The sequence below is a fragment of the Chenopodium quinoa genome, unplaced genomic scaffold (genome assembly GCF_001683475.1).
Source record: "Chenopodium quinoa cultivar QQ74 unplaced genomic scaffold, ASM168347v1, whole genome shotgun sequence".
Lineage (NCBI taxonomy): Eukaryota > Viridiplantae > Streptophyta > Magnoliopsida > Caryophyllales > Amaranthaceae > Chenopodium > Chenopodium quinoa.
Genome location: NW_018745068.1, coordinates 1,476,071 through 1,548,159, shown reverse-complemented (window position 1 = coordinate 1,548,159; position 72,089 = coordinate 1,476,071). Strand labels below are relative to the sequence as shown.

Here is a 72,089-nt window from a genome sequence, read left to right as displayed (position 1 = left end):
GTCTTAATTACATGGTTCATCAACCGTATCCAAACAGATGGCCATTGCACAAAACTACCTTTTGCTGCCTAGAGTGTAGTGAACTCATCCTCCTCCACGGGCACAGGTATTAAGATCTCCTCGAACCCGGGAACCACAGAATGGATCCCGACAGAATAATGCTCAGACAGAAGAGGTCGAAGATGGACCGTACCTTGTTCGGCCGGTTGTGCACTACCATAGGCAACAACATTCAAAGGTCCATCATATGATTCGCCCGGGTGAAGAAGTTCACAACGGGTCTCTTCCTGCACCAATTACGAAGATACTTCATTTACATATTCATAACTAAGTATCTTAGGTGTAATATAGGAGTTAATTCAAGCATTGAGCTGAAATCATGAAAAATGGGCAAGTTAGAACTCATTTAGGCCATTTTGAACCGTAAATACTCTAAATGAACCTAAAACTTGTGAAATTGCTTTTTTTATGTTGTTTCAAGCCATAAATATTCATAACTAAGTATCTTAGGTGTAATATAGGAGTTAATTCAAGCATTGAGCTGAAATCATGAAAATGGGCAAGTTAGAACTCATTTAGGCCATTTTGAACCGTAAACACTTTAAATGAACCTAAAACTTGTGAAATTGCTTTTTTAATGTTTTTTCAAGCCATAAATATTCATAACTAAGTATCTTAGGTGTAATATAGGAGTTAATTCAAGCATTGAGCTGAAATCATGAAAATGGGCAAGTTAGAACTCATTTAGGCCATTTTGAACCGTAAACACTTTAAATGAACCTAAAACTTGTGAAATTGCTTTTTTAATGTTGTTTCAAGCCATAAATATTAATAACTAAGTATCTTAGGTGTAATATAGGAGTTAATTCAAGCATTGAGCTGAAATCATGAAAAATGGGCAAGTTAGAACTCATTTTGGCCATTTTAAACCGTAAACACTTTAAATGAACCTAAAACTTGTGAAATTTCTTTTTTATGTTGTTTCAAGCCATAAATATTCATAACTAAGTATCTTAGGTGTAATATAGGAGTTAATTCAAGCATTGAGCTAAAATCATGAAAAATGGGCTAGTTAGAACTCATTTTGGCCATTTTGAACCGTAAACACTTTAAATGAACCTAAAACTTGTGAAATTGCTTTTTTTATGTTGTTTCAAGCCATAAATATTCATAACTAAGTATCTTAGGTGTAATATAGGAGTTAATTCAAGCATTGAGCTAAAATCATGAAAAATGGGCAAGTTAGAACTCATTTTGGCCATTTTGAACCGTAAACCTATAAAAACGCAAAAAGAAAAAACAAATTAAAAGTTAGTAAGTATGTATGAGAAATGGATAATAAATACAAATAGGGACATATGATTAAAGAGAACGAGAAAATGGTAAGTAAGTAGATATAGGTAAGTAAGTAGTTAACAATCAATGAACTCCCAACATACAAGTGCCTTTGATGCTTAAATGTTTGAAAAAACCTCCCTGCGCACACCACTAGAAACATCCCCAACATACTTCTTAAACTCTTTAACCAACTTTAAAAAACCAAGCACCCCAATTAGCACAAACTCAAAGATTTTATATTTAGCATTCAATTGAGCTTTTACTTTTAAATTGAATTAGTTTACTTTAAAGAGATTTGTATCTTTTTTTTATATTTTTTTTTTGGGTAAATAAGAAAAATTTATTACCAAACGAAAACAGTTACAAGAATACAAAAACCTGTAACCGCTAAACTACACAAGTCCTTCGGGCAAACAACCACCCAATCAAAACCAACCTTGTAAAAAAACAAAACCAAAACCCGAGACTAACTATACACAACCAAACACCAAAACAAACAAGAAAAAATAAAACAAAAACACCAAGGCTAAAACAAGCCCAAGCTATACATCAAGAAACCAAAAAAAAACAGAGTAGCTGAAACAACAGCTCCCACCTGACAGCACACAGGATCAGCCAGCCTCAAAAGAACAACACAACCAGCACCACAAAACCTCAGAGCAGAGCCACTTCCAGAGCACCACCTGACAGCAAGCCAACCAGCTACAGACCTACACAAACCAAAGCAAGCTCAGCAACAGGTTGCAGATACAGACCTGCACTGAGCAGGCACACTGACAGCCAGCACCATAACAGAATGCAGCATCAGTTCAGAGAAAGCAGCCTGAACAGGCAGCAGAAACAGAAGCACAGAGCACAGGGCAGAACTTATTTGAGAAGCTGCAATACAACAGGAGCACAGACCACAGGGCTCTAACATTGCCCAAACCCGGCTTCACCCAACAGTTATGAGAAGGGAATCCCTCTCCACCAGCCTTACTCCCCACTGCCCCCTTATACTTACTCCCCACTGCCCCCTTTATGCCCCCTTATACATGCATATCTCTCCACCAGCCTTACTCCCCACTGCCCCCTATTTTTTTTCACAATCAACAACACAACCAGCAACTAAATTGTAAAGCAAATATTCTTTGTAATTGTATGTCATGAATAATGGGTTTCGAACAAGTACCTGAAATGGCGCCTTAGACCAACCGTGAGAGTTAGAAGAATGTTGTTGTACGTGGAAGGGGGGCAATGCGCGTCTATATTGACAAACCTAGATTACAGGAACTAATAATTACTAAATTGTAAATCAAAACCACCAAAAACTCGAAGGAGTTCATCAGTTGTAAAACCTAATTGCTACGAACTTACCTTAATTAGGTTGAAGCTGTTTCAATGGAGGGAGTTTGGACATAGGTACGACGCGAGTGTTGTCTTCAACAGAGGTGAGAAAGCTGCAGCACTTCAATGGAGGAACAAAGAGGGGAGTTGAATGAAGAAGGGAGGAGGGAAACGCAATTTGGCAGAACGTTTTTTTTTTTTTTTTTTGCAATTGAATGAATGAAGACGTTGATGAACAGTGAGAGTAGGGAACCAAAACCCGCAATTTTTTTTAAAATTTAGCAACGGTTAACCGTTGCCAAACCTTTACCTTTTATTTTTTTTATTTTTTTATTTAAAAAACGCAGTTGGCAACGGTTAACCGTTGCCAATGTTAATCAATTTTTTTTTTTTAAAAAAAAAAAAATTGGCAATGGTTAACCGTTGTCAACTCTGATATTTAAAATGGCGCTCACTTAAGTTGGCAACGGTTTTCATGAACCGTTGCCATAGGGGGGTTGCCTATTTCTTTTTTTCTACTAGTGCCAACTCATTATCAGCTATATTTTTTACTTTCTGAAATCGACAACTAATCTTTGCGTTGTACTTGCTCAACCAATCCATTCCCAAAATGACTTCAAAGTCACTCAACCCAAACTCAATGAGATATGATAGAAACACTTTTCCTTCGATTTCTAAAGGTACATCTTTAAAGGTCTTGTTACACTTTAATACCCCACCCGTAGGAATAACTATAGGCAAATCTACCTCATCTACGGTTTTCAAACAGTTTGATAGTTTTGAAACAATGGCCTTTGAAATGGAAGAAAAAGTTGCACCAGAATCAAACAAGACGTTAACAGGAATAGAGTTAATAGAAAAGGTACCAGTGATGACATCTTTCGTGGAATCAGCCTTATGCCTACTCATTACATTCAACTTTCCTGCAGCTCCACTCTTCACCTGATTACCCCCATTATTATTGTTGTTGCCTTTCGCTCCATTCTGCTATGCCCCCTTATTTCCTGAATAGTTGTTGATTCCTTGAAAGTTTCTCTGAGCCCCTCCTTGATTATTGCCCTATTTGTTTCGATTGGGATCCTTGGAGAAACATTCATACTCCTTATGTCCTAACTTGTTGTAAGCAGGACAGGTAACCAAATTTCCATCACAATCCCTACCAGGGTGGTTATTCTTGCACCTTTTGCAAAAGTAGCGCCTTACATCCTTGTTATTTCCCTGTTTAGAGTTCTTAGCTTCACATTAAAGTTTTGTCCTCCGTGACGATTGTTACCTTGGAAATTATTGTTGTTGTTGAAATTGTTGTTATTATGGTGGTACTTTTGTTTCTTGAAATTGTTCTAGCTACCTTGCGGGTTTCTAGAGTTCAGTCCCACCTCTTTTCTCTTTTCTTTCCCTTCTATCTCAGCTAGCTCTTTCTTTTTCTTCAACTCCAATGTATAAAGGTGTGCAGCTCTCCCATACACTTCATCCAAGGTTTCAAATACTTGCCCACACAGCTTTAACTGCAAATCAGTAGTTAGTCCACTTTCAAACTTCCTAGCCTTAGACTTTTCAGTAGATATAGACTCTGTAACGAACCTAGACAGTCCAATAAACTTGAACGCATATTGTAATACCCCGTATTTTTATATGTATTTTTAACTTAAATAAGTATTTCTTAAATTACTTAAATAATTCGAAATGAATTGTTTATGGTGTTTCATTAATTTAAAAAGAATTATTTTAATTAAAAGTTTATTTTTAATTATTTAACAATCTTGAAAATATTTTATTTCATGATTTGAAAACTTTGGGGCATATTACTTTATAAAAGGAAATTTTAAAGTCAACGAGTTTTTAAGGAAAGTCAAAGTACTAGTTTGAATAGGAAAGAGATCATTAAGGGTGAAAAAGGAATTTTTAAGTCTAGGAGGGTTTTAGAAAGGTAGTATAAATACCCATCACATGGGCAAATGAAACTTTGTCCAAGGTGAAGAATACCCAAAGGTAACTCTCTTTCTCTCTCCTCTTATTTTCTCTCTTTTTCTCTTAATTTTTCCCCTTCCCCTTTATTTTATTTTTGGCATCACCACCCACACACACCCCACCAACGCCGGCCATCACCACGACTGCCCACCGGCCCGCGGCCACCACAACCAGCACTCGCCAGCAACAGCGGCCACCAGACAGGCGCGGCAGTAGCCTGGCCTTGTGTTCGTGGATGTGCGGTGTTTGAACAAAAAAAAAAAATATTCTTCTTTTTGATTTTTTATTAAATCCACCCTTAATTTAATTATTGTTTTTGGGTTTTGTGATGATTTTTATGATGTTTGATAATAAGTATTTTGTATATAAATTTTCAAATTTGGTTTTGAATTAAAAAGCCCCAAATTATAAACCCTAGGTTTCTAAGTTTATGTATATTGATGGAAATTGTTTATGGATGATTTAAATTATTGAAATAAGTATTTTAAAACATAATTACAACAATTTTAGATGATTTAATAAAGCTAGAATTTATATATAAGCTATAATTATGTTTCTTGAAAGGATTTTTAATTACCCATTAATTGGGAATAAAAGTAAGGGTTTTAAATTAAATTTTGACTTGTTTTAGAGGGTTTATAAGTGATTTAAAGAGTGTATATATTGCTGGAAATTTGTGTGGAATAAGTATTAATTCCTCTTTGTAATTTTGGTTTGTAGGAGGTTTTCAAGTGAGTGATTTTATTTAGTCGTGGCGATTTTGAGATCGTATTCAAGGTACGTTCGCGTACTTGGTAATTATTTGAATATGTAGAAGCATGATAGACTTTGATAAATTAATTCCAAGTAGTATTATGATAGGTATTGGTTGGAATTTGTTGTATGATTGAAGTTGGTTAATGATTTGGGATGTATAAATTATTTATGATGAATTGGTGATTGGAATTAATATGTCGGCATGTTGATTATGAACCACACTTTTATTATTGGCATGTTAGAAGGCATGTTTAATTAAACTAAATGTTTAATTTGGTTTGGAATATGAAAAGGAAATTTTTATTATGGTTCATATAATTTTTATTGATGCTATAAGCATGAGGAAGGAGCTATTTAAGTGTCTATGTACACGAGGATTAAATTATATTTTTGGTAGCTAAGTGCACTTAAGGTGTTATAAACACCGAGGTAGTTTATAAAGGATTCAACATTTAAATTTATGTGGTCACTAATTATTCAAGAATTTAAATTGGTATGTTTGAGAGCTTGAATGAATTTTAATGTTTGATTGTGTTATGGTTTAAGAGTAATCACCAAGTATAATAATATGTAAACAACGTAAAGTGAAAGAGATTAAGCACCAAAACTCTTGGAACGTATATACCTTGAGTATGAACATATAGGGGGAGTTATGCGACTTTATATTTGACCATAACTACTACTGGGAGTACAGGACGCTGTATATTCCTTTTTTATTACGCGCTGGAATTCCACCACTTTCGAGTGGTTTCTTTTATACTGGCACGGTTAGCTCCCTGTTAGAACCCGTTATTGGGGCAGGTTAGGGAGAAATCGTTCAATGCGTAATCAAATTAAATGGACATTGGTATTTGTCTAGTTAATTGTTGGATGTCTTGTATGCTTGTTTACAAGTGCAACAAGGTAAGTTGTGTGATGATAGGATGAAAGCATGTTAGTGTGTTTTTATTACGCTTATGTACTCAGCATTGCTGATTGTGTGTTGTATGTTTGTTTGGACTTGTCTTTACCTTCTACGACGGCCCATTTCTAATGGCGAGTAATGGGGACAAGTAGAGAGAAGTTTTTCAAGTGATGAAGCATTTTCATGATGGGCATGAGTGAAGAGCGAATCATGCTTAGTTTCCATAGGAATATGATGTGTTTTATTTGCTTTGAATATTATTATGCTCATGAGACTAACGTAAAGGTTTTCAGTATTGTTTGGTTTTAAAGGCCTACAATGGTTCCAAGATGTAGGTTTGACTTTGTTTGACTTTACTTTCGTTTGGTTTGACTTTTTAAGTTGACTTGTTTTGAATGGTTTTAAAAGATAGTCTTCCGCTGTGTGTCTTTGATAATTGCCTTAGCCGTTTTCAAGGTGGCGGTAATATCTTAGATTTTCCTTTTTCAAATTTTAAAAGGACAAAACAGGTATTTTAAAGGAAAGGAATTTCTAGGGTGTTACACATATTCCCCATTGCAAGGTTAGAATATTCCTCAGCTTTTTGTTTCTGTAAGAAGCTAGGGTAAAACTTGTCCCTAACCTTCTCCTGAAACATAGTCTAGTTGAATTCAGGTAGTGCCTTAATGGTAGCTTCATTTTGCTGCCACCAAAGGTCAGCTTCACCCCTGAGGTGATAGGTAGCACAACCTACTTTTGAAGTTTCTGGACACCCTACTGCCCCAAACAATTTCTTAAACTCCCTCAATCAGTTTTCTAGTATAGTTGGATCAGGCTCTCCTTGATAGGTTGGTGGCTTACTCTGCGCCACCTTCTTAAATAACTTTTCCTGAGCATCTACATTATTGGTTGAGTTCCTTGCTAATTGTTGGGCAACAGCTGCCAACTGCCTCACAACTTCAGTTAGCTCTCCTCTGTCGTTGTTGTTACCACTCCCTTCTGCCATCTTTCTTCGCCTGAATTAAAACAAAGGGTGTCTTTATTAAAATATGGTCTTGGCAAGCTCTCAAGTTAGACACCCATCTAACTAATTAATACCCTTGAAGCATACACATTAAATTTTAAGCTAACAAATTGGGATTACAAAAGTAAAAATCCCAAATTTTGCAACTTTGTCAACCAAATATTGATTTCTAACTAACCACACATTTAATAAAGCATCACATTAATAAATAAAAAATAATTTCCATGGATTCCCAGAGTTTAGAAATGAATTATTGGAATATTTGTGAGTAAGAAATGGCTTCTTGGAGTAGTGATACGAAATGAATGATTTGGGAACGAAATGAATGATTTGTCAATAAAATGAATTAATTGACAAGGAAATAAATGAAATTTTATTGCTAAGTAAGAAAATGAATGGAATATTGAAATAAAATGAGTTTAAATAACTTATGCAGCTACATAAGTTTACTGACTCACTGTGGACATGCCACTTATTGCTTTACTGAAACTGGAATAATTAAAATACGGAAATGAATCTAATAATCCTAAAGGAAATGAAACTACAAAAATCTAGTCCTTTCTAACATTATCCTTGTTGTCAGTAGATTGTTTGTAGCTTCTAGGATCAATTCAGGGTCATCTTCTTCCTTCATTAGTTCAGGTGACTCTGGTTCTTGCTCTACTTGGACAAACTCTTCATCTTCCTCAACGTCAGATGAAATGTCAATTATAATTGGAGTTAGAGGTGGATTTGGATTTGGAATCTCCATAATGGAACTATCAACAGTATGCTTACTCTCATCCATCATCTCTCCGTCTTCCTGCCCTCCATTTGTCCTTGGTTAATTATCCTGAGTAGGAGAAGAACTTCCTGACTGATGACTAGTGGAAGGGGAATTATTTCCTGCCAGATTAACATAGTAGTAATTGGGATATGGAATGTGTAAGTGCTGGCAATGATCTTTCTCAACTCTAACGAGGTAAGAAATCAAGTATCTGTAGTCAGGGTACCACTGTCCATAGAAATTTTTGTATTTAGAGTAGTTTGGGATGTCCTCTGGTAAATAGAAATCAGAAAATTTTGCTTTGACAGCAAGATATGGGGGTTCATTTGGAAGACAGTGAATAATCATAGCAGAAACACGATCAGGAAGATCATAGTGCTTGTCTCCTAAGACATTGCTCATGTGGGAACAATAGAATTGGATTTTCATGACATAGTCAAATGGATGTTCATTGTTTTTCTTATTAAAGTACCAATTTGGGAATGTTTGCTAGGAAGAATCGGCATCCTGTAAAGGAAAAGGTTTAGAAAAGAATTCCCTTCCCAAAGAAAATAAAATAATACAGTTCTTGCATGAATTAGGTTCAATGTTCAATCAAACAATTTCACTATTTCTAATCATATAATCACATGCTTTCAATTAATCAATCCACATGATCAAGCATCACAACCCAAAATATTAATGCATACAAGAACATAATTATTTCTAACTTATATGCCCCAAACTCTTTCCTACCTAAGCTCACCAATCATGCTTTTAAAAGCTTTTAACACATAATACTTACCTCAATCTTTGCTTTCCTGCAAAATGAACAAACTAAAAATATTTTTGACTCCTCTTTTAAAATTAATTTTCGAAAATAAGCCCCGAAAAAGGCCAAAATAGTCGGCCAATCATAACAAAAATTCGAACACCCTAAAGTAAAAAAAAAAAAAAAAAAAAAAAAAAAAAATCGGATTTTCTAAAAAAAATAAAAAAATTTCAACCCTTTAAAAAAAATAATGAATAAATTTTCCGGTTTCCAAAAATTAAAAAAAGTGAGAATAACCCTCTTTTAAAATAATTTAATTAAATAAGCACTTGACCAAGTTTAAAACAAAATACTTCCAAACACGTTTTTGGCTTTAGTGGTAATAAAAATCTCAACCAAAGCTCCCAGATACTGTAGGGTTTCGTAGTGACCCTCACTACGCGGAAAGAAAACCCCCCAAGACCCGCCCCGATAACTAAAGCAATTAAAGCATGCAAAACATAATTAACACATAATTAAAAGAAGAAGGGATAAAGAATTATACCCTAGACGCGTGCTTCGCTCGCTAATAGAGCTCTTACTTTAACCTCGCAAATGCAAGGCCTCCGACGGTTCGTACCCTCGAACCCAACCCGATCCTCCTAAGCCCCGAAGGTTAGTCGGGACCCGGACAAAATATAAACTTTGGAGTTTTACGAACTTAAGGTATTCTCAACAATGGAGATGCCTATATAGTTCCACTCAAGTGTGTCCTTCCCAAATGCCAAAGCCTTGGTATTTATAGGGAAATGAACCCTTGGATTTCATTCTCCAACCAATGTGGGAGAATGAGAAAATGTAGTAATTTATTTAATTCTAAATAATTAATCAAAGCAATCACAATGCAACAAGTGTCAAGGGGAGAGAGAGAGTTAGGTGAAGACCAAAACCAATGGGGGGGACCATAGCCTTGCTCCCCAAGGCTTTGCCCCATGCATTGGTCCCCACCTCTCACAAACCGGCACCAAGCAAGGCTGCTGGGCTGGCTGCCAGCTAGAACGCTAGCTAGCACTGCCAGCCAGCATGCATCAACCCCAGCCAGCACATGCTCGCTGCATGCTGCTGTGGTGGGTGATGCCTTCGCTGCTGCTGCTTACTAGGCGCTGGGCGCTGCTAGCGAGCTTCCGCTGCCCAGCCAACGCATATGCACACGCACACGCATAGCCATGCTAGCTGGTGCATGGTGCTGCTGCCTGCCCCTTCTCGCACACACTCGCATAGCCAACATGCGTGCTGCTAGCGAGCCACGCATGCTGGGCATTGCCTCGCCAGCCACGCGCACAAGCATGCGACGCTTGGTGATGTGCTAGTGATGCTGCGATGCCATGCATGCACACGCACACACGCATAAGCCTAGCCATGCGATAGGTTGTGCTGTGTGCTGCGATGGTGCGACAGCCCTAGGCACACACACACGCACACACACGCAAGTGCCTAGCACTGCAATGGTGTTGTGCTTGTGCGATGGGCTGCGATAGTGATGCTATGCCATGCGAAGGCTGCGATGGCATCTAGGCACCCAAGCACGCATGTTGCGGTGGTGCTGTGCCATGCGAAAGGCACGCACACACGCAAGCATGCTGCTGCGATGGGCTGCCTTGTGCGCTTATCACACATGGCGCGCCTAGCACACACATGATGCGCCTAGCACTTCACATGGCTAGCCAATGTGATTCTACGGCTATGCTCGTACTTGTTGCTTGTGATTTTGCGACGCTCGGTCTCGACACCCTAGGCTCGATATCCGACATATGTGTTTGTAAAACTCCGACGACTCATTGAATCCTTCGGATTGATATGTCATCTCGGATCGGTTGTTCGATTGGGTTCGACCCAAAGGGTTCAGTTAAGATTAAGCTGTAATATTAATTGCACCTTAATATTACTGATCGGAAGCGGCCTCCACCTAGGCATTCCGATCACTTGACCTTACTGAAGAATTAGCTCTGTAATAATTCTGAACCCTCTATCAGAATAATACACTTGTTGGAAGTACACCATTCCTTTCAATCTCCCACTTGTCCTTCCGGACAAGTGTGCATACAGTGTATAGCCCATTTCCTATGTCGCTTAATGTCTCTTCGTGAACTATAAGGTAAGATTCGTCGTCATCCTTATTACGTTCATAAGTGTTTCTCGATCTCCGAGTTCAACTGTCAATAAGCAAATGATTTCTAAAATCCATCTGAGCACGACCATGCATTTGTAAACAACAAAGACATGTTCCCTATTGTTAATAGGGGGACATTCCTAGTCTTGTACTGTAAGTTTCTCTTACTAAGAGGACCTAATCTCCCGAGTGTGGCCGTTATGATCCCCAGTTACGGCAGACGTTAGGCAACATCAAAGAGACTAGTACTCAAACAAGAAAACTTCACAATACTCATGGTCTAGGAAACAAGTTCCGATGCTATAATGGGAAATGTACTTATGAAAATTTTGAATCTCTTAAAGTACTCTCATAGGTCTATCCGGTGCAGTTCCAAACTAGCACCTGTGCAAATGATTTATGACTACTATGTCCTTGCAGCACAAGAAACGGTGCTGTAAATCATACTACACACTAATCTCCAGTGGTTATTAATCGTCCATCAGTTAAATTACCTTGATTAGGGATAACTTTCGATTTAAACATTCAATTTTCACTTAACAGGCGTTTCTTTATCCAAGACATGGTCTTGATACCCTGTTTTGAATATTTCCATAAATAGAATGGACTCATTATTTAATTCTAAACCACAATTAAATAGCAATGGAGTGAATAGTAATTTTGCATAAGAATTAATTACTTCATAAATGAATGGTTTTAATACAGTGTCTTACATTAAAACGACCAGTTTAATTAAAACACATGTACAGGGAATTTCAAAGCCAATCTCCAACGTGCTTGATTCCCATTGCCTGAACGTGCTTGTTGTGTTTCACTTGAGGCAGATCGAGGTTCAGTCAAAGGATCGGCCACATTATCATCCGTTTTGATCTTACAAATTCTGATTTCACCTTCGGATTTCCATTCCCTTATCATGTGAAATCGCCTTTGGACATGTTTGACCTTCTGGTGCTCTCTTGGCTCTCTAGAGCGATAGCTCCATTGTTGTCACAGTAGAGATCTATCGGACCCTTGATGGAGGGTACAACACCAAGTTCACTGATGAACTTGCGAATCTAAACAGCATCCTTGGCAGCTTCTAAAGTAGCCAAGTGTTCAGCTTCAGTTATAGAATCTGCAGTGGTGCTTTGCTTGGCACTCTTCCAACTAAACGCTTCTCCATTTAGGCAAAATATGTACCCTAACTGTGACTTGAAGTCGTCTCTGTCAGTCTAGAAGCTAGCGTCGGTGTAACCTTCAACAACCAGGTCTTTGTGGCCACCATAAACCAGGAATTTATCCTTGTTCCTTTTCAGGAACTTCAGGATATTCTTGGTCGCAGTCCAATGCGCCTCTCCTGGGTTTAATTGGTATCGGCTCGTAGCATTTAAGGCATACGATACATCTGGCCTGGTACATATCATGGCATACATGATCGACTCAATTAGCGAAGCATATGGAATCTGATCCATTTTCTCTCGCTCAATAGGTGTCTGTGGACACTGTTTCTTGCTGAGAGTTACGCCATGGGACATGGGTAGATGCCCTCTTTTGGCATTCTCCATGTTGAATCGTGCCAGTACTTTATCAATGTAAGTACTCTGGCTCAATCCAATCATCCTCTTAGATCTATCCCTATAGATCTTGATGCCCAATAACCTAAGTCCTTCATTGAAAAGCACTTTCCCAACAAGCCCTTTACGGACTCTAGTAATTTTGTGTTGTTTCCAATGAGCAGTATGTCATCGACATACAAGACTAAGAATGCGATGTCACTCCCACTGACCTTCTTGTAGACACAAGACTCATCTGGATTCTTGATAAAACAAAACTTGCTGATGGCTTCATCAAATCGGAGATTCCAACTTCTGCTTGCCTGCTTCAGTCCATAAATGGACTTCTTAAGCTTGCATACCTTTCCAGCGTTGCTTGGATCAACAAAACCTTCTGGCTGTGTCATATACACAGTTTCTTCCAAAATCCCATTTAGGAAGGCGGTTTTGACATCCATCTGCCATATTTCATAATCGTAATATGCAGCAATCGCTAGGATAATCCGGACAGACTTTAGCATTGCAACTAGTGAAAAAGTTTCATCATAGTCAATCCCGTGGATTTGTCTATAACCTTTCGCCACCAGTCTAGCTTTGTATATTGATACATTTCCATCTTTGTTTTTCTTCAGTTTGAAGATCCATTTGCAACCAATGGGTGTGTAACCCTCGGGCAAATTCACCAAGTCCCAAACTTGATTTTCAGACATGGTGTCCATCTCGAATTTCATGGCCTCTTGCCATTTAGCAGAGTCGGGGCTCGTCATAGCTTTTTTGTACGTTGCTGGCTCATCACCATCCATAACTAGGATGTCCTGATCATCGGTTAAGACAATACCAAGGTATTTGTCTGGTTGAGATCTTTGTCGTTGCGACCTACGAAGGGTAATGGGTTGAGCGTTTACATTGTCTGTTTGATTCTGACCAATTTTCTCAGTTGCTTCCAAAGCACTTAGATTGTCAGTTTTATCAGGTTGACATTGTTACTCGTCCTCTCGAACTTCATCAAGTTCGATTTTCCTCCCACTTGTCATTTTGGAAAGGTGTTCCTTCTCCCAAAAGACACCATCACGAGCAACAAACACTTTGTTCTCGGATTTATTGTAGAAGTAATACCCTTTGGTTTCTTTTGGGTATCCCATAAAGAAACACTTGTCTGATTTGGGGTGAAGTTTATCCGAAATTAATCGTTTGACATATGCTTCGCATCCCCAAATCTTGAGAAAAGACAAACTAGGAGGTTTCTTAGTCCATAATTCATATGGAGTCTTTTCAACAGCTTTTGACGGAGCTCGGTTCAGTGTTAGTGCTGCGGTTTGTAGCGCATGTCCCCAAAAAGAGATAGGAAGTTCACTAAGACCCATCATAGATCGAACCATGTCTAACAAGGTTCGATTCCTCCGTTCCATTGAGGAGTTCCAGGAGGTGTCAACTCTGAAAGAATACCATTTTCTTTCAAGTGATCATCGAATTCATGTATCAAATATTCGCCACCTCGATCCGATCGAAGTGCTTTAATTTTCTTGCCAAGTTGATTCTCAACTTCTTTCTTAAATTCTTTGAATTTCTCAAAGGATTCAAATTATTCGACATTAGGTAGACATAGCCATATCTACTAAAATCGTCGGTGAAGGTGATGAAATATCGGTAACCTTGTCTTGCGGGTGTACTCATTGGTCCACATACATCCGTGTGTATTAGACCTAATAAGTCACTAGCCCTTTCTCCCAACTTGGAGAACGGCTGTTTTATCATCTTGCCTAATAGACATCCTTCGCAATTTTTAAAAGACTCCAAGTCGAATGAGTCAAGAACACCTTCTTGTAGAAGTTTCTTGATGCATTTGATGTTAATATGGCCAAGACGACAATGCCACGAGTACGTTTGATTCGACTCGATGGTCTTAGCCCTTTTGGCGGTATCATCAATGTTATAAACTTGTTTGTAAGAGAAAGCACATAAAGACCATTTTCTGAATATGCCTTACCATACAAAACATTATCGAAATAAAATGAACAACTATTGTTCTTAATTCGAAATTCAAAACCTTTGGCGTCCAACGCCGAAATTGAAATAATGTTTTTGGTAACTCTAGGAACATGATAACAATTGTCAAGTTCTAAAATAAGCCCAGAGGGCAAAGACAAATTGAGAGTTCCAACGGAGACGGCAGACATCCTTGCTCCATTGCTGACCCGAAGCTCGACCTCTCCCTTCTCTAGCCTCCTATTTATCCTTAGTCCCTGAGCATTGGAACAAAGGTGTGAGCCACATCCGGTATCTAATACCCATGATGTTTTGCTAGCAAAGTTTAAGTTTATAACAAAAATACCTGATGAAGAAGCAACAGTGTCGTTCTTCTTATCTTCCTTGAATTTGAGGCAGTCCCGTTTCTAATGTCCCTTTTTCTTGCAGTAGAAACATTCGGAATCGGATTTGGAAGAGGCTACCTTTTTGTCCTTGCTGCGCTTGGCAGTGTTTGACTTAGGCGAAAAATTCTTCTTTTTCCCTTTAAAGCTCTTCTTCTTGCCCGTGCGCTTAAATGGCTTGCCCTTTCTCACCATGAGCATATAATGTTTTCCCTCATCCTTGAGGGTTTTCTCGGCTTGCTTCAACATACCATGAAGCTCGGTGAGAGTTTTCTCCATGTTGTGCATATTATAGTTCATTTTGAACTGATCATAGCCTTTATGCAGCGAGTGGAGAATGATGTCAATTGCCATCTCGGTTGAATACCCAGCATCTAGCCTTTCCATGTTCTCAAATAATCCAATCATTTTAAGGTCCGGAGACATAGTGGCCAACATGATGCATTTGACATCCCGATTGGCACTTTGTCATCGGTTAAGGGCAGCCTGAGTAACCTCATTAGGAGCGTCGGGCATTTCCTCATTAAAGACGTATTCCTTTTGTTCTTGCATTAGTACAATGCGCAGATTTCTTTGCCAATCAAGAAAGTTTGGCCCGCTCAACTTCTCCCTGTCGAGAATTGAGCGTAAAGAGAATTGGTTGTTGTTTGAGTTACTTGCAAACATTGTTCTACAATTGAAAGAATTTGAAATGAAAAACCATTCATATAATCAATAAGTTTGAAATTTAAAAGCGTTCATGCAAATTTTCAATCTTATTGAGCATTTTATCCACGCATTAATAATATTGTCCCTTTTGGGCGAGAATAAAATAATGCCGAGATCCCAAAAATCAAAAAGTGATTAAGCATGCTTTGGCTTGTCTTAACACTAGATATTTTAGGGTAAGCAATCCAATTGCTTATAGCTCTAATTTATTCTCGGTTTGATAAAACGTCGCATCTAATGCATTCTTGACATTTTTCTCTTTTGCCACGACAACTAAGGACTCCTTACGGATATCGTTGAGCTTAACCAAGATAACTTGTATACCTAGTATACCTTACGTTCCTAAGGAAGTAGTGACACCTCGCTTTGGCGTAGCCCATCACATACGCGCATTAGTTCGGTAAGTGTTGTTCTTGGAATGGCAAATTTTAGCTCAATATTTTAAGGGACCTTGGGTTTCTATGTTGGTTGATTTAAGTGAACTTAACTAATCATCGCAACATTTGAAATCCTAGACATGCATCTAACATTCATATATATATATATATATATATATATAACAACAATATATATAAGGCATAAATTGATGCATTTGGCAACTAGCATGACCCCTTGAAATCTTCAAATCTTCAAGGGCCTTCATCTTGGCTCGTCTTCATCGAAACGCCGTCTTGAGACATCTTGGCCAAAATAAAATAACTAGCTACTACGACTAAGATTAATCTAAAGTACAAAAATACTTAACGGTTCGCAAACCGTATTTAGATTTACAAAAGTACATAACGGAATGCAGTCCGTATTTTCTATCCTAGTCGGGTCCCACTAGTTGCCATTTTTCTCAAAACCTGTTTTGAAACAATCTTTCATTCACCCATTCACTATTTGTGAATGGCCTATGCATTTTACGAGATAAAACAAGTAAACACGCAAAACTAGTAACTAACTTAGGTGGTAAATCCGATTAACGCGCCTAATTAAAACTAGTCAAAGTTGTTTAATAAATTATGCATTACTAAGGTGCAATTTGTCCACGTAATTAGCTAAGCTCCCACTAAATTCCGCATCCAACTTAATTAATCCAATTAATTAAGCCGGTTAACCCAAATTTGTCATAGTATAAATTTTGCAAAAGCCGGAAAAATCGAGGTCTAACCTCGTTAAAATAACTACATAAATATTTTAAAACGGCAAAATTTTCGCAAAATACATAGCTCGAAATTAAGTAAAACAGCCCACACAATTCCTAGTGGGTTGCGCACCATGGCTGCTAGGCAGCCCATAGGGTGGCTTGGTGCGTGGTGCTAGCATGCAGCGCCTAGCGTAGCATGCCACGCTGCTAGCACCAGCTGCCTGCCTTGCATGCTACGCATGCTGGCACCTGCCAGCAAGTGGCGGGCTTGCTGCCATGCTGCCCAGCAATTAAAGCAATTAAAGCATGCAAAACATAATTAACACATAATAAAAAGAAGAAGGGATAAAGAATTATACCCTAGACGCGTGCTTCGCTCGCTAATAGAGCTCTTACTTTAACCTCGCAAATGCAAGGCCTCCGACGGTTCGTACCCTCGAACCCAACCCGATCGTCCTAAGCCCCGAAGGTTAGTCGGGACCCGGAAAAAATATAAACTTTGGAGTTTTACGAACTTAAGGTATTCTCAACAATGGAGATGCCTATATAGTTCCACTCAAGTGTGTCCTTCCCAAATGCCAAAGCCTTGGTATTTATAGGGAAATGAACCCTTGGATTTCATTCTCCAACCAATGTGGGAGAATGAGAAAATGTAGTAATTTATTTAATTCTAAATAATTAATCAAAGCAATCACAATGCAACAAGTGTCAAGGGGAAAGAGAGAGTTAGGTGAAGACCAAAACCAATGGGGGGGACCATAGCCTTGCTCCCCAAGGCTTTGCCCCATGCATTGGTCCCCACCTCTCACAAACCGGCACCAAGCAAGGCTGCTGGGCTGGCTGCCAGCTAGCACGCTAGCTAGCACTGCCAGCCATCATGCATCAACCCCAGCCAGCACATGCTCGCTGCATGCTGCTGTGGTGGGTGATGCCTTCGCTGCTGCTGATTGCTAGGCGCTAGGCGCTGCTAGCGAGCTGCCGCTGCCCAGCCAACGCATATGCACACGCACACGCATAGCCATGCTAGCTGGTGCGTGGTGCTGTTGTCTGCCCCTTCTCGCACACACTCGCATAGCCAGCATGCATGCTGCTAGCGAGCCACGCATGTTGGGCATTGCCTCGCCAGCCACGCGCACAAGCATGCGATGCTTGGTGCTGTGCTAGCGATGATGCGATGCCATACATGCACACGCACACACGCATAGGCCTAGCCATGCGATAGGCTGTGCTGTGTGCTGCGATGGTGCGACAGCCCTAGGCACACACACACGCACACACACGCAAGTGCCTAGCACTGCGATGGTGATGTGCTTGTGCGATGGGCTGCGATAGTGATGCTATCTGCGATGGCATCTAGGCACCCAAGCACGCATGATGCGGTGGTGCTGTGCCATGCGAAGGCACGCAAGCATGCTGCTGCGATGGGCTGCCTTGTGCGCCTAGCACACATGGCGCGTCTAGCACACATGGCGTGCCTAGGCTCGCGATGAGCTAGCCTAGCCTAGCACTTCACATGGCTAGGCCAATAGGATGCTACGGCTATGCTCGTACTTGTTGCTTGTGATTTTGCGACGCTCGGTCTCGATGCCCTAGGCTCGATATCCGACGTCTGTGTTCGTAAAACTCAGATGACTCATTGAGTCCTTCAGATTGATTCGTCGTCTCGGATCGGTTGTTCGATTGGGTTCGACCCGAAGGGTTCAGTTAAGATTAAGCTGTAATATTCATTGTACCTTAATATTACTAATCGGAAGCGGCCTCCACCTAGGCATTTTGATCACTAGACCTTACTAAAGAATTAGCTCTGTAATAATTCTGAACCCTCTATCAGAATAATACACTTTTTGGAAGGACACCATTCGTTTCAGATACCACTTTGTAACACTCTAGAAATTCCTTTCCTTTAAAATACCTGTTTTGCCCTTTTTAAAATACGAAATAGGAAAATCAAGGATATTACCGCCACCGCGAAAACGGCTAAAACAATTATCAGAGACACACAGCGGAAGACTATCTTTAAAACCATTCCTAACAAGTCAACTTAAAAAGTCAAACCAAAAGAAAGTAAAGTCAAACAAAATCAACCTACAACTCGAACCATTGTAGGCCCTTAAAACCAAGCAATACTGAAAACATCTACGTTAGTCTCATGAGCATAATAAAATAAATAATATTCAAAGCAAATAAAACACATCATATTCCTATGGAAACTAAGCATGATTCGCTCTTCACTCATGCCCATCATGAAAATGCTTCATCACCTAAAAACTTCTCTCTACTTGTCCCCGCTATCCGCCATTAGAAATGGGTCGTCGTAGGGACAAGGTAAAGACAAGGCCAAACAAACATACAACACACAATCAGAAATGTTGAGAACATAAGCGTAATAAAACACATTATCATGCTTTCATCCTATCATCACAGAACTTACCTTGTTGCACCTGTGTACAAGCATACAACGTACATGTAATCCCCCGTATTTTTAAATATTTTATAAATGAAATTTTATAATATTTATAATATTTATTTGTATTTTTCCATAATTTAATTTTCAAATATTAATTTGGGTCAAAAATTATTTTAGGCTAAATTATTTTATGAAGCTATATATATCCTACAATCCATTGTTATAAAAACAAAGCCTAACCCATTTGTTTATTTAATTGGCCCCTTATTTTCATGAGGCCCAATTTTACCCTACAATTCTCTCCTATAAATGCCCCATGAATCCCCAAATTTTCCCCCACACAAAAAAGGTTAGTCTTATTTTCTTCCTCCCTCTTGTTTTCTCTTCTTTTGTTAATTCAACCCAAGTTTAAATCTTTATCAATTTTTGTTATTTAATTTTTATTATTATAGTTTGATTATGTATATGAATTATAAAAGACAATAAATTTATAAGTTTTATTATGTTTAAATTATGCATCAAACTTGATTTTCATGGTTTTAGGGCTTAAAAACGTGTTGCTAAAGTTATTCAATTTAAGCATGATTATATTGTGATTCTACTATGATTATGATGATGTTTAATTCAAAAGCAAGTTTTCAATTTTTCGTAGTTAATTTATGATTGTCGTTCTTAATTTCTCTTAATCACGTTTTAATCACGTTTTGACTCTGACTCGTCTGATTTTTGCAAAAAAAATAGTGTTTTTCGTGTGTAAATGACGTTTTAATCAAAACTCATTACCTTTGGTAGTGTTCACCACCCTCTCGTGGCCAAATTCAGCCTCTAAATATGGTTTTCGGCAGTTTTTGATTTTTAACGAAGGTTTAATGTTTGAAATAAATTTTCAGATTTTTTATAAACCTTTAAACTTGCTGTAATTTTATGAATAAGTATGTATTTTAATGTTTTTATGTAGGAAATTTTAAGAATAATATATAAGCTTCAAATTCTAGCAAAAAGGAAGGTTTTAAAGTGTTGTTTAATTGAATTTTGAAAGTTTAATTGAGTTTTTATGAAACTAATTGAATTCTAATTATATATTTCAAGTTTAGATTGTTGTATTCATACATTCTACTATTAAATTAAATTTTCAGATTTTTAATCTTGGTTTTAAAGGTTTTAAATCATGGTTTTATGATGGATTTTTAAGTTTTTAACATACTAACCTACTATATAATGATTATTTCAAGTAGAGATGTTTATGAGGTTGTTTTATAATCTTAAACTAAATTTTCAGATTATAATCCTTACTTTAAAGTTGCTGGAATTTTATGTTATAAGCTATATTTTCATGATTTTAACATATAAACTTATACTTGAACTATTGAATTATTAACTTTGACTATTGTGAGTAATTTAAAAGCATTATTTCAATGGTTTAAGGGGTTTCAAAGTAAGTTAATATTGCTGTAAATTATATTGCTTGGGTATTGATTGAATTATTATTGTTTGGTTTAGGAGAGGGCTTTGTAGAAGGCGATTTTTAGTTCTGTAAGTGGCCAACCAACTCGTGTACTCAAGGTACGTACAAGGATACGAAAACCTTGACTTTAGAAGCATGTTTAAGGACTTGGAAAACCTTAGAATCATGTTAGGAAACTTGTAGATTGGTTGGAATTGTTTGGTAGTGAGTTTGATTGATGATCAATGTGATGATTGGTTTGATTCATGTATGAGAAATGCGTATTGATTTTTCTTGTGAGTGTTATTTATGCAATAACTTGCATGATGAGCTAAGAGGCTAAGGTACATAAATATGTGGAATGAATTATCTTATTACTCGTTCATATCTATGAATTGGAATGGGTAAAGGGAGAATTAAAGTCTTACAAGACGAGGTTGAGGATTGAGGTGTCCTATGCACTTAAGGTGTTTATACACCTAGGTAGTTAAAGGATTCAATACTAAATATTGTTTGTCACTAATAAATCAAGAATTGAATTGGAAATTTGAATTGTTTGAATGATGGACGTATGATTGGTTGTATTGTTTTGCATTTGAGTCATCACCAAGTTTAAACTGGTAAATCACGTAAAGTGCAAGAAGGATGAGCAATAAAACTCTGAATTTGTGCACATCTAGAGTATTGACAAACAAGGGTTGGGGTACACGGGGTATTAGCCGTGTACTTTCTAGAGGTCGTCTGATCTACGAGTCTCTTGTTTACAAATGTTTTTCTAAATTATAAGGAGTTAGATGAGATCTCATACTAGCTATGGTCACGGAGTCGCGCCCGCCTGCCATTGGATGTTTATTAATGTTTTTGAAAGGAGGCATAGGGTTTTCTTTTATTAATGTTCCGAAATGGAGCATAGGGGGACAACCTGGTCTATTGCTTAATCCAATCAATGAATGAAATGAATTGTTTATTATTAATTTGTGCAGTCTTAGTAATGTTAACAAACCATTGAGTCATGTGTTCGAGTCAATGATTATATTGTGTGTGTACGGATTGATTTTTAGTAACATGCTAGGGCTCTTTGCTATATTTCGTAGCTTGTATGTACTCAGCGTTGCTGATTGCGTGCTTTTGTGTGTCTTTTCTTGGTCATGGCCTTCACCTATCAATGACCCTGTAATGATCCAATTTTTACACTTGTAATATTGGGGAGCAGATTAATCACAGGTCTTACCTGATCAGAACTTGCATCAAGGTGATGGGATTTTGAGTGGAGTGTTGGTTAATCTCATAGTTTATTACATTTCATAAGTTTGGATTTAATTAAACTTTGGTTTGATTTATTTACTACTTTTATTGGGTTTTGAATAAGGGCCTTATGGTTCCAACTTGTAAGACTAAATTTGGTTTTGATTTTTGGTTTTGAAACTTATTGATAGCTGAGTTAGTTTTTCCGCTGCTAAATTCTGAACTAGCCTTAACGTTTGAACACGTGGCGGTAGCACGTCAGTAATTCTCTTGCAAATTGTTAAAGGAATTTACAGGTTTTTAAAGAGAGAATTATTGGGGTGTTATAGTACAACACAACCACACAACAAATAACTAGTCTAATTATTTAGCTTGATTACGCATCGAACGGGTTTCCCCCTAACCTCCCCCAATAAAGGGGTTCTAACACGGGAGCTAACCATGCCAGTATAAAAGAACCACTCGTAATGGGCGGAATTCTTGCACATAATAAAAAGGAATATACAGCGTCCTGTACTCCCATTAGAAGTTATGGTCAAATATAAAGTCGCATAACTCCCTTCATATGTTCATACTCAAGGTATATACGTTCCAAGAGTGTTGGTGCATAATTTCTTTCACTTTACGTTATTTACATATTTATTATACTTGGTGATGACTCTCAAACCATAACACAATCAAACATTATAATTCATTCATGCAATCAAACATACCAATTTAATTCTTGAATAATTAGTGACCACATAAATTTAATGTTGAATCCTTTTTAAACTACCTCGGTGTCAAAGACACCTTAAACGCAAAATGCGCCACAAATCCTATCCCTCGGTGTTAAAAACACCTTAAGTGCACCTAGACACCAAAATATAATTTAATCCTTGATGAGTCTATTATATATATATATATATATATATATATATATATATATATATATATATATATATATATATATATTTATTCCCCGTCCCAAGGTCATATTTGAGCTCTGCGGAGCTATTTTTATTACTAATATACGCTTTCTAGTGTTTTTGTAGAGTTGGTATTATTTTGTAGAAATTTGCAGATTTATGATAATCCCCGAGCTTATTAAGCCACTACAAAGATATTGGAGTCAGAAATTTATGATCGTATTTTTAAAGCCCAAGACCAAGTTAATGAAATTTAGTTCGGTGATTAAGGGCTCGATATGTGAAGATGTCCAAGATTTCATAAGTTATTGTTACGGACCAAACACATAAAGAAGTTTGGGCTAGAAAACTCCATAAGCCCAAGTCGAAGACCTGCGAAGCGTGGTAATTGAATGGGCTCAATCTCCTTGGGTCCTACTCCAGTTGACCGAATTAGTGGCTTGGCTCCAAATTCACGCATCAAATATTCTTAAGGATTGGTTTTGGCTTTTGGGGGGAGGAGTTTGAGTAGGAATAGGAGTTGACTTTTAATAAATTCCTTCTCTTTTCCTATATAGGGGGAGTGGTAGTACGTAGGTTCAGGGGGGTAGTTAGCTTTGTTTTAGCCTTAGTTTTAGCTTTGTTCTTTTATTAGCTTTAATTTAGTTTCGTTAGTTGATAGTTAAATTCTTTAATATTTATATTTTATTGTTTCACTTTAGTTTTATTATTATTGTTATGTTTAATTTAACTGCTTTGATTAATTTAAATTCAATTATGTGTGAGTAGTTTATTTCTAGGGTTTTTGGGGATCCATGAATAATATGAAGGGGTAATTTATTATTGTTGATTATTGATGATTGATTAATTTCTTACTGATTGATTTAATGCTATGCAATTAGATTTGGCCTAATTGTATGAGTTATGCAATATTGATTCGAGATTCTAGAGATGAGAATTGATGTTTAGGATTAGTTTCAATAGGCATGTTAATCTATAGATGGTTAGGTCAAGATTCGAGAGATGCGATTTAATACCGGTAGATTAATTATGTGATTATAATACGTAGCGAAAGCCCTTTTTAATATGATTAATTTATGCATTGATGATTGATTGTAATTTTTACCCTGGAGTATTATTTATTGGTGAACCTATACCCAAGACCTTTTATTATTAATTATTCCTTTATCTAATTTGCTTAGTTTAATTGTTAGTTTAATTCCCACAATACAAATTGGTTACTTGATAATTTAGATTATAATAATTAATTAGGAGTAAAAGAATATTGTTTACCTGTGGATTCGACCCTACTTCCCTATCTATATTAGTTAGTGGTTTTACGAATTACTTTTGATTAGGTGATACGACTTTAGCCTGTTAAAATTTGGCGCCGTTGCCGGGAAAACAGTTTTATTTTTATTTCTAGTTGTTATTCGAGTCTAGATTATTTTCTTTTTTTCAATTTTTTTTATGAGTTGAAAATATCCATGCTTACGCCACTACAAGAATTATATTCTTTTTATGCAGAACCTGACTACTGTTGTTGTCAATATCGTCTTTGTCATGAAAATCCTGAATGCCCTTATAGTGAGTTTTTCGTGCGTGCTCCGGATGATTTTAGAGTCTTTTCATTTACATATGATCATATTCAGAAACGATTGGTTGCAAATGAAAGTTACTGGAAGGCTCTTGATGAAAAAGTCTATGGACACTATAATAGTATGAATGTGATTGAGGAAGAAGAACCATCGGTTATAGAATTTAAGGTTGAAAAATATTAGTTGTAGAAACGGTGGTTGAAAATTCCTTTGTTAATGATGAGGTTATTCATGAGGGTAAAATATTCAAGTCATTATTGGATGATAAAGACAAAGACTACCTCCATGTTCGTTCTATAAATTCTAAATTTTTAGCGGAGGAAGTAGAAGGTTGTGGTATATTTTCATCTCTTCCTTTTGATTTTTACTATTACCTTGAGTTTTCTTTATGTGTTCTAATTTTTTCTATGTAAAGATAAGTGTGCTTGCAAATTAAGCCCTATCTAGTGCTTAATGAAATGTTTGCAGGAGCGTTTGATAAGTTACTCAAGGCGTTGAATTCTTCCGAGTGAGGAGGGATGGAGTACGGTCGAGCGGGACCTTGATAAACTAGCGCTTTGCGGGAGGCAACCCGTATTTTATTGTTTTTTATTTTAGTCTTTTCTTTTTTTTGTGTTTTCGTTTGTTTTATTTTAGAGAGATAAGGAGAGCATATCTTATGCTTGTGGGAGTTTCTATATGTGTAGGTTTGGATCTAGAAGTCTGATTTAAAAGGAGAAGAAAGCTGGATTGTATTCGGGTTCGCTCGGGCAGAGCTCGCCCGATCGGGCGCACGTACGGATCAGCAAAACTGCTCAACTTCGACAGGCCGTAACTTTTGCGTTTTTTAACGGAATTTTGCGTGTGACCTATCGTTGGAAAGCTCTCAAGTAAACTTTCCAACCCGATTGGAAGCACTGCATTATCATTTATAAATCAAAATTTATGATCAGAATAGTGCACATGACTCAATTTTTATCTTTTTCCCAGTAACACTTTGTTTCATTCTTGCCCAAATTTGTTCCAAAGAGATGCATTGCAATCCTCGAGGCTTTGGTGACATTGATGTAGTGATTATGATGAGTAGTAGTCACCTTGACTACTAGCTTCCCTTTAAGACATTGAGGACATTGTCTGATTTTGGCTTGGGGGAGATTTTTGGATTGAGGTATCTTTCTTTTCTCTCTCTTTATGTTTTTCATGTGTTTAGTTTAGTTTTATTGCTTTCATAGTATAGATTTTATTTCTTTCATAGGTTAGATTTTAATGCTTTTAAAAATATAAAAAAAATACAAAAATACGATCCAATGAATAATAAATCATGCTTCCCTATGATGATGAGTATATGATGATGAGTATTGTGGATAGGTTAGTCATGATTTGATGTTTGATTGCTTTGATGTCTTAACAAGAGTCAATTTTGCCCAACTACTTGTGAATATAGTGCTTGACTAGTTGATTTGGTTAGGAATGTGTGTTAGTTTCTGGTATGTCAATGAAGTTGAGTATTGGTTTATAACTTTGAGTAATGTTTGTATGACTCATTATTATGCACATTGAGGAGGACGAAGGCATTTGTTCTCTTAGGTAGCCTTTAGACGATTTTAGATACATTTGTTCCCCTCTTGCTACCCATGTTGTTGCTTGTGCCCTTTTATTGTTTATTTAGCCACACTACAAGCCTATTTAAGCCCCATTGGTTACTAGTCCTAAGCTTGGCTTGGGGGAGCTATTAGTGAGTGAGGTGAGGGAGTTGTAGTGTGCACATAATTTGCACAATGTGGGTGGATTTGAGAAGTTATTTATTTGTTCTTATTTTTGTGGATTGGAAAAAATTGAGAAATTGTTGTTCAAAGTTGAAAAAAATTCCAATGTGAGATGAAAAGGAAAAAAAGAGCAAAAGAAAAAAATTGTTTCAATGATCAAGTGTTTTAATTGAAGGTTGCTAAAAAAAAGGGGAAAAAATCAAATTCAAAATAAAAAAAGAGTTTAAAGTTTGTTTGTTCACTCAAGTTCTATAATGTTATGTTTTATGAGTGAAATTGTAAGTGTTGGGAATTTTTAATATAATTGGATGTTTGGTGAATTTTTGGTAGAGTTTAGTTGTGTTGGAGATGATTTGGTCATTATTTAATTTTGACCTTGGATTTATTTATTAGGATTTTGGCTCCCTTAAGCATGGCTTTACTCTCACATTTTCCCAAATATTTCCTACCATTTACCTAAGCCTTACATTACAAGCTTGAAGACCTTCTGACCTTTGTGCATAGAGTTGTATGGATGTGAAATTAGTTGTTTTTCAATGCAAAGAATGATTTGACATATTCCGAGTCGACTAATAGGTTGAGTGTTTGTCTTTTAAACACACGTGTGAGTTTGGGAGGGCATTGTTCACATTAAAGGGGTCGGTTGGAGAGCGATCGGATTCATTTTATATCCGCCACATAAAAAGAGTGAAGAGTGCGTGAGCACTAGTCTTGAATTCCATATACACTTGTGGTTTGCTTTATTTGACAATTGTTAGGGAGGATGAGTAGTTGGATGGATTTGATTGGTTGACTTTGATGCATATTTGTTAGATTTGCCTTGAATTGGTTATGCTTGGTTTTAATTGATTTTTGGGGTGAAGTTTTGATTTATTTATTCATTGCTTTGCTTAGGGACAAGCAAAGGTTTTGTTTAGGGTAAAAATTACCCATGACGAATGGACCAATTCGGACCTACCACGTGTCCACCACGTGGGCCAATCAGCGTCCGCCACTTGTCACCCTAAGAGGTCCAACATGGACTAATCAGGCCACGCCACGTGGCCTCCCATATGCCAAATAGGCAAAATGGCCACCAAGGCCCAAAGTCCGAGAGAAGCCCAATTTGTCCTGGTTAACCTAAACCTAGGATTGACACGCTTCTCAAGATTATAAATACTTAATTAATCCTCATTAAAGGGGATTCAGCAACTGATGACTCTCACCTAGAGAAGTCTAAACACATTGATCACTCCTCCCCTAGAGGAACCAGATCTCCCACCTTTACTTTCCGCATTTATTACTCCTCAAACAAGTACTAACTTGACCGTTGGAGGCGGAGCTCCCACCTCAAGGAGTCTCCGTTGTTTTGCAGGTACAGGCGTCCGGTTCCAGTCTCGGAATTGTAACTCTCCCGCAGAACATCAGAAAACCCCGAAACAGGTTTAGCTTGAGGGAGTTTGATGAGTCTATTTATATACATATTTTTATTCCCCGTCCCACGGTCATATTTGTGCTTATTTGAGCTCTGCGGAACTATTTTTATTACTAATATACGCTTTCTAGTGTTTTTATAGAGTTGGTATTATTTTTTAGGAATTTGCAGATTTATGATAATTCACGAGCTTATTAAGCCACTACAAAGATATTGGAGTCGGAACGTATTTTATGATCGCATTTTTAAAGCCCAAGACCGAGTTAATGAAATTTAGTTCGATGATTGAGGCTCGATATGTGAAGATGTCCAAGATTTCATAAGTTATTGTTACGGACCAAACACATAAAGAAGTTTGGGCTAGAAAACTCCATAAGCCCAAGTCGAAGACCTGCGAAGCGTGGTAATTGAATGGGCTCAATCTCCTTGGGTCCTACTCCAGTTGACCGAATTAGTGGCTTGGCTCCAAATTCACGCATCAAATATTCTTAAGGATTGGTTTTGGCTTTTGGGGGGAGGAGTTTGAGTAGGAATAGGAGTTGACTTTTAATAAATTCCTTCTCTTTTCCTATATAGGGGGAGTGGTAGTACGTAGGTTCAGGGGGGTAGTTAGCTTTGTTTTAGCCTTAGTTTTAGTTTTGTTCTTTTATTAGCTTTAATTTAGTTTCGTTAGTTGATAGTTAAATTCTTTAATATTTATATTTTATTGTTTCACTTTAATTTTATTATTATTGTTATGTTTAATATAACTGCTTTGATTAATTTAAATTCAATTATGTGTGAGTAGTTTATTTCTAGGGTTTTTGGGGATCCATGAATAATATGAAGGGGTAATTTATTATTGTTGATTATTGATGATTGATTAATTTCCTATTGATTGATTTAATGCTGTGCAATTAGATTTGGCCAGGTTTAATTGTATGAGTTATGCAATATTGATTCGAGATTCGAGAGATGAGAATTGATGTTTAGGCTTAGTTTCAATAGGCATGTTAATCTATAAATGGTTAGGTCAAGATTCGAGAGATGCGATTTAATACCGATAGATTAATTATGTGATTATAATACGTAGCGAAAGCCCTTTATAATCTGATTAATTTATGCATTGATGATTGATTGTAATTTTTACCCTGGAGTATTATTTATTGGTGAACCTATACCCAAGACCTTTTATTATTAATTATTCCTTTATTTAATTTGCTTAGTTTAATTGTTAGTTTAATTCCCACAATACAAATTGGTTACTTGATAATTTAGATTATAATAATTAATTAGGAGTAAAAGAACATTGTTTCCCTGTGGATTCGACCCTACTTCCCTATCTATATTAGTTAGTGGTTTTACGAATTACTTTTGATTAGGTGATACGACTTTATCCTGTCAATCCTCGTGTACCAAGACACTCAAATAGTTCTTTCCTCATGCTTATAGCATCAATAAAAATTATATGAACCATAATTAAATTTCCTTTTCATATTCCAAACCAAATTAAACATTTGGTTTAATTAAACATGCTTTCTATCATGCCAATAATAAAAGTGTGGTTCATAAACAACATGCCAACATAATTAATTCCAATCACCAATTCATCATAAATAATTCATACATCACAAATCTTTTACCAACATCAATTCAATCAACAAATTCCAACCAACACCTATCATGATATTACTTGGAATTAATTAAACAAAGCCTAACGTGCTTCTACATATTCAAATAATTACCAATTACGCGAATGTACCTTGAATATGATCTCAAAATCGCCACGACTAAATAAAATCACTCACTTGGAAACCTCCTACAAACCAAAATTACAAAGAGGCATTAATACATATTCCACACAAATTTCCAGCAATATATACACTTTTTAAATCACTCATAAACCCTCTAAAACAAGTTAAAATTTAATTTAAAACCCTTACTTTTATTCCCAATTAATGGGAAAATCCTTTCAAGAAACATAATTATAGCTTATGTATAAAAATTCCAGCTTTATTAAATCATCTGAAATTGCTGTAATTGTGTTTTAAAACACTTATTTCAATAATTTAAATCACCTATAAACAATTTCCATCAATATACATAAACTTAGAATCCTAGGGTTTATAATTTGGGGCTATTTAATTCAACCAAATCTGAAAATTTAAATACATTATACTTTAAATCAAACATCATAAAAATCATCACAAAACCCAAAAACAATAATTAGATCAAGGCTAGATTAGAATTAAAACCAAAAAGAATAATTTTTTTTTTGAAGGGTGCGCACGACCACCAAGGCCGGGCTACTGTCGCGCGCCCGCCTTGTGGCCGCCGCTGCCGGCGTGTGCTGGTGGTGGTGGCAGCCGACCGATGGGAGGCTGTGGTGGTGGCCGACCGTGGTGGTGTGTATGGGTGGTGATGAAACAAAATAAAAATAAAGGGGGAGGGGAAAAATTAAGAGAAAAGAGAGAAAATAAGAGGAGAGAGAAAGAGAGTTACCTTTGGGTATTCTCCACCTTGGGCAAAGTTTAATTTGCCCATGTGATGGGTATTTATACTCCCTTTCTAAAACCCTCCTAGACTTAAATTTCTTTTTTACCCTTAATGACCCCTTTTCTATTCAAACCAGTATTTTGTCTTTTTTTAAAAACTCTTTGACTTTATAATTTTCTTTTGTAAGATAATATGCCCCAAAGTTTCCAAATCATGAAATAAAATATTTTCAAGGTTGTTAAATAATCAAAAATAATATTTTAATTAAAATAATTCTTTTTAAATTAATGAAACACCATAAATAATTCATTTCGAATTATTTAAATACTTTAAGAAATACTTATTAAGTTAAAATACGTATAAAAATACGGGGTATTACAAGGGGAGAATCCCGCTGGAGAGGAGTCGGCACATCTGTCCTTAAGGTATGCGGGGGAAGCCTCTGCTTCCCAAGATTCTTGACCTTGGAGGGCCTCCGCTAAGATAGGTTTTAACACCCGAACAACTCGGATAGTGACAAAAGAAAAATAGGCAAAATTATAAAACTGAAGCTCTGTGCCTGAAGCAGTTTTCCCCAAAGTTTCCTTCGGAACCATCATACAAGACTTGTGATTCCGAGAATTAACAAACCTATGGTGTCACCGTTTATCCATAACCAAGACGTCTAAATCATTATTCTATGACAACAACAGAGAGGACTTAGTAGACACACAAGTCGGGATTCATTCAACCACATTATGTGTGGTTCCGCGATGCCCTGTGGAGGGTCAATCTCCATGGGAACCGAAAGAAAGCATTTCAAAGAAACAAAAGAAGAATTTTCCTTATTCTTCTTTGATGAAGCAACATGAACAACATCCGAACACCTTTTCCCTTTAACTCTTGAGTGTAGCAGATTAGTTTTACATTGGCTAGAGGTCTCATTGCAACAGATTGAGAAGCCTCGACACCAAACTTAGGCTCTTGGCCCAGGAGAGTACTCACGCCACAAACATCATTACCAAGACAACAATCTCCGGAGATCTTAGACATAACCAAATTCTTAACATGATCTAGTTCCCGCAAAATTCCTTGATTAGTTGTGAAAAAAGAATGTTACTAATAAAATTATAACATATTTTTTTCCACAACTAATCATAGTTGTAAAATTTCTCGTGAAATGTTACTCTTTGTCATAGTTGTGAAAAAAGAATGTTAATAATAAAATAAAAAATTGTTTTATGTAATGAATTGAACCAATCATAACCTGACCAAATCTATTATTGACGTGACTCATGGTGACCGGTAATCAAATTTTATTAGCTCATCATTGTTTATCTCGATCAGTCATTGACCAGACTAAAACTAGCAATCAAGGCGGCTTATTTTTTTTACCTGATAACTCGACACAAGTTGTTTTATTAATATGTACTAAAGAATATGTTTTCATTTTGGCTTAACAACATACTGAGCAACTTATGGAGTAATTAATCAACTTGATCAAATGGAGATTGAACCGATTTGCACTAGACCCAACCCCGAGAACGATACGACTTGAAGATTATTAGAGCTGATTCTACTTAAGCATAACCCGAACTCGAATTTACCAACTTTAAACCTGCCCTAATACTTACGGGACACAACCTGAATCCAAATTGAACTCGATGCAAATTTGACTCTAATGAACCCAACATGCACCCATGAGGGCAAATGACTAGAAATAACCTAGATCAGATTTGACTTAACCCGAACTTGAACTTGAAACACTAGGGGTGTTCAAAAATCGATTTAGGCTAGAAAAATGGACCGGGCAGGTTCAAACCAAAGAAATTGGTCCAAATCCGGATCGAGAAATATAAAATTGGTCTTTGGTCCAGTGTGGTCTAATACCCTTAACGGTCTTGGACTGAACCCATTTTTTGATTAAAATTATTAACATACAAAATACGAAAAATGACTATCATATTATTTTAATGATATATAATATGATCGCTTTATTTTTTCACGTTATAAAATGGCCACAATTAGTCTTATAATATCTACAATGTAAATATAAATTTTGAAAAATTTTATCCAACATAAAATAAATATTTTTGGAGAAACTATAAAATAAGAATAAAAATTACATAAATGAAAATAAAAATTTGGTAAATCAAAAAAATGTTGATAATACTATTTAATACCATTAATAAAGTAATATAATTAATCACTTAGAAAAAATATGTCAATTATGAACTATATAATCATTAAAACATTATGGTAGTCATATTTCAAACGACTACTGTAAAATTTTCATACAAAATACTTTTCATAATGTATAATTTTTTTGCTTTAATATGCTAAAAATATTTTTATAAAATGAACTATTTTATTTTAGACCTTCAAAATAGAATAAAACTATCATTTTCTATATAACTTTTTTTTTTGCATAATTTAATAAAAACTATAAAAAAAAAATAGAAAAATTGACATAAATCATCTCAAATGTCAACCATCTTCCAAAAATGATCCCAACATTTGATTATTCTTAGGTATTTCTTAAAAACTAACCATTATATCCTTGTTGTGTACTCCCTGCATTTCAAAATGATCTTCCCACTTTTCATTTTGTGTGGTTTAAAAATCTCTACTCACTTTCTATTTTAATTCTTCACTTATTATCATTATTTTATCATATTATTATTCTCATTAGAATAGTCCCAATAAATAAGAATAATCCCAATACACTTATTATCATTATTTTATCATATTATCATCTTAATTTTTTTTTTCTTTTTTTTTTTTTTTTAAAAAAAAAAAGGGAATGTTATTTCAAAAAAGGATGGTCGCATAGCCCTTTTAATTTCAAACGAAGTACGCCTATCACCTATCAGCCTATGTGCATACTTGAAAGACTTTGAGAAGTTGAGATAAGTCACACAGTTGAAGCAAAGGAAATCAAATTTGCACGAGGTAACAGCTTTCTCTTTTCATCTATCTCTTCAAAATTTGAATTAGAAACAAGAATTCCTTCAATTATGCAAATAGTATTAACTTCATAAATGGTGGTAATTCACTAATCCATACATAAATAATAATTTTGTTGTGATAAAATGTGGTTCAGGAACTTTATGCTGTATCATCAATGGCGGCTACATCATCATCTTCAGCCATTTCTTGGTGCTGTAAACCTCAGCACAAGGTGGCGACACCATGGTTGAACTCATTGACAATTTCAACACCTCTAAAACCCTTTACTCTGAGTCTAAAACCCTCTAAATTGAAGAAATGTAAGAGTGCTTTGGTCACCCAAAGTAAAACTCAATCTAGAGCACCGGACCTTGATACTGTCAATATAGCGGAAGATGTCACTCAGGTGGTTTTTTTTTTCGCCTTCGCTTTTGGTGGTTTTATTTTGGAATTAGTTTCTATGTTATGTTGATTTTGTTACATATTGGTAACTCTTATCTGATTTAGTGATGGGTTTGGAGTAATGCGATGTGAGGTGACCCTATCATTGTAATTGAGGCTATGATATTGTTGTTGTTGTGGAATGTGACATTGGTTTTCGAAGCAACTATTGATTATGTTCATGAGTTTGCTGTGAAGTGAGGAAAGCAAATGCAAGTAGTAATTGCTTTTAGCGTTGTTTTTTGGGAGGTGTATATTAGGTCTATATTACCTGGATACAATTAGTAGTGTTGGACATGGGTACATGTTTGAGTGTCTAATGCAGTCATAAATATTTGCATGCTTTTAGTCCAAAATGAAGTGTTTAAGTGCCATTCTCATATCTGGGTGTCGTATACCTGAGACAGTACTTGGAAAGAAGTGAAGAGTGAGTAAAATAGATTTAGCTTGTAAATTGTACTATGTGTAAAATGCAACAACAATCACACATCTCAGTTAATCATATTGTTTTCAATTATTCATTTATCCTATTCTTTGTGTGCATATTTAGCGGGTATGCATAGGTTCTTGTTGTAGTTACATATGCTTTGTTCTGGTGCATTTGCTCCAACCTGATCAGTCGCTTTGGAAGCTATAGCACTGAAAATGCCTGCAGCTTGATTTTCTAGTATCTTGCTGTTAAATATTGTACTTAACAGTCAATCTCTTTATTTTTGAGTAGTTGATTGGATGCACACCAATGATATATCTCAATAGAGTAACTGAAGGCTGTTTAGCAAACGTTGCTGCAAAACTTGAATCCATGGAACCTTGCCGAAGTGTAAAAGACAGGTGAGCATTGTTCTTAAATGTTGGTTTTTTTGTATAGTTGTACCTGTTCTTGCAGTCTCTGGTTAATGGGAGCCAAATTTACAAACTTCATTGTTATTTTGCCTACTTAGTTTCTTTATTGCAAGTGTTATTGGCTACTTTATATACAAATCTTCTTTGCTTGTTCTCTGTAATTGTCTGAAACTCTAGCTATTTTTGGAAATTTGAACATGCAAATGCTATTATGTGAGTTTTAGAATTAGCAATTCTTTCCCCTATAATTTCCTTCTCCATTCGTATGCATAAACCAAACATCTATTAGCAACATTTAAGGGATGTTTACTTCACCTTATTTAAGGTGTGCTGATCCGAATTTTCAAGGTCCAAGAGGAAAAGCCTCCTGAGAAATCAAGCAGAGCAATACAATAGTGCATTTCAATCAAAAGTTGTCTAGACTCTAGTGGTTGTTTTTATTACATGTAACCTATGAAGGAACTATAATTTTCTAGGAATCTCCAATACACTTGAAAATTTATTTTCTAGAATATGCTAAGATTTGTTTGGTTGGATGTAGGAATTTCTAATACCCTTGGGAATTTCCACTTACCAAGTGACAGCAGGTAAGTTAATTCCTCCATTTTGTGCGAGATGGAATTCCTAGGAATTCTATTTCCTATGTTATTGCCTACAAATAATTCTACAGGTGTCCATTTATTAAAAACTCAACTCCCCATAAATTTGCATGTCAAACCAAACGACTAGTAGAAATTCTACCTCTGACATACATCATTGTTTGTTTGTTTATTTATTGTTATCATTTACTAATGTAAATTGTATAGTAGAGGTTTCAAGATATAAGAGAGTGTTCCTGTACCATTTTTGCAGCCAACTTCAAGCACATTTAATTGTTAGGCAGGTTAAATCTTACTGCTTTGTTTTTGGTATTCCTAGCTTATGATATTTTGGACTGTCAGTTTGTCATCTATTCTCGGCAAATCTTGAACTTCCTTGTCATGTGACTATTTTATTATCTTCAGAGTCGTCATCTTGCGTATATTTTGGGGGAATGATTCTTCGTGACACTATATACCAACTTTCAATACATTGTTAATTAAGTTAGTGAGGCGCAATCATGCAACTCACTTACCCTGATCACTATCTTTATATTGAAAGTGATCAACATAGAGGTCATGTTATTACTGTCTCATGAAAGAATTTCACAATACTGTTCCTTGTATACAATATTAGCTGCATCAGATTTTGTTTCATATCTGTAATTTATCTTTCAGAATCGGGTGTGCTATGATATCAGAGGCTGAACAAAGTGGAGCCATTTCTCCTGGAAAGGTGTGTTATTCTACAGTTCATTACCCAATCTTCATGAGTCAATTGTACTTCTCATCAAGTAACCACTAAGTGTTCCATTTGTTTATTTGTTCACTATGGCTTTGTTATTCTTTCACATTCTTATATTTCTTGGTATTGATGTGCATATCATAGTCCATATTGGTGGAGCCTACAAGTGGAAATACAGGAATTGGAATTGCTTTTGCAGCAGCAACAAAGGGGTATAGATTAATTGTCACAATGCCCGCATATATAAATATTGAAAGGCGGATTCTTTTACGTGCATTTGGAGCTGAAGTTATTCTAACAGATCCTAATAAAGGCATGAAAGGTGCTGTTGAGAAGGCTGAGGAACTTGTTTTGAGCACTCCGAATGCGTATATGTTACAACAGTTCGATAATGTTGCCAATACCAAGGTTGTTTTTTGTATTTTCAAAATGACTTTTGCTAGTTGTTATCATTAGATTTTATATATGAAATTGCATAATTCACTCTTTTAACTTTTTGATAAATCTTGCTACTGCAGATCCATTTTGAAACTACAGGTCCAGAAATATGGGAAGATACTTTGGGTAGTGTTGACATCTTTGTCGCTGGAATGGGCACCGGTGGAACTGTCACTGGCACTGGACGTTATTTGAAAATGGTAAACAAAGACATTAAGGTCAGTAGCATATTATCAGAAATGGACATTATTTGTTAGGGGGTTTTAAATGGGAAAGGGAAACAGCAGCCTTGAATCCATTTCTTGTTCAAAGACTCAAAGTTTAAAGTCCTCTGCACACAACCTTGACCAACTTTAACCTCTACTTTGACCAACCATGATAAACCACCAGCACCACCCTACTGCATCATCTCACCGCCCCATTACCTAAGCCCACCACCTGACCGTGAGAACCACTAAACCACCACAACATACCACCAGCCACCATGACAACCCTTTAAATCACCATGAAAATCAACTCATCATCATGGTTTCGAAAATATAGTTTCAATTACGATCTCGGAAATGGTTGTGGTTGAAGGTGCGAATATGATGCATTGATCGAGGCCTGTATGTCATGGTTGTCGCTATGCAAATTTTTTTCAAAGTACTATCAATTAGGATTTTATAATACTTGTACGCTATTATAGTTAGAGTAGAATAGTAAATGATTAGAGTCACAAGTTGGGAGACATGGAGAATCTTTCACTAAATCTATGGATAGGAAGTAGCTTTGGAGTGAAACAAGGGATGTAATGTTCTGTGCGGGGTTATTTAGCGTTGGAACATTTGATTCAGACGAGGTCGTGGGTTTTTGAAATATGCCTTGTTGATATGGACGATGTCGGTTCAGACAATTGAAAATCCGTTGCAATACGGCCCAACCGAAACAATATGGCCTTGGTTTTACACCATGCCCACCATCATTTCGACTGACAACTACCCACCATCGAAATCCGAAGTAAGAGAGAGGAATTTAACGCAACCGCTTCTTTGCCACCCACCACGAACAATACTTCACCTTCACCATCAAATTATTCGCCAGGCATCCTAAACTTGTAACCTCTATATAAATTTGACCCCCATAATGTTGATTTTGACAGTTATAATAGACAATGACAGTTGAATTGATGGTGGCAATTATGATCCACTACAACAAATCGGTGATGGTTTGACAATTGGTTAATGGTGAGTTTTGTGGTAATGTCAGTGGGTAAGATAGGGTGAGAAGGAAAGTGATGATAGCGAAAAAGAGAGAGAACAGAAGTGGTGACTGTTAGGAAGGGAGAGGAGCTGTAAATATTCATTCCGTTTCTATGTAGAAGGAAGCAACTTGAAAATTTTGGGTTTTTCTTTCCTTTCTCCTTGTATCCCTTTCTGTATTTGTTTCTTTTGCCCCTTGCACGAGCCAAACGCCCTCTAACTTGTGTGATTTTGGTGATTACAATGACCTAAAGGGACTTAAAATGAGGCAAGTAGTTGCAAGAAAAGGAAACAACTAGCATTGAGTGAATAAGTGGTTTGTTCGTGAAATCATAAGTCATTGAATCAATGGCGCAATCGTTTGAGTCATTTCCCAGTTGGAAGGTCTAAGGCTCAAAGCTTATTTTGGCAGTTGCCAAATAGGATAAAATCATGGGAATTTTAAGCTGTAGAAAAACCAAAAAATTTAAAACCCTCATCTTCATGGCTTGTAATGCTGTCTTCCAAATTCATTTATCTTGCTGAGGATTTCAGTTTGCATTTAGCATCCTGGGTACTTGATATTGACTATGCATTTTGGTTACTACTTAGGCCTACTAATTTGCTAAATGTCACCTTTTGTTACCATTATCTTATATATATACTCCAATTTTCTTTACTCTGTTATTCGTAACATTATTTTGCCCATCGAACATGACAACATTGATAATATGTTACAAATACTTAGGTTATCGGTGTAGAACCTGCTGAAAGAGGTGTGATCTCTGGAGAAAACCCAGGTGATTGCCTTGATTCATGCCTTATCTTCACCATGGTGTTTCTACATCTATTAATATTATTTTTAGTAGTGCAAGCCATAATATAAATGGGTGCTTGTTTTTGTCCACTCCCCCCTCTGCTTATAACGCTCTAAGCTCAATTTTATCATATGGATGCAGGATATGTTCCAAGTACATTGGATATTCCATTACTTGATGAAGTTTTGAAGGTATTATTACTTGCATTTTCCCCTTAATTCTCTTAATCTATCTTGTGATCTTCGTATCTTTTTGACATTGTTACATGCTGTATTGTTAATCAGTTCATGTGGGCCTGACCTCATTGTATAATTATACAAACTAAAATTGTTAAGACTTATGCGTCTTGTAAGTTGTGATGATTTACAAGTATCTGTTTAATAGCCATCTTCTGTACTTAGAGATTTTACGAATGATTTCAGTGGAACATTCATGAATGAAGCTATGATGGAAATCTGTCTCCTTCCATTATTGTGAATTTATTTATAAATGCCTGCAGTATGACTCATTAAAGGTACCTCGTTCAGATCTTTCTTAGCACTTGGGCAGCAGAAATGCGCCTTTTCAAACGTTGACTCTCTCCTCCTCCTCCTCTTCCTCTTTTCGATGTCTTTTCTGTTGCGAAGTATCAGGATATCATTTTATATGTCTCAAAAGTATGACTATTTTGGGACATCCATCCAAACAAGGCTCCTCTTTCCTTTGAGTGGAAGCCAATGTTTCTTTTTTTTCATCTCTTTCTCCATCACATTTCCCCCTTTTCTAAGTTAATTCTTGGACATCCTATTACTTCTTTTGATTTTCTCTGTATCTGGCTATCTGCTTCCATTTATTTATTTTCTAACATTCCACTACTTTTGCAGCTCGTTTGGTTGTTGGTAATAAACAAACGAGGCTCCTCTTTTCTTTGAGTAAAAGCCAATGGTTCATTTTTTTTCCATCTCTCTCTCTCACTCTCTCTCTCTCTCTCACACACACACACACTATTTAACATTCTAATACTCCTACGGGCCATCTGGTTGTTTATAATAAACAGTGGTAATGGTAATGATTATATAAATAATTTTGTGAAGAAGATTGTATGCCAATGCATGATAATGCTATTCTCTCTACAAATACCCTTTTTTTTTTTTTTCCTTACTAATTTCTATTACCATCCTTTACCATTTTAGTTATGGTATTGTGTGTTAATGAAAATTTGTGAACAAAAACACCTGTTGTAGGTGGAGCTCCATTGACGTGGTAATGACCATTAAATTTCCTTGCAAAATTGCATACAAATCAATTACCGTTGCCGCACTTTATGACTGCTTACCATATGTACCGTCAATAAAGTGTTAAATTTATTTAGGAACTTTGTTTTTGATGGAGACAGTTATTAAATCTGGCAGTTTGTTCTCTCTACAATGAGTATTTGGGTTATATAGCCTTGTACATTCCTTAGAACCTACCATATAAATTGGTATTATTCAGTGTGGTTGAGTTTGATGTGCGATGCAGATTTGAAAATTAGGGCAACAGGATTTAGGGAAGATGAGAATAAAAATAAATGGCTGTGTTGCCACTCACGAGGAAAGGTAGAAAGGAATGTGTATAGTGAGAGTGGCGCTATACCAGAGAAAGAAAATATCTATCATGCTTTGTTCCTATTGTTCCATTTCTGTCTATAACACAATTAGGAGTCGCACATCTCATAGATTCCGTATTAGATTTCTCAATTATCTTATGGCTGCAAGTGAGATGGATATATGGTAAGAAGACATGCTAAGAAGTGCTTACATAAGCTATTAATCTTATTATAGTATAGACCTAGAAGCCAGTTTCACCAAAATTTACACTTCATAAGTGCAATGCATCATTATCTCTCTGGTCCTGTATATATCTGAATCGTCTAATTACTTGAATACTCTCTCCCTTTTAATGCATCTTTTAGCTTATAAAATGACCCCTTGTATGTAATTTCTTTGAATTTTCTTTTTGCAATTTTATTGGAAACATATGTGCCTCTATGTAGTCCATTGGATTTTTCACTAATATATGGTTTTGGAAATTTGAAGGTTTCTAATGGTGAAGCAGTTGAAATGGCAAGGAGGTTGGCGTTGGAAGAAGGTTTACTGGTATAACTAAGAAACTGCTTAGCATAGTAGGAGTAAATCACACTTCCACCATTCTTTTTTAATTGCAATGTTTGATAAATTTACATTATTTACACACGAGCCTTTAGTCATCTTTTGTGATTTATACACTTGGAAAAAGTCATGTGGGGTGTTGTTAAAGTTGTCTCGATTTATACTTTCTATATATTAACTTTTTATAATTTTTACTAAAGTATAATTAAAGATATCTATGATACGAAATTTGCATTGGCGAGCGTGAAAAGTAAAACATTGCAATTATAAATGGAGGAGGTACTGTTGTGTTATCGATTTTTAAATTTGTTTTATAAAAAATCTTTCTTGATACATGTGTTGGGGTGTTTCTAAAATATCAATGTTACTAGTTCTTCATCTGGACACCTAAATCTCTTAATATAATGTTTTGGACTTCTCCAATGTTTTTTTATAATTAAATTCATTCCAACAATTCAAAGCTACATTGTTTAGGGAATCAATCTTACTTGCAGGTTGGAATATCTTCAGGAGCAGCAGCAGCTGCTGCAATAAAAGTAGCGAAAAGGCCTGAGAATGCTGGAAAACTTATTGTTGTAAGTGCTCTTTTCTGACCACTCTCTTCTTTATTAATTTGCTATAAAAAATACATTATGAGTAAGCAAAATTTCTAATTTTGTTTCGGAAGTGCTAACACATGTCAATTACTTGTATACTCCCTCTGTTCCCATTTAATTGACACATTGATTAGGCACGGAGTTTAAGAAATGTTTGAGTGGGGTAGTTTTATTGAATTGTTTATTGTAAAGTGAAGTTAGTGGAATGTTATTTTATTCATAGAAATAGTGCATGGGCTTGTAAAGTGAAGTTAGTGGAATGTTTGAGTGGGGGTGGGGATTATTTTAATACAAACCTTAAAACTGGTAGGCCATTGTGTAAGATAGAAAAACAATTAAATATTAGTGGGTCCTTGCCATTTTTAGCAATGTGTCAATTATTCAAGAACGGACGAAAAAGGGAAGTGTGTCAATTATTTAGGAACGGATGGAGTATTTTATAAGAGCAAAGGAGTTTTGCTAAATAACGTCCTGGTTGTTATGGCAGCCAGCTAGATGTTGGTTTGAAAGGCACATATATGTTTTATTTATTTATTTATTAGGGACTTGTGGTACTTGAATGATCTGATATGCTACTAGAAATTCCCTATCCATGCTTGGTTTTATAATTTATATATCTATATAAAAAGAATTGGCATTATATCACTTTAATGTCTACTATAATCGTTTAAAACTTGGGCGTTGATTGACCAATAGTCTCCAAGGCAGTCATATTAATTAAGATCTACTCAAAAAGACCCATGCTTACATCTTCAATGTGAAATTATTATTCCTTCATTAGTTTAGGAGGGAAAACCTGCTTTAGTGTGTTTTTATTACCACAAAAAAATAAATTAGTGTCTTCTGCTTTTTGTAAAATATACAAAGCAGATTGTTAGTGGCTGAACCATAACACTCATAGTCATAGTGGATTATAGATTCACTTTGTGGGACCACCAGATCTCCTTCCTGAATGTAATTAATTTCTGGGTTAAGAGTCCTTTCTCCTGTTGAATAGAAATCTTTTATGCATTGACCGCCGATCGTAATATGAATCTTCATGAATATTGAAATAAATATTATTGGCTGAAGCCTGAACATGTAAATGGCATTTACACGGTTACACCGAGTATAATTTGATTGAGTTGGGAAGGCAGACTTTATGTCCATGAGATTAGAGGATATTCTGCACTATGTTGAAATTTTGATTGTTATACCAGGAATAATTGTCGAGCTCTAGCAGGCAATGGAAACTACCATTCCCCTAGACTATTTTATCATCCGATTTGTTCCTAATTGGTATCAACACCTGAATATATCTTCAATCTCTTTATTTTGTCTCTATTACCTCAATAATGGATTATTGCCAATCCAAGCATGCCCTGAGATAAGGAACTCCTTGTGTTCAAAAGTAACCGTCTTCTTTCATTTTTGTCATTTTTAAAACCGTCTAGATTGCCCATTGCCTCTCTAAGCATTCAATGTGTATCAAGTTATTCCCGATTTCCAGTTGGATCTTCCCCTATGTTCTTTATCTTTATGAAAATTTAACTAGGACAAACACTACCAAGTGGAGGTTTATTGTTCCTCAACTTAAGTAACTCTATCTCCTCAAGGGCACCCATCAACATATTTGATAGAATATAGCATGAATGCATGTAGATTAAAATAGTTCTACACCTGAATACTGGACCTTAAAGTGTGACAGATGGAAAATAGAAAATAAATAAAATAATTTTAGACGAGAATGCAGTGGACAGGATGTACACATAAGCATCTTTACCCCTTTGTCGTTGCAATGCGAATATTTGATACCCTGTGGCTTAAGTAACTCATTTTTTGCAATACGAGGCTTTGATACCATGTTATTGTTTCTGAGAATCAAGTTTCATGCATTTAGGTTTTTGACTACTTGCTTCCTGGGATAAGTTTAACAATTTTGGGATGTTGCAGGTCATATTCCCAAGTTTCGGTGAGAGGTATATTTCCACAGTTCTCTTCCAATCCTTATACAAAGATGCACAAAATATGACGGAAGAATAGTTTCCTGGCAATAATATGCTTGTGAAACACATGCAAAAATGAGCAGAAGATTGTGTAGTCTCCATCACCATTGAGAATAAGACGGGCTGAAATTCTCTAGCGAGTATGCAACAATCACAACTAAAGTCAAGTTTTCAGAGTTTGTACTTTGTTGTGAAAACTTATCAACGGTTTTAACATTTTCAGGTTTTTGAGGCTTGACACCCTAGTGTTCAACAGTTCGAACAATCGTGGGTATCATACTCCCAAGTTCTTTAATATTATGGATATCAGAGATGGCAGTCAGATGCATTCTTTCCGGCAGTAGTTAGCAACTGATCCATTGAGTGTAGATATTGGAAGTTGTGTGGGTGGCAAAGCCAATTTTACTTGGGAGCAAGAACCTGACTTCTGTTGGTGATGGAGCAGATGAAAGTTTAGTTTTGATCAGATTATGATGTATAAATTGCTTCAGTGCTAAGACCTTAAAATATAATTTGACAAATGAATTGTAATTGACAGCTAACTTCCTAACTTACATCCCAGAATTCTAGGAATTTTAGTAACAGGGTTTATGTACTTTTATCTATGTTGAATATCAAATGTGTTTGAAAAAAGATGAAAATTCTGACAAAAATCAAGAGTCTTAAAAGGCCTGATATGAAACACTCCTACACATCTTCAGCTGCAGGTGAAAAACAATCTCTGGGCAAGAGATCGAGCACTTGGCTTTTGCCTTAGGGATCTTCTGCATCCTTAATGCTTCCAACCTAGCAAGGGAATTGAAAGAAAAATGAAAATAGGTTGAAAAACAGTTGTTTACAAGATTGGTTAATTTGGTACAAAAGTATGTTCTACTCATAGAGTCTTACTACTGTCGTTCTTCTTGTTTGGCACTAGTTTTCCATGATAGAATAATCTCAATTAAGCTGAGATCACATGATCTGCAAACCAGGGTAGCCCAGCTGCTCCACACATCTTTTCCTCTGGAAGTGGAACTATTGGTCCCAAGACAATGCGCCATAAATCCAGTATAATCGTGACAAGCATCGCAGCACCCAGAGCATCAACAGCAACCCTTGCTAAGTCCCACTTGTCGCTAGGTTTCTCATCAATTCTAAAGTAGTAAATTCACAATAGAAAATACATATATTTAGCATAGAGGTACAGGAGATGCAAATGAGATAATGAGATACTTTGCTTCTGAAGGCCAAATATCCAGAGTCTTGGATAACTAAATGCAATAAGTTTCAGTCCTCTGCATGCACTCACCTCAGAAACATGGGAAAGCTTACGATGAAGTAAATTGCATAAAACAAACATCCAACTTTGTACATTGCATCTCGGTCTACAAATTCATAATACGGAAACTGCAATTCAAAGATGTAGACATTAGTCAGTAACTCACACATTCAACACGTTAGGAGCATGTACTCATTTCAGAGAGCACAAAAGAGCCATAGCAGCCATAGGAGAAAATTAGATGATTAATAGTTATGATTGGGCAAAACATCATATACAATTAGAGCAAAAGGCAATCCTAAAGATCTAGATGATAGAAATCACATTAAGCAATCACTAAACCATCGAACAAAAACAATTCAAGAGAAAAAGGACGGTGCTCTAGCTACCACCCCCCCCCCCCCCACACACACACACAAAAAAAAAAAAATTAATAATAAAAAAATTTAGACATAGCTTAAGCATTACGCATACTGGACCTTACAGGTACAAAAATAGAATTCCAAGAAAATACTCTAGAAGCCTATGTATTGATATTGATGGAATGAGGAATTGTTAGTTTCAGAGAAGTTCACAACCACCAGCTCATTTTGCTGGACATGGTTTAGAGAGGTCCAATTGTCATAGTCTTAAGCCTAACTACATGTCTACATTTAAGGGATGGATTAGCAGCTTCAAGCTAGTCAAATTAAAAGACATTCAAGAATCATGCATGCTTATTTAGTAGATCAACCAAAACAATGTGAAGAAATTGTTACGATGGTATCACAAGAATAGAGGGTTCTGAAAGAGTCAACATACATTTGCAATTGCTATAGTCTCCAAGTATGCAATAAAATATGACAGTGCTAGTATCCATGCACCTTCCATTATCCACCGAATTTTCTCAGGAACATCAGCAAGAGCATACCGTAATCTTCGAAGTGACATATTTGAAGCAACGTGGTAGAATAGAAAACAAACATGAGTCAGCAGGAAAGTTGTGTGTGGTACCTACAACAGGCAAAAACATTAGCAACAAAGTATTGATGACAAACAATTTCAGCACTGAGAACAAAGTGACACTATGAGGACAGTGTGGCTCACATCATTCATCTTCCATGATGGGAAGGTATATGAAGCTCCCAACACTTTGAAGAAATAGTGGGTCCAAAAGTAATTACCGACATAACTGAAGCATATAATCCAGATACTTGCCTGCAAACAGGAGAAATTATAGCATCAAATATGTTACATTCAATCCATGGATGATTAGAAATAAGAACAATGATCGTAGCTTAGAAAAATAAGACTCTAAAGAGTACAGCATTTGCAGCCAACTAAGACATAAATAGTAGAATGCCAAAGTTGAAATGCATTATCCAAATGCTCCATAAACTTCTATATCATAAACTTCAACTCTTCATAAACATAAACAATCAAAATACGCGAAATTTTACTGTACTACTCCTAGTTTTGATGATAACTACCAAACCATTGATGCAGCTTATTATTAGTGTTTGATATTATTGAAGCTCATGTTTATTAGGTAAACAACATCCAATCAGATAAGGAACAAATCAAAAGCTTTCGATAAAGTAAAATTAAAAAACTAACCTTCACCCAATAACGATCCTTCAAGGGAGTACCTTCATCAGCCTAAAAACAGTATTTCAAATTTCAATCAACTTAAACCAAGGCATACATGATAAGAATCCGGTAATCTTTTATAAAAAGTGTGTAGTTGCAAAATATTACCTTTCCAGCAAAAAACATTGGTATGACAAATGATGGCACAGCTGAAATCATAGCCAAAAGCAAGTACTCCAGCTCTTTAAAATTCTGTCAATAATCACATTGTATTACATAATATTTAATCATTCAACTATCACTACTTATGTAGTACTCGGGAACATAATCACAGAATCTTGTAATCAACTTTGACTACCACTTAATTTACATTTTACAATATGTACCATAATTTATAAATAACTCACCATTATCACAAAATCACATTTCGAACAATCCTGTTTACATTACTGTCCTCTGCAATGCCTTATAATTAAAAAAAATAAAATAATCTCTAGAAAACTAAGGCATGTAAATGTGAAAAATTTGAAAAATTAAAGCTACCTCAACTCAAAGTCAACCAAAAATGCTCCTTGTATACACTACTAAAAATATAAGACAACGCATAAAATTTAAGGCCTAAATCATGAATTAAAGAAGAAATTAGAAGTAAACCTCGTATAATTTGAAGGGGACAACAATCCCAAGGCAAAGAGTAAGCCAAAAGGGAGTGTAGAGCAGGAAAAACAACTCCCCCCATCTTTTGCTTGGATTTTGGGCCAACCACATGCTCGGTTTAGACCGATTTGAATTTGAATTTTGTTTACCTGCGGACAGAATTTCGAAAATTATGATTATCACTTTTCAGCAAGATTTTCTCTTGAAATTTTTATAACAAGATTAAGGGGGAAAGCGAAATCTGGAAGATGAAATGCGCAAATGCAGTTAGATACCGGCCATGTTGTAGAAGTTAAGGTGGGGAAGACTAATTATGTTCTTGAATCTGGGTTCTTACTTTCGTGACTCAGTCCCTTTCGATAGTCCTGCTGTCAAATGAACATCTATATACCAATTAAAAAAACCCCATATTTCATTTTTTTCATTCTCATTTCCTCTCTCTAAACCTCCCTTCTCTCTAATTCATTCAAAACCTCCATTTTCAATGTTCAAAAGCTTCAAGATCTAAATAATTTGTTATCAAAACTCCATAAGTATGAACATTATATATGAAATTGAAGGTGCAAACAAAGAATTTGAAAAAAGACCCTGAAAAAAAGGTAATTTTAAAATTTCTTTTTATATTTTAGACTACTAGCGTAAATTTCATCAATTACATACTAGATTTATATAGAAATTTTAATTGATTATACATGTAGCAATTTCGTTAACTTTAATTGCAATTTTGGTTGATGTCAAGGCAAATTATACTAAATTATGTTCAAGGCTTCAAAGACAGGTGTCAATTTGCTAGGTGTTGGATAGTAATGATCCATATTCGCAGATCGTAATGATCCACATTCAGATTCGTCAGCTGCTTCACAGCATACATGCTTTGGTGCAGGTAGGCCCAAGTCATCAGCAGCTACAGCTAACTGTTTTCTTTTCTTCAAGTTGGAGCCAACAAGTTTCATTTTCTCAATTTAATGAAGCTCAAGATAAAACAACCAAAGAATATAATAATCCAAACACCTAAACATCTAACACCAAGCTTAAGGAATGTGAACCAAAAAATGTTTGTGCCTGGACAACACTAGAAATGCATACTGTGTATCAACCAGCTACGAAAACTTGACAACCTAATTGGCTGAACTGAATTCACCAGCTTATTAAAATGTCTAATTTAATGCCAATCTGGTTACATAACTAGAAATTTGGCATCTACACATAATATCTTCAAAAATTGTGAATATATCTAGATATAGACGATGAAAACTAAGCTTCAAACTATTTAACATTACTTCTCGAAATAATATTATTAAGACTTCTACTTATGAGTCATGATCATAGCATTGATTTCATCATATATATGCATGCATATTTCTGAAAAAGGAGAGAAACAACAAAACTATGTCCTCAAATGATCTTAGACACATAAGGTGCTGGGATCCTCACCATTCCGTCCTATGGCAGTATGGCCTATGAGGCTATGACTTTTAAAAATTGTAGCTCGGTCAAACATAAAATAGAAGATGATCATATCATACATCCTTAGCAAAATTCAAGATTCTTCCATACAAAGAATTATATAGGGCTTTTGCCGATATCCCACATGATTTTACCTCAAATCTATGCGATTTGTGCAATGCCATATATAGTGAAGCATATGTTTAATTTGTTTTCTCCTTTCTATGATTTGTGCTAATTCCATGCTATGATTTTACATTTTTACCTTAAAGCTTGTTAAATTTCTATGAAAACTACAGGATTATCACTAAGATACCCCAGCATTTGTTTTCTCCTTCAGAACCAACATTGTGACAAGATTTTCACATATGTAAGGTACTAAACAGGACAACATCTATCCTATGCCAAGCAATGTTTAGCTTTCCAGTTGTATTCTTCTTTCAATCCATGAACTGGAATTTCACCCTTAGTTGTTACCAAATAATATACTTCCCCCGTTATTTTAATATCGCATCACTTGCCTTTTACGGAAGTATCACAATTATTTTGCTTCACTTCCATTTTAGGACAAAAAATATCTATGTTCACACTGCAAATACCCAACATACCCTTACTTATTCACACATACTTTTTATTTTATCTTTACATTACATGGACAATTTTGTATATTTACGTATCTCTCTTACTTTTTCCCACTACCAAATTTTGCCTCTAAAACCCCTATGATACAATAAAAAAAGAACGGAGGAAGTATACAAAAATAAAAAAAAAAATAAAAAAAGGCGGATTCTGAAAGTGATGGAAGAACCTGCAGCAACCCTGGAAAACAAAATCCTAGCAATAAGAAGGTGGCTTTTTGTCAATTTTTTTTTTATTAATATGTTTTATTAATATGTTAACAAACTGAAGATTATTATCACACTCAGCAATCTCAGCAATGACCTGGAGTATATAAAAGAACTTGGGAGTCAACTGGGCTCAAAGAGCACCTTGTAATTCACGAGCATTTCCTAGGATCTAAATCTGATTTTGTAACATCTCACCCCTTCAGCAACACAATGGTGGGCTAGCATTGTTGGGCCCGGGTCACCCACCTTGTCGGGCTGCACGCACACTCCATTCCACATTAGTATGATATTGTCCGCTTTGGGCCTAGCCCGCATAAATTTGTTTTCGAGCACCTTTCCAAAAGGCCTCATACGAATGGATTGTGCACTCACTTATAAGAAGCTCTTCAACTCCTTACTCCTTACTCCTTTCATGTGGGACTTGGGATGAACAACCCCAACAAAGCTCCCCTCAGACCAAGGACCACATAACTCATGGCCTCCCCTTCGACGAAACTATCTTGCACCGCCGCTATCATCACGAGATACGCCGCCTGAGCCACAATATCAAGAGGACTTTCGACGCAAGGCACCACATTCGCAAGGTCACACATTTGAGGGAACGTCCCACACACATAGCGCCCGTGTCTATCCCGTCGAACCATCGGCTTCGATACGACTTGTTGGGACCGGGTCACCCACCTTAGTATGATATTGTCCGCTTTGGCCCTCCCCGCACGGATTTGTTTTTTGGCACCTTCCCAAAAGGCCTCATACTAATGGAGTGTGCACTCACTTATAAGGAGCTCTTCAACTCCTTACTCCTTACTCCTTACTCCTTCCATGTGGGACTTGGGATGAACAACCCCAACACTACCATGGCATGAAATTTCTGGAAGACCTTGAGCACTTGGCTTTTTGTCTTTAACATATACACCCAAGTTCTTCGAGTAGCATCATCAATGAAAGTGACAAATTATCTATTGCCACCAAGAGATTCAACTTCAATGGGACCACAAACATCGGAACTCCAGCTTGGCTTGTTTTCTAGTAGACTTCCTGGAAAAGGAAGCTGCTCTATGCTGCAAACGATGATCATAAGGGTCAAGAGAAACAGTTTTATCACCAGGAATCAATGCTCAATCCCTTGTCACTCATATGTCCCAATCTTCGACGCCACAGATTAGGAGAATTCTTTTCTTCAACCGCTCACCAGAACATACACTCAAGTATGTCTTATACAAAGAGCAACATAACTAGCCTATCAAACCCGTAGACAACTTCCACTTGCCATCACCAAAAGTATGTTGGAAGCCCTCTACATCAAGAACATTAGCAAACAACAAGTTAAGGCGTAGATTAGGAATATGCCGCACATTCTTCAATGTAAGCATGCACCCAACACTTGTCTTCACACGAATATCACCTAACCCAACAATGCTTGCTGAGCTCTGATTTCCCATCTTCACACTACCAAAGTCACCGGACTTATAGTTCATGAAGTACTCTCTCCTAAGAACATGATGGTATGAAGCCCCTGTATCTACAAGCCACAAATAAAAGTGACCTTATCATCACTCTTAGAAGCGGTTGGTGCAGTATTTTTATCATCTCCCTCTTTATGTGAATCATTCTTCTTTCTCTGTTCCTTTTTCAAACGGAAACAATACTTCTTGAAATGACCAGGCTTCTTGCAATAGTTGCATGTAGTCACATTTCTTCCATCACTGAATTTGGACCTACTCCTTGAGTTATCACGGCCTTTGGGACCCTACTCTTGCCTCTTCCTCTGTTTTCAATAACAAGAGCTTGTGAATTATCAACTCCCATCTCCTTTCTTCTGATTTCTTCGGTGAACATGCTCTCTTTGATCACATCCAATGATATCACACCCTTCGGAGCGAGTTACTAATAGTCATAACCAAAGGCAAAGAATTCAATAAGAACAAAGCCTGCAATTCATCATAAAAAAAATCTTCACAGTAGTCATAATATCCTTAACGTCATTAAGATGCTCAAAAACTGACTTTTCACCCTTTCATTTCAAATTAACAAGTTTCTTAATCAATGAAACTTTGTTATGTGCGGTCTTCCTTTCATAAAGACCTTCTAGTTTCTTCCACCAATCATATGGGTCAGAAACCTGTGACCAATGGTTGAATATGCTAATATCAATCCATTGTCTAATAGTCCCTATAGTCTTTCTTTTCAACTTAGCCCAATCTTTATCATCCATTTTATCTGGTTTTGTTGGTTTAACAACGCTACCATTTGTCTTTATGGTTGTTTTTATCGATTCATGTAAGTCTTTACAATACAACAAATCTTCCATTATAGGTCTCCAAATTGAATAATTAGTTAATGTCAATTTAACCATCTAACTACAACTACTTGGCTCCATACTGTGACAAATTAAAATTTGGCTCTGATACCAAGTTGTAGGGACCGGAAGGGGTTCACTACAACACCCACTATGTCACACACATGATAATCAACCTATATTCAATCCAATCAAGCCAAAAATCTCACACAACCTTCTAGCACAACCAAATCAGCAATACAGCAGTAGCAAAACAACAATAATACCAACAATACTAGAAAGAAACGATAACAATCAACACACAAGAATTATACGTGGAAAACCTCTTCAATGTGAAGGATAAAAACCACAAAACCATTTAAGGAGTCCACCCTAGCTTCCATTATTGATAAATTAAAGGTAAAATAAACCCAAATCAGTCTACACAAGGTTTACAACCCACCAACAACAACTAACAATAAGAGATTGAAATTAGAGAGTGAACAAAGTAGAATTCACCCAAAAGACAGCAGACTTTTCTGACCAAACCAAAGCTCAAACCGACGATCCAATCGTCCAAAATGAAGCCCTTGATGTCAAAAATAACCTCAAAATTTTAGCACGATCTAACGGTGAAATCTCCAGCAACGACCAGTTTTGTAAAGGCTACCAGAAAAATCCGAAGTTAGGAGCTCTTGTAAAGAACCCTAACTCTCTCTCTATTTTTGTGTATGTGTATACACACACCACATAATATTACTCCAAAAGCTTCTAAAAGAAGCTACAAAAATAAGCCTCAAAGAAGACTTACAAAACTTAGTAAAATGACTTAAAAGGGACCAAATTATTGGACCCAAAGTAATACTCATTTTACTACCACTTGGCTAGACCCATAACAGGTACAAGAGGGAGACAGAAAAAAAAGCTGAAGCATCTTCGAACTGACAATGGTGGTGAGTATATTTCGAAAGAGTTCAAGTATTATTGCTCACATCATGGCATAAGACATGAGAAGACAGAGCCCGGTACACCACAACACAATGGAGTTGCAGAAAGGATGAACAGAACCATTGTGGAGAAAGTGAGATGTATGCTTAGAATGTTTGATCTTCCTAAGACATTCTGAAGCATTTCAGTGTATTTGATCAACCGTTCTCCATCAATACCTCTTGGTCTTGACAATCATGATAGAGCATGGAAGGGGTGTGATCCTTCATATTCACACTTAGAGAGTCTTTGGATGCAAGGCATTCATGCATGAGCCGAAAGATTAGAGATCAAAGCTTGATTCCAAGACTAACCCATGTGTTTTGTTGGCTATGTTGATGAACAGAATGGTTTCGGACTATATGATCCTGAAAAGAAGAAGGTTATGAGAAGTAGAGATGTATGTAGTATTCTTTGAGCATGAGAAGGGTGCAGATCTTCTAAGTACAAGGTATACTTCTACTTCAGAATTATCTTTTAATACTACTGATGATGTTTCTTTTCCTACACATCTTGTATATCAGCCAACATATGAGAATGTTCAGGATATTCATGATGATATTGGTGAGGTACAACCTAATGGTGATGTACCACTTCATGATGATGATGGTGTTGATCTTGATGAATCTTCATCAGATGAGGAAGAAGTACATGATAAAAAGGTTCATGAACAGGGGGAGCATCCTACCCCTCAAGTTGAGGATATGCAGGTTAGAAGGTCGAGTGCAAGCCTTCAACTAAGTATTTGAAGAGAAAGAGAAAGAAATGTTTGTTTCCAAATTGAAGAAGAGTCTTTATGGGCTTAAACAGGCACCAAGGCAATAGTACAAAAAAATTGATTCGTTTATGACAAGCAATGGTTGTAAACGAACTTTGGCAGATCCTTGTGTGTATTTTAGAAAGTTCCTCGGAGGTAACTTCATCATCCTTCTTTTATATGTAGATGATATGCTGATAGTTGGACAAGATACAGGAAAGATTTATAGAGTATGAAGAAAGACTTGGCCAAGTTATTTGACATGAAAGACTTGGATCCTGCAAAGCAAATCTTAGGCATGGAGATTGCTCGCGACAGGAAAGCTGGAAAGCTATGGCTTTCACAAGAAAAGTATATTAAACACGAGTGCCTGCAAGGTTCAATATGAAGCATGTGTTAGTACACCACTATTAACATATTTCAAGCTACGCAAGAAGGCTTGTCCTACAATAGAAAGGAGAAAGAAAGTATGTCATCCATTCCTTACTCTTCTGTTGTTGGTTCTTTGATGTATGCTATGGTGTGTACTAGGCCAGATATTACACATTCGGTCGGTTTAGTGAGATACTTATTCAATCCGGGTAAGGCTCATTGGGAAGCAGTGAAGTGGATCTTCATATACTTGCAGGTCACTTCCAAATTGAGTGTGTTATGGAAGTGGCAAACCTTAACTTTAAGGCTATACAGATGCCGTCTACCTTAGGTTATGTGTTTACATTTTCGGGGGGAGCCATCTTATGGCAATCCAAGCTACAAAAATGTGTAGCATTGTCAACAACTAAGGCAGAGTACGCAGCTGTGGAAACGAGCAAAGTGATGAAGATGGTTCCCAGAAGCTTGATGATGTTTGTGGTAAGCTTGTGGGATTGAGCTTGAAGTGATCAATGAAGCATGATCGTCTTCCCCGTGTTCGCTGGAGAAGGAGATTGTTATGGGTCCAGCCAAGTGGTAGTAAAATGAGTATTACTTTGGGTTCAATAATTTGGTCCATTTCAAGTCAATTTACTAAGTTTTGTAAGTCTTCTTTGAGGCTTATTTTTGTAGCTTCTTTTAGAGTAATATAATGTGGTGTAAAACAAGTTAGCAAGAGAGCAAGGGGGCAATTAGCTGAGCATACACACACAATAATAGAGAGAGAGTTAGGGTTCTTTACAAGAGCTCCCAACTAACTTCGGATTTTTCTGACAGCCTTTACAAAACTGGTCATTGCCGGAGATTTCACCGTTGGATCGTGCTCAAATTTTAACAGTTTATTCCCATCAAGAGCTTCATACTGGACGGTTGGATCGTCGGTTTGAGCTCTAGTTTGGTTAGAAAAGTCTCCGGATAGAACTGCTGTCTTTTGGGTGAATTATACTCTTTTCACTCTCTAATTTCAATCTCTTATTGTTTGATGTTGTTGGTGGGTTGCAAACCTTGTGTAGACTGATTTGGGTTTATTTTACCCTCAATTTATCAATAAGAGAAGTTAGGGTGAACTCCTTAAACGATCTCGTGGTTTAATCCTTCACATCGAAGGGGTTTTCCATGTATAATTCTTGTGCGTTGATTGTTATCGTTTCTTCGTAGTACTGTTGGTATTATTGTTGTTTTGCTACTGCTCTATTGCTGATTTGGTTGTGCTAGAAAGTTGTGTGAGAGTTTGGTTTAATTGGATTGAATTTGGGTTGATTGTCTTGTGTGTGACATAGTGGGTGTCGTAGTGACCCCCTTCCGATCCCTACAAGCACAGCTTCTAGAATTCAAGTCTATTAAAATAAGCGACAAAAATGACTACAGAATGTCACCAACTAGAAATCTCACAAGTTCCATTGCTCAATTTCACATCTCCCCAACTAGCATTGGCTATTATTTGGACGATAAATACCCTTGAAAATTTCCAAATAAGCTACAACGAACTAGTCAAGAGGCAAAACAATATATCCAAGAGTATGTAGTAACAACCTTTTTTGTTCTTGGCTCAGTCCACTGCATATTAACAATTAGTTCAAATTAGAAAGGACTTTAGTCTAAGAGAAGCGCCCAATGATGTCATCGGGATGGAAAAGAGATGTTGTGGTTCAGATAAGAATAGCAGCACTGAATGATAATAAACTTTACCAGAGAAAAAAGAAGATTTTGATGAACAGAAATACAGTCATGTCAGTTGGGAAAATAAAAGTCCCAACTAAGAAAACTTTCCAGGGGCTCTCCTTGTGGCATTTAAGTCTATCTTTAACTGGGCTTGGCAGGACACATCTAGGAAAGTTGAGGCATTTGTAGCTTGGAAAAAGATCAAGGTTAAAGACAAATGAATTGTTGAGCAGCAGACGCTGGTTCTTATATCGACATTTAGGTAAACCTTAACAAGGAATATGGTTTTTCAGAACATAGCCTTGTAGCATCAGGTTTTCAAGCTATCTTCCATACAGCTTTTGTATCAATAGATCCATGACCTTCCTATTTCTGGAACTTTTCAGATTCTTCCGTAAAGTCACAGAGAAAACAATAGTCAATTACATAATGAACTCATAAACGACATAACTTTTCACCAACAAAATACCTTATGAGATCCACCACATTATTTTATACTTTCTCACTTATGTGTATTTCCGACCAAATAACACTCTTAATTCACCTTGATGAAGGATGAAGCAGGATATCGTGCATTTCAGGTAACAGAGTGAAACAATAGGCATGCATGATACGACGCTGAGTTCCATAAATAGGAAAAGAATCAGAAAACACAAAGACAAAAACACAGACATATCACATAGCTTGACATGTTATTTTTCTTAAAGTAAAACAGGTAATACATTATATTATTATAATCGTAATCGTTTTACTCGTACTCAAAAGAGGTAATACAATATCATTCCAAGACATTCATCAGATTTCAAGCTTGTATAAAGTGACTATGTGACATATGATGGCAAAATCTACCCAGTTCTCAACACTTAAAAGATACAAGCTTTAGATCACTTTCACAAATATAGTGAGCTGTTTTTAGGATAAAATTCTATGTCTTAAAATCACAAAATATCATGCTTTAAAATACTTTTGCCATAATCTAGTAAGCTATTATACTCGAACAAATCCTTCATCTTAACTAAGAAATGAAATATTAAGCATTACATTCTAATTTTGATGATTATTAACAATAACACTTTATAATAACAAAAATAATAATAATTTAGAATAATAATCAAAATTCAAAACCTTACCCTTGTCGTCTGCCATGAATTTATGCTTGTTTGAAATTTAATTAACAGTTCAAAGATATCAAATTTACCGTAAATCACGTTAAACCCTGGACACACAGTAATAACTAATAACCCAGTTCAGAAATAACGCAGTAAAAATCAAAATCACAAGCATAAGCAAAGAAGAAGAAAAAATTAAGTGAAACCCACCTCGTGAATCTGGAGTTTGAGTAGAGTTGTCTTCTGCAATTGAATTTTGATATTGTTTAATTAGGGGTTTAAAGACAAAACACAAAGATGTAGCTAGCAACTAAAGATCAAATAGATAGAATTGAGGAAAAGAGAAATTGAGATATTGTTCAAATTTCGAAAGTGGTGGATTACTACTCGTCAATGGTGAAGGTTGCTACGAGTCTAGTGCTCCACTACTCCCTCAGTCCCTCCCACGTTAATCATGTACGAGTAACTTTTTTTTGTTTTTTGTTTTTTTTTGTTTTTTTTTTGTTGGGTGAACGCAAGGGACAAGCCCCAAAAGACAATGAAAATCTAGCAAGCTAGAAAGCTATAAGCAACAAAAATAAAACAACTAAAACAAAACAAACTACTCATTAGCCGATACCCTTCTCGAAATCGCCACACCTCTCAGATCCTCCAATAAAACGGTTCGAAAATCTTCCGTGAACGCTTCAAAGATGAACAGTTTCTGCTCTATGGTCACCCCATAATTCGCCAACCAGTCGGCTACTCCATTGACTTCCTTGTAGCATTGTCCAATCGTAACTTCTCCACCGTGTCTCACGATTAAAGATTTGCACTTTCGGATGATGTGAATAAACGGAAGCTTAGTGGGTGTACGATCCACTAACATTTGAACAACAATCTCATAATCAACTCTCAATTGCACTTTGTGTCACCCATTTCAAGTAGTGACTAATCCCCTCAACACTGCTAAAAGCTCAGCTCGAGTGCACGTATAGTTGACACCCTGAAGCGCAAAGACCTCATGAACCTCTCTAGTATGACTTTGCACAACACCCCCTACCCCAGCTAGGCCGGGGTTCCCCTTTGATGCACCATTTATGTTCAAACAAACCCAGCCTTCTGGTGATGCATCCCACCTCATATGTACTTCTTCTCTTTTCCTCTTGCATTTATCTTCATTAATACCCAGCTCATATGCTCTCTTAATATCACTAGTAGAAAAAAACAATTGGGCTACCCCAAATGGGAAGCGGTTATTGAATTCAATTTCTTCCTGCTGTACACACCAAATTATAATCCTTATTTTCCATGTTATTTCTGATTTCTTTTATTTAACCAATCAATTTTGTATAATTTTTTTTTATTATAACAGTAAAGTTAATTATACTAACAACAACCGCAATATTTACGCCTAAGAGACGAATACTAATGATTTATTTATAATTTTGGAATACACAAAATTCTTACAATTTGTACTTCTAATTTACGAATAAAACACGGTATTAGTTTGAAGTACAAATTCGGACCTTGTACACTCCATGCCGAGAACTTCAAATCGTCATTTTTTCATGATTATGAAAATCATTAACACCATTAGTAGCACCACTAACACCATAATCAAAGCAAAATATAAATTTAGCACTCGAAAAGCTCCTCAAATGGAGAGGGAGCGAGATGCTTTTGGTTGCCGAAAGCTATGGAAGCCGAAGAGGAAAGGGAAAGGAATGTATTTTTGGAGTAGATAAGAAGTAAGTGGTGATTGTGGATAAGAAAAATCTCCCTTTTATAGGGAGTAAATCTTATCTGTAATTTTTATCTTATCCCAATTGCATAATTGTCCAGCGTATTAATATTAATAAGTTTATCTTTTAAAAATAATAAAATAAAAATGTTGTTACCGCTAACGTATAACAATTATTCCATTTGAAATTGCAGGTAATCGAGGATGCATAGGTCATCATATATCATATATAGTCAAAAATATTAAATATTGGTCCTCTAAACCGCAAAGCTATTAAATCGCGGGCCGTTCTATATGTTTGACCAATTTGGAGGATAAAACAAGAGGGATCGAATATTTATTCTAGGCACGTACCATAGTCGCTTTCCTAATAGTTTATTATCGACCCACTACGAAACAATAGGGTTAACATGATATAACTATTGGAATACAAAGAAGAGACAATTGATTTTGGTTGTTTATCAAAATCAATCTACAAGAAGTTTGTGAACAAGTGTTTGTAAAACCAATCAAGAGAAAATACTCTAGATTAATTTCTCTTAAAAAAAGCAAGTTAAAAAAATAATCTCTTCCATCATCCATCATATATGTCATATAAACTCCTATTTATAAAGTTTATATGTAGAGTAGTTTCATTCCAACGGATATGTCAGTTCACAAAGCAATCCATTCAAAAACTGTAAAAAAACCGTCAGTTTTGAACTCCGCCCGATCAGACCGAGCATGACGCGCATAAAACTTATGAAAAAACATGTAAAAACTGACAACTCCCTTCGCCCTGGTAGGTCGGGCGTGCACAACACCTAATGAATATTGAGATAACCAACTATCTTTACTCGTGCTCGTCCTACAGGGCACCCATATCCTGTCAGACAGGGCAAAGCTCAAATTAGTCAAGTTTGCCTTGTATTGTTACTTTTATACATCTTGCTTTGACGTACCTCTAATTTAAGTATAATCATTATACTAATCCTCCTCAACTCCTAGCATAATATCAACCTCATAAATGAACTCATAAGCACATTTATTTATAAATGTTCCAACACTATATTTTATTACTCCCTCGATATTTTTTTAATTTCTCCATGCGTAGAGTTTTAGGAGAAATAGTGAATAATTAATAAAAAAAAAACGAAGGAAGTAGGGTTGGTGGAAAAATAAAATATGATAGTTGTGAGGAGAGAGAATGTAATACCCTAGAAATTTCCTTCTTCTAAAAATACTCATTTTACACTAAATAAAACTCTTTTTAGGAAATAACCAAAATATTACCGCCACCGTGATAACGGCTAAGGCTAATTTTCAAAGTCACACAACGGAAGTCTAAAAACAAAACCAACTTTTAAAATGAAATTTGAGTTCACGGCCTCAAAACAAAAGTAAATAAAACATTCACAAGTTGGAACCAATTCAAACATGACCCTTCTTAAAAACCAATTAAAAATAAACACAATAATGTTAGTCCATAAACAATAACCAATAATTCAAAAATATCAAAACTAAGAAACATACCAAGTAACTCTCTGCACTCAATCCCATCATGCTTTTCATGCTTCAAGTACCTGTTACTTCCTCTTTATTCAACCCTTTACTCACCATATAAATGGGTCATTGTAGGGCCAATCCAAAGGAAAGCCAAACACAAAGACAACAGTACGAATTAGCAAAGCTGAGTACATATGCACCACACTAATCCTAGCATTAAAATAAAAATAATAATTAAAATATGCTCGCCATACAATCACAAGTCAACTTAACTTTGACTCATAACTAGCAATATTAATTATTAATAATAATTTTTCGGATTACGCATCGAACGAGTTTTCTTCCTTGAAAAATAGCCGATTTAAATATTGACCTTCCAATCAGGGAGCTACCCCAATTGACACCTACTATGTCACCTTGTGACGGAATTCCAGCGCATTAATAATAAAAGAAAGTACAGCATTTTGTACCCCTGTAGAAGCTATGGTTAAATATAAAACCCCATAACTCCCTCCATATGTTCATACTCAAGGTATATACGTTCCAAGAGTTTTGGTGCCTATCCTCTTACACTTTACGTGATTAACCAATTTAACATGTGATGACTTAAACCAATCAATCAAGAATAAACATAGCAACATTCAACACATACTTCCAATTCATTCTTGAATTAATTAGTGAGCACATACTATTTATTTTAATTAAGGTTCCTTGCCTAGTTTTGTGCACGAAATTGCACGATTACTACCTTGGTGCATAAATGCACTACTAAGCTTCCTTGACTCAAACTCAACTTACATGAGTGAGTAAATAAATAAACTAACTTCTTGACTCAACACCAATAATAAATGGGTAAGATATAAATTCATGAATCATGCTTAATAATTCTAACTTTAGCTCTTTAATTCATATATAAACCTCGCTTATTAAATACATGCTTCCTTGATTCTTGAAAATAAAACATACTTCCATGATTCATACATATTCAACTCCTATCATGCCTCAAATAACATATTCACATGCTTGCATAACAATTCATGCTCAACCAACATCAATTCCAAGCATATAATCAACCAAACATGCTACTATCCTAATTCATCACTTAAATCACAATTTACAAATCCTAGCATGATACTACGCATACACAAATATTCTTGTGCACATACGTACCTTGAAAAATGCCAAAACTCGGCCACACTCGTTAGAAATCACCTAGCTTTAAGCTTCCTACAAATAAGAATACATAACTACAATTAATCTACTATTCTCACAAATTTCCAGCAACTATAATACACTTTAAACCTTAATAATCAACCCAATTTAATGACATAAAAGCCATAAAACCTTTTCTTTGGGTACTTCAAATCCTTTCAAAAAAGACTTAGTTTTTATGACTTAAATAAAACTCCGGCATACTTATTTAATATAAAACATAACTAATAGACTAGGAAATCATATTTAAATCATTAAAACCTTTTTTCCGCTTATGGGTAATCAAACCCTAACTTAATAATTAAAAAGTAGTGTGCATAAATAAATTTCAGCATTAATTTGAGGGCTTTAAACTCATTAAAAACATGTTTAAACCATTAATTAAACAACAACAACAACCTAAGATCAACCCTAACCATAAACCATAAATTCCCAATTCTAGGGTTTGTAAATTGGGGTTTTTGATTGAATAAAAATCTGAAAATTATGTAAATAATTTAACAACATCAAATACTCAAAATCAATACCAAAACATAATCAAAATCATGTTTTAAATTAATATAAACAATAGAATTAAATTAGGAAGAGAAAAAGAGTTTTTTTTTTTTTTTTGTTTTTTTTTAAATAATAATACTGAACCAAAAACAAAAGGAGAGAGAAGGAGGTGGCCGGCGGTGGTCGTCGGCTGCTGCTGTTGGCCGCCGGTGGTTGCCAGTGGCTAGTGGTGGCGTCGGTGGCTGCCGGCGTGCGTGAGGGAGAGGAGGAGAGAGGGGTGTGGGAGAAGAGAGAAAAAGAAGAGGAAAAAGAGAGGAAAAATAAGGAGAAAAAGGAGAGAGAAAATAAAGAGAAAACTTTTGGGATTTTTGTGAAATCTGACAATAATGATTTTAGGGTAAAAAATCTTGAGGTTTTGAAGTATTTATAATCCTTTTTTTAAAAAAAAACTCATAATTACAAAACTGCCATTATTAAATCCTATCCCCCCTTAAAATCTTCCTTTGGGGCCAACTTGTTGGGCTCTTAAGTGTCCTCAATTTCCCAACAAATTGATCCAACTATTTAAATAAAGATGACCTAATTCAAAACACTTTTATTGCCTCAATTAATGACTCATATTATTTTATACACACTTACATAATATTTGAATAATTAATTTCTTTTAAAATGAAATGAATCATTTTTATTCATAATAATAAATAAAATAAATGAAATAAATAATTTGTATATATAAAAATATTATAAAAATACGGAGTATTATAGTCTACCCTCCTTAAAAGAAGTTTCGTCCTCGAAACTTGAGCACGAAAATCATAAAATTTTGTTCAAAACTTATTTAAAACTGTACTCTTTCACCCATTTAGTAAAAACTTTTCTTAATACTTATAGTTGCTGTACTTTTTGTAACCTTTCTTGTTCTCTTTCTTTCTAAACTTTGTATAAAATTGTGCAAAATATACTATAAATGCACAAAATGCTTGAAAATAAGGTAAAAAGCGCGAAATTCTACCGCATTCTACCTCCCTTAAAGAAAACGAGTTACATCCCTGTAACTCAACTAACCTTAAACAATTCTGGGTACTTCTTTCTCATTTCATCCTCAGCTTCCCATGTTGCTTCCTCAGTTTCTTGATTCGACCACAAAACCTTTACTATCTTAACATCTTTCTTGTGTGTACTACGCACTTTACTATCAAGAATCCTTACGGTCTTTCCTCATAGGTTAGGCTTTGGTCTAGTTCTATGGTTTCAGGTTGTAGGAGATGCGACTTGTTTGGGATGTACCTTCTCAATTGAGAAACGTGAAACATATTGTGTACGTTGGTGAGGTCCATAGGCAATGCCAATCTATAAGCAACTTTTCCTATTCTTTGCAAAATCTTATATGGTCCAACGTACTTTGGACTCAACTTCCCTTTCTTCCCAAATCTCATTACTCCCTTCATTGGTGATACCTTGAGCAAAATCTTGTCACCAGCTTGAAATTTCTCTTCTCTACGCTTTAAATCTGCGTAGCTCTTTTGTCTATCTTGAGCAGTTTGAATCTTAGCTTGGATTTCTCTCACTTGCTTCGTTGTTTCTTCTATCAATTGAGGACCTAGAACTATTGTTTCACTAATGTCACTCCAACATAGTGGACTCCTACACTTTCTTCCATACAAGGCCTCAAATGGTGCCATGCCTATGCTTGCATGGTAACTATTATTATAAGAGAATTCTACCAAGTCCAAGCTATCTTCCCATCCATTTTGGTAATCTAACACACATGATCTTAACATATCTTCCAAGGTTTGGATAGTTCTCTCAGATTGTCCATCTATTGCAGGGTGAAATGTTGTACTCATCTTCAATGTCGTTTCAAAGTTCTCCCGAACCCCTTTCCAGAATTTCGAAAGAAACCTATAATCCCTATCAGAAACATATCCTTAGGAACTCCATGTAGCCTCACAACATTCTTGATGTACGCCTTTGCAAGTTATTCCATTTTCCAAGTCTCCTTCATTGGTATAAACACTGTCGATTTGGTAAGTCTATCCACCACAACCCAGATAGTATCGTTCCCATTCTTAGACTTAGGTAAACTAGTGACAAAATCCATCGAGATGCAATCCCACTTCCAAGCTGGGATCTCGAGTGGTTGTATTGTTCCCTGTGGTCTCTTATGCTCTATCTTCACTTTCTGATAGGTTAGACACTTGGCTACAAATTCTACTACTTCCTTTTTCATCCTAGGCCACCAATACACCTTTTTCAAGTCCTTGTAAAGCTTATCTCCTCCTGGATGTATTGAATAGGGTATATTATGCCCTTCTTCCATCAACTTCTTCTTCAACTCCTCACATTTTTGTGGTACACGCCACCTCCCCTTGAATCGTATACTCCCATCATCATGGATTCTGAAAACAGTTGCCTTCCCTTTCTTGATCTTCTCCCTTATACGATCTAATTTCATATCCCCTACTTGGTTATTCTTAATTATATCGAATATCGTTGGTTGGATACTCAAATTATTAAGCATTCCTTCCAACGTTCCATGTGGTACTACCTTGAGGTTCAACTTACTCATTTCCTTACAAGTTCGTCTGCCACTACCAAAGCGTTCATCCCATGAGTTGCTTTGCGGCTTAAAGCATCTGCGACTACATTCGCTTTACCCTCGTGGTATTGGATATCTATTTCATAGTCATTGAAGAATTCTAGCCACCTATGTTGTCTCATGTTCAAGGTTGATTGCGTGAAAAGATACTTCAAGCTTTTATGGTCTGTGAAAATCCTACATTTCACTACATATAAATAATGTCCCCATATTTTCAACGCAAACACTATCGCTGCTAATTCTAGATCATGAGTAGGGTAGTTAACTTCATGTTTCTTCAATTGTCTCGATGCATAAGCAATCACCTTCCCATTTTTCATTAAAACACACCCAAGTCCATTCTTAGATGCATCCCTATATACATCACAAGAACCACTCCCATAAGGTAAAGTCAACACTGGTGTTGTAGTCAAATTCTCTTTCAAGGTTTGAAACGCTTCTTCACACTTATCACTCCAAATGAACTTAGATTCTTTCTTCATCAATGAAGTCATAGGTCTAGCTATCTTCGAAAAGTCCTTTACAAAACCTATAATATCCAGCTAGGCCTAAAAAGCTTCGAATATCCGACACATTCTTGGGTGTAGGCCACCCCTTCACAGCTTCATTCTTTGCAGGATCTACCTCCACCCCTTCCTTAGCTACGAAATGTCCCAAAAATGCTACCTTCTCCAGCCAAAACTCACACTTCAAGAATTTGGCATACAACTGGTTAGTCCTTAAAGTAGCTAATACTGATCTCAAATGCTCTGCATGGTCCTCTTTATTCTTTGAATAAACCAAAATATCATCAATAAATATAATACCACAACGAATTGGTCTAGGAAAGGTTGAAACACTCTATTCATCAAGTCCATAAAAATTACAGGTGCATTTGTTAACCCAAAAGGCATTACTGTAAACTCATAATGTCCATATCTCGTCGCTGTTTTCGGAATGTCCTCTTCCACAATCCATAGTTGATGATATCCAGACCTCAAATCAATCTCAGAAAACACTGATCCACCTTTCAATTTGTTAAACAAGTTATCTATCCTAGGCAAAGAGTATTTGTTCTTTATGGTTACCTTGTTTAACTCCCTATAATCGATGCATAGCCTCATGCTACCATCTTTCTTCTTCACAAACAATACAGGAGCTCCCCATGGTGATGCACTTGGTCGTATGTATCCCTTTTCCAACAAATCCTATAATTGACTTTTCAATTTGCTCATCTCAGCAGGTGTCATATGGTACCTTAGAGATAGGTGCCATTCCAGTAACTAAGTCTATGGTTCTTTTTGGCAGCATACTTGGAATCTCTTCAGGAAACACATCTAGAAACTTCTTTACTTACTTCAATATCCTCTGGTTTAGATAGTTCCTCATACTCCAAGTTAATCACACTAAGGAAATAGATTGGGTTTCCCTTCTTCATATATTTTGCCAACTTCACCACAGAAATGATCTTAGTATGCCTTGGTTTTCCATGCCTCCAATGGGTTACAAGCTCTCCCTGAGCCGTTTTCAAATGGATCATCAAAACTCAACATGATAACGACATAACCAATCCATTCCCAGAATTATTTCAACGTCTCCTAGTTCAAATTCAATCAAGTTGGATAGGAATTCCTTACCTTTAATCTTTATGGGAACATCTTTATAGACCCTAGTACAATGAACTACACCCCAATTTGGAAGTTCTATAGGAATATCTATGTTTTCTACAGTTTTCAGACAATGCGATAGTTTTGGAAGTATAGTTTTAGAAATGAAAGAATATGTTGCACCAAAATCAAACAAAACTTTAACAGGAACTGAGTTTATATAAAATGTACCAGTAATGACATCTCTAACTGCATCAGCCTCACGCGAACCCATCACATTAATTTTTCCTGGTGTTCCACCCTTGACTTGCGTGTTACCACCATTGGTATTCTTACTCCCATTCTGAAACTTCTTCCCTTTGTTCACTTGATTCCCATTGCTACCCTGACCTCCTTTCATGCTGATTCCAGTTCTGTCCACTACCCTTACATTGGTTGTTTCCTTAACCCCCTTTATTCTTAGAGAAACACTCATATGCCCTATGCCCTTGCTTGTTGCATAGGTTACAAGTGACTAAATTACCCTCATAGTCTTTCTCTAGGTAGTTGTTGGAACATCTCTTACAATAATATATCCTCTAGTTACGATCTCCAGGCTGGTTCCTATTCCCTTAGGAAAATTACGCCCACCTTGGTTGTTCCTATTGTTCTAGAAGTTATTGCCTTGGTGTTTCTTAAAATTTTGCTTCTTAAAGTTATTCTAGTTCCCATACGGTCCAGAACTAGTCATAGGCTCCTTTCTTTTCTCCCTAGCTTCCAACTCAGCCTTTTCAGCTTTCTCCTTCAACTCTAACGCATGTAAATGCACTTCTCTACCATACAACTCATCCAAATTGTCAAACACTTGTCCTGACAACTTGCTTTAGAGAGAAAGAGGCAATCCCCTTTCAAACCTTCTAGCTTTCTGTCTATCGGTAGCCACAGTATCTTCTGCAAACCTAGACAGCTCGATAAACTTAGTGTAATACTCAGTCACCGACATACTCCCATCTTAAGTTCTAGGAACTCATCAGCTTTCTGCTTCTATAAGAATATAGGGTAGAACTTATCCCTCACTTGCTCCTTGAACACATTCCATCCAAAATTAGGTAATGCTCTCACAGTTTGTTCATTCTGTTGCCACCACAGATATGCTTCACCCCATAAATAATAAGCTGCACTACTCACTTTGGACTCATTAGGACATGCTACTGCCACAAACAACTTGTCAAACTCTCTCAGCCAGTTTTCAAGGACAGTTGGGTCAAGTTCTCCCTGGTAAGTAGGAGGTTTTCTTTGGGAAATCTTCTTAAACAACTCCCCAACAGGGTCAGGATTGTTATTGTTATTCCTTTCAGCTAACTGTTGAGCTACAACAGCTAATTGCCTTACTGCCTCATTCAGATCATTGTTATTGTTGTTTCTCCCTGCCATTCAAGTCCTCCTGAATAAAGAGATGACTACTACTAGGTAGGTCACAACTCTCTTGTGTTGGGTTTCGTAGTGACCCTCACTACGCGCCAAGACCCGCCCCCATAATAAATGCAATTAACAAGCAAACCATAATTAAAACATAATTAAGGATAAAATATTATACCTTTGACGCGTGCTTCACTCAACTATGAGCTCTTACTTGAACCTCGAAAACACGAGGCCTCCGACGGGATCGTACCCTCGAACCCGACCCGAGCGTCCTAAGTCTCGAAGGTTAGTCGAGACCCGGACAAATAAAACTATGAGTTTTATGAATCAAGGTTTACTCAAATCAAGAGTTGCCTTTTAATTCCACTCAAGGTTGTGTTTTTCCCAATACCCATGCCTTTAGTATTTATAGGGAAATGCACCCTTGATTTCCAATCTTCCACCACTGTGGGAAAGTTGGTAAAATCAATAATTTATTTAATTCCAAATTAAATAAATAATTAAGATCAATCACAACGCGACAAGTGGCATAATTATATGCTTATGAGTGATGCCCAAGGGTAAGTGGGGGGGACCATAGCCTTGCTCCCCAAGGCTTTGCTTGGTCCCCACACCCACACACAAACCGCCTCAAGGAGGGCTGTGCTGGCTGCCAGCTAGCGCTGCCAGCTAGCACCAGCCAGCAGCCTCGCATCCCAGCCAGCCAGTGCGTGCTGGTGCTGGGTGATGCTTGGCGCTGGTGCTGCGTGCTAGTGCTGTGCTGTGCTAGCATGCTGGCACTGGCCTAGCACTCCCACGCAATCCCTCACACACACACGCTGCTACGCACAGCCATGCTAGCCAAGGCCACGCACTTGCTAGCAGCGCACACCCAGCATACTCCTCGCCTACTCGCACACGCACCACATGCATGCGCACCAACACGCATACGCACCACACGCATTGCTAGCCCAGCCAGAGTGCCTAAGCACGCAAGGGCCTAGCATGCGTGCTGGGAAATGGTGCGAGGCATGCTATGGTCTGCGATGGTGCGAGGCACACTATGGCCTGCGATGGTGCTAGGCATGCACGCACACGCACACGCACATGCGCTAGTGCCCAGCACTGCGATGGCTGTGCTTGGTGCGTGTGGCCTGCCATGCGCGCCTAGGCATGATGCTAGGGCTGCGATGGCGCCTAGGCATGATGCTAGGGCTGCGATGAGCTAGCCTAGCCTAGCTACGGCTAAGCTCGTACTTGTCGCTTGTGATTTTGTGACGCTCGGTCTCGACGCCCTAGGCTCGATATCCGACGTCTGTATTCGTAAAACTCTGTCGACTCATTAAATCCTTCGGATTAATTCGTCGTCTCGGATCGGTTGTTCGATTGGGTTCGACCCGAAGGGTTCAGTTAAGATTAAGCTGTAATATTAATTATACCTTAATATTACTGATCGGAAGCGGCCTCCACCTAGGCATTCCGATCACTTGACCTTACTGAAGAATTAGCTCTGTAATAATTTTGAACCCTCTATCAGAATAATACACTTGTTGGAAGGACACCATTCCTTTCAATCTCCCGCTTGTCCTTCCGGACAAGTGTGCATACAGTGTATAGCCCATTTCCTATGTCACTTAATGTCTCTTCGTGAACTATAAGGTAAGATTCATCGTCATCCTTATTACGTTCAGAAGTGTTTCTCGATCTCCGAGTTCGACTGTCAATAAGCAGATGATTTCTAAAATCCATCTGAGCACGGCCATGCATTTTCACAGTCTCGCTCATCGTGCGGCCTTGTAAACAACAAAGACGCATTCCCTATTGTTAATAGGGGGACATTCCCAGTCTCGCATTGTAAGTTTCTCTTACTAAGAGGACCTAATCTCCCGAGTGTTCCCGTTATGATCCCTAGTTACGGCAGACGTTAGGCAACATCAAAGAGACTAGTTCTCAAACAAGAAAACTTCACAATACTCATGGTAGAGGAAACGAGTTCCGATAGCTATAATGAGAAATGTACTTATGACAATTTTGAATCTCTTAAAGTACTCTCATAGGTCGATCTAGTGCAGTTCCAAACTGGCACTTGTGCAAATGATTTATGACCATCATGTCCTTGCAGCACAAGAAACGGTGCTGTAAATCATACTACACACTAATCTTTGGTGGTCATCAATCGTCCATCAGTTAGATGACCTCGATTAGGGATAATTTTCGATTTAAATATTCAATGTTCAATTAACAGGTGTTTCTTTATCCAAGACATGGTCTTGATACCCTGTTTTGAATATTTCCATAAATCGAATGGACGCACTATTTAATTCTAAACCACAATTAAATAGCAATGGAGTGAATGATAATTTTGCTCAAAAATTAATTACTCCATTAATGAATGGTTTCAATACATTGTCTTACATTAAATCAACCAGTTTAATTAAAACACATGTACAGGGAATTTCAAAGCCAATCTCCAACGTGCTTGATTCCCATTGCCTCAACGTGCTTGTTGTGTTTCACTTGAGGTAAAGGTTTAGTCAAAGGATCGACTACATTATCATCCGTGCCGATCTTGAAAATTCCGACTTCACCCTCGGATTTCCATTCCCTTATCATGTGAAATCGCCTTTGGACATGTTTGACCTTCTGGTGCTCTCTTGGCTCTCTAGCCTGAGCGATAGCTCCATTGTTGTCACAGTAGAGATCTATCGGACCCTTGATGGAGGGTACAACACCAAGTTCACTGGAGAACTTCCGAATCCAATCAGCCTCCTTAGTAGCTTCTGAAGCAGCCAAGTATTTGGCTTCAGTTGTAAAGTCTGCAGTTGTGCTCTGCTTGGCACTCTTCCAGCTAAATGCTCCTCCATTTAGGAAAAATATGTACCCTGACTGTGACTTGAAGTCATCTCTGTCAGTTTGGAAGCTAGCGTCGGTGTAACCTTCAACAACCAGATCTTTATGGCCACCATAAACCAGGAATTTATCCTTGTTCCTTTTCAGGTACTTCAGGATATTCTTGGCTGCAGTCCAATGCGCCTCTCCTGGGTTTGATTGGTATCGGCTCGTAGCACTCAAGGCATACAAGACATCTGGCCTGGTACATATCATGGCATACATGATCGACCCAATTAGCGAAGCATATAGAATCTGATCCATTCTCTCTCGCTCAACAGGTGTCTGTGGACACTGTTTCTTGCTGAGAGTTACGCCATGGGACATGGGTAGATTCCCTCTCTTGGCATTCTCCATGTGGAATCGTGCCAGTACTTTATCAATGTAAGTACTCTGGCTCAATCCAATCATCCTCTTAGATCTATCCCTGTAGATCTTGATGCCCAATATGTATTGTGCCTCTCCTAAGTCCTTCATTGAAAAGCACTTTCCCAACCAGCCCTTTACGGACTCCAGTAATTTTGTGCTGTTTCCAATGAGCAGTATGTCATCGACATAGAGGACTAGGAATGCGATGTCACTCCCGCTGACCTTCTTGTATACACAAGATTCGTCAGGATTCTTGATAAAACCAAACTTGCTGATGGCTTCATCAAATCGCAGATTCCAACTCCTGCTGGCTTGCTTTAGTCCATAAATGGACTTCTTAAGCTTGCAAACTTTTCCAGCGTTGCTCGGATTGACAAAACCTTCTGGCTGTGTCATGTACACAATTTCTTCCAAAATCCCATTCAGGAAGGCGGTTTTGACATCCATCTGCCATATTTCATAATCGTAATATGCAACAATCGCTAGAATAATCCGGACAGACTTTAGCATTGCAATTGGTGAAAAGGTTTCATCATAGTCAATCCCGTGGACTTGCCTATAACCTTTTGCCACCAATCTAGCCTTGTATATCGATACATTTCCATCCTTGTCTGTCTTCAATTTAAAGATCCATTTGCAACCAATGGGTGTGTTACCCTCGGGCAAATTCACCAAGTCCCAGACTTGATTTTCAGACATGGAGTCCATCTTGGATTTCAAGGCTTCTTGCCATTTAGCAGAGTCGGGGCTCGTCATAGCTTGCTTGTATGTCGCTGGCTCATCTCCATCCATAACTAGGATGTCCTGATCATCGGTTAAGACAATACCAAGGTATCTGTCTGGTTGAGATCTTTGCAGTTGCGACCTACGAAGGGTAATAGGTTGAGCATTTACATTGTCTATTTGATTCTGACCAATCTTCCTAGCTGCTTCCAAAGCACTTAGATTGTCAGTTTTATCAGGTTGACACTGTTGCTCGTCCTCTCGAACTTCGTCGAGTTCGATTTTCCTCCCACTTGTCATTTTGGAAAGGTGTTCCTTCTCCAAAAAGACACCATCACGAGCAACAAACACTTTTTTCTCGGATTTATTGTAGAAGTAATACCCTTTGGTTTCTTTTGGATATCCCACAAAGAAACACTTATCCGATTTGGGGTGAAGTTTGTCCGAAATTAATCGCTTGACATATGCTTCGCATCCCCAAATCTTGAGAAAAGACAACCTAGGAGGTTTCTTATTCCATAATTCATATGGAGTCTTTTCAACACCTTTTGACGGAGCGCGGTTCAGTGTTAGTGCCACGGTTTGTAGCGCATGTCCCCAGAAAGAGATAGGACGTTCACTAAGACCCATCATTAATCGAACCATGTCTAACAAGGTTCGATTCCTCCGTTCGGACACTCCGTTCTATTGAGGAGTTCCGGGAGGTGTCAACTCTGAAAGAATACCATTTTCTTTCAAGTGATCGTAGAATTCATGGCTCAAATATTTGCCACCTTGATCCGATCAAAGTGCTTTAATTTTCTTGACAAGTTGATTCTCAACTTCTTTTTGAAATTCTTTGAATTTCTCAAAGGATTCAGATTTATTCAATATTAAGCAGATATAGCCATATCTACTAATGTTGATTAACGAAGTTGAATTCTTAGATGTCTTAGTTATTAGTATCATCTTTTGTCTAATCATATGTAAAAACATGCAATTTCCATTGAACATATATTTGCAAGACAATTTTGAAACAACTATTGTCAAAGTCTTACATGCAAAATAACTAGGTGTCCAACACCATAGATCATAGTATGTTCAAAAGCATGATGAAAAACTAAGATTAGTTTAATTACATGTCATAGACAAAATAGTGCATGCAAGCACGACCGAAAAACCATCTTCGTCGTCTACTTGTCCATGCACCAACACTTGATAAGCTTCTCACTTGGTCCCTGAAAAGGAAACATAAAGTGAGTCATACATGGTATCTAATACCTATGATAAGCTTAATTCACAAGTGTTTAGGAAGATACCTGAGGCAGATGCTCCATTCCTCTCCTCTGCTTCCTTGAAGAGCTTGCATTCTCTTTTGTAGTGGCCTTGCCCACTACAATAGAAGCAATGCATCTTCGCCTTGACCTTGAAATCCCTCCTTCTTGATGGTCTTTTGGTTGCCCCAAATGAGTTGGCTCGGTGAAGTAGCTCCACCACACTCTTCAAAGATTGTGTCTCCTTTCTTTCAGAAATATATGCCCTTAATGCATCATATCCTGAGTGGAGTGAAGTGAGCATAATATGACCAGCCATTCCATCTTCTAATGGAATTCCGAGGAGTTCCATGTGCTTGAAGAGCCTAGTCATTCTTGCCACATGGGGTCGGAGGGGCATACCCGGTCTCAACTTGGTGTTGCAGACTGTAGACCAAAGATGGTACCTCTCTTTTGCAAGAAAACCTTGATCCGATGGCTTCACATTCATGTCGGTAAGTGACCTAGTCACTTCAAACAAGAGTCCATCATTGTTGTCATTGAAACTCTTAGAGAATCTCACACCGACAACATCCCTTAGTCCTCCAAGGAATAAGTCCAGAAAAGAGAATGGAAGTTTTTCTTTCCATTCTTCCGGGATGGAGTTAGCCATGAGTTGTGACACTAATTTGCAATCATTGGACCATGCACAATAAGTTTCGTCACTCAAGTGTTTCTTGGTACAAAGGGTTGGGAGGGAAGTATCCAGAACATACTCC

At 36.8% G+C, this 72,089-nt stretch overlaps 2 protein-coding genes across 5 annotated transcripts; one reads left to right on the top strand and one right to left on the bottom strand.

Moving 5' to 3' along the window:
* Nucleotides 1-32,703: 32,703 nt before the first annotated feature.
* Nucleotides 32,704-43,189, top strand: LOC110709472 (probable S-sulfocysteine synthase, chloroplastic). 2 transcript variants are annotated; one of them, XM_021887690.1, is made up of 12 exons: nucleotides 32,704-32,845; nucleotides 32,997-33,248; nucleotides 34,005-34,114; nucleotides 35,383-35,440; nucleotides 35,594-35,857; nucleotides 35,968-36,105; nucleotides 37,856-37,907; nucleotides 38,067-38,116; nucleotides 39,983-40,042; nucleotides 40,549-40,629; nucleotides 42,583-42,775; nucleotides 42,859-43,189. In XM_021887690.1, the coding sequence occupies exons 2-11, from the start codon at nucleotides 33,018-33,020 to the stop codon at nucleotides 42,670-42,672; spliced, it is 1,134 nt and encodes a 377-aa protein (XP_021743382.1). In that variant the 5' UTR covers nucleotides 32,704-32,845; nucleotides 32,997-33,017; the 3' UTR covers nucleotides 42,673-42,775; nucleotides 42,859-43,189. The 2 variants fall into 2 exon arrangements, with proteins under 2 accessions (XP_021743382.1, XP_021743383.1); XM_021887691.1 differs by lacking the exons at nucleotides 32,704-32,845; nucleotides 32,997-33,248 and adding an exon at nucleotides 34,668-34,713 and having other exon boundaries at nucleotides 34,008-34,114.
* Nucleotides 43,190-43,280: 91 nt separating this feature from the next.
* Nucleotides 43,281-57,328, bottom strand: LOC110709473 (cycloeucalenol cycloisomerase-like). 3 transcript variants are annotated; one of them, XM_021887694.1, is made up of 11 exons: nucleotides 56,005-57,328; nucleotides 55,828-55,860; nucleotides 46,395-50,300; nucleotides 46,117-46,268; nucleotides 45,631-45,714; nucleotides 45,490-45,531; nucleotides 44,980-45,090; nucleotides 44,695-44,886; nucleotides 43,924-44,021; nucleotides 43,524-43,768; nucleotides 43,281-43,421 (listed from the first exon to the last, which is right to left on the bottom strand). In XM_021887694.1, exons 3-10 carry the CDS (start codon nucleotides 46,399-46,401, stop codon nucleotides 43,576-43,578), a joined length of 879 nt encoding a protein of 292 aa, XP_021743386.1. In that variant the 5' UTR covers nucleotides 46,402-50,300; nucleotides 55,828-55,860; nucleotides 56,005-57,328; the 3' UTR covers nucleotides 43,281-43,421; nucleotides 43,524-43,575. The 3 variants fall into 3 exon arrangements, with proteins under 3 accessions (XP_021743386.1, XP_021743385.1, XP_021743387.1); XM_021887693.1 differs by having other exon boundaries at nucleotides 55,828-57,328; XM_021887695.1 differs by lacking the exon at nucleotides 46,395-50,300.
* Nucleotides 57,329-72,089: the final 14,761 nt, after the last annotated feature.

Excerpts from the sequence above, each read along its gene's own strand:
- LOC110709472 (XM_021887690.1), top strand. The coding sequence starts at position 33,018 with ATGGCGGCTACATCATCATCTTCAGCCATTTCTTGGTGCTGTAAACCT. Across the intron at positions 33,249-34,004 it reads TAGCGGAAGATGTCACTCAG|TTGATTGGATGCACACCAAT; the intron begins GTGGTTTTTTTT and ends ATTTTTGAGTAG. Across the intron at positions 38,117-39,982 it reads TACTTGATGAAGTTTTGAAG|GTTTCTAATGGTGAAGCAGT; the intron begins GTATTATTACTT and ends GGAAATTTGAAG.
- LOC110709473 (XM_021887693.1), bottom strand. Across the intron at positions 45,715-46,116 it reads TCCCCTTCAAATTATACGAG|AATTTTAAAGAGCTGGAGTA; the intron begins GTTTACTTCTAA and ends GATTATTGACAG. Across the intron at positions 43,769-43,923 it reads AGCTTTCCCATGTTTCTGAG|AATTGATGAGAAACCTAGCG; the intron begins GTGAGTGCATGC and ends TTACTACTTTAG.